The 72,089-nt window shown below is 39.1% G+C and overlaps 3 protein-coding genes across 4 annotated transcripts; all 3 read right to left on the bottom strand.

Moving 5' to 3' along the window:
• Positions 1–909: 909 nt before the first annotated feature.
• Positions 910–1,755, bottom strand: LOC145046013 (putative F-box protein At3g16210). Its single transcript, XM_078994292.1, has one exon. It carries the CDS (start codon positions 1,753–1,755, stop codon positions 910–912), a length of 846 nt encoding a protein of 281 aa, XP_078850418.1.
• Positions 1,756–10,579: 8,824 nt separating this feature from the next.
• LOC144997235 (F-box protein At3g07870-like) lies at positions 10,580–12,541 on the bottom strand. The gene is made up of 2 exons (XM_078957088.1): positions 12,418–12,541; positions 10,580–11,757 (listed from the first exon to the last, which is right to left on the bottom strand). Exon 2 carries the CDS (start codon positions 11,746–11,748, stop codon positions 10,675–10,677), a length of 1,074 nt encoding a protein of 357 aa, XP_078813214.1. The 5' UTR covers positions 11,749–11,757; positions 12,418–12,541; the 3' UTR covers positions 10,580–10,674.
• Positions 12,542–33,480: 20,939 nt separating this feature from the next.
• Positions 33,481–35,433, bottom strand: LOC144997725 (glucose and ribitol dehydrogenase-like). Of its 2 annotated transcripts, none has more exons than XM_078957599.1 (5): positions 35,085–35,433; positions 34,731–34,868; positions 34,213–34,589; positions 33,785–34,140; positions 33,481–33,635 (listed from the first exon to the last, which is right to left on the bottom strand). In XM_078957599.1, exons 1-5 carry the CDS (start codon positions 35,280–35,282, stop codon positions 33,613–33,615), a joined length of 1,092 nt encoding a protein of 363 aa, XP_078813725.1. In that variant the 5' UTR covers positions 35,283–35,433; the 3' UTR covers positions 33,481–33,612. The 2 variants fall into 2 exon arrangements, with proteins under 2 accessions (XP_078813725.1, XP_078813726.1); XM_078957600.1 differs by having other exon boundaries at positions 35,133–35,431.
• Positions 35,434–72,089: the final 36,656 nt, after the last annotated feature.

Raw genomic sequence — 72,089 nt, 5'->3', positions numbered from 1 at the left:
CGTTCTCCAAAAGTTGTAGTCTTGTATCATTCTTCTTTGAGAAAAGCATCACAAACGTGTCCCAAGCTTCTTTTGAGGTGTTCTCATCCCGAATATGCTCCAACATCTCTTCTTCAATTGTGGTCTTCAAGGCAAACATTGCTTTGCCTGCTTTGATTTTCCACTTGCGCAAAGCACCATTAACGTCTTCCTCTGGTGGCGTAGTTTCGCTTCCACCAACGACCTCCCACAGATCTTGTCCTTGTAAGTAGGACTTCATACATGTTTCCCACGTTTTGTAGTTGTTGTTGTTGAGTTTCTTGATTCCTCCGAAGACTTGGAGATCACCCATCGTGTTGGCAGTACCTCGGTAATACCAAACAAGCTAGTTTCGACACTAAACTTGCAGAGTCACAAACTACTCACGATACAACGAGAATCACTTGTTCTCATTATCAAGAAACCAGGCTCTGATACCAGATTGTTGAACACAACTCTTTTATATGGGAAACAACAAGACTTTTATTAAGACACTTAAGGAGAACTTACACTTTGTGAGACTACTACACACTTTGCTTTCTTTGAGGCTTTCTTGGATACTTAGATGTTGGATTGTTTGGAGCAAATGAGCTCCACACCTATTTATAGGTGTTTCCACCTCCTTATAGGAAGTTTCTAGGTCTACATACATTCATGGCTATTCTAGAACTATCTACCATATTCTATATCTATTACAAACTTTTATATGTTTCTAGAATGTTCTATAATGTCCTAGATAAGTATAGACATTCTTGTGTCTTCCATAGTGTTCTAGAATGTTCCATAGCCTTCCAGGGTCTTCCATCTCGTTCTAGAGTATTCTAGAATCTTCCGGCATCTTCAACACTCCTCCATCGTATTCCATAATGTTCTAGAATCTTCCAGATCATTCTAGAACATGCTAACTTCTTCTAGACAATAACATGATTCTATTGGGCTAGTGATGACCTTCAACACATAATCCCCAGAAATCACAGCTAGAGAACCTCGTACGCTTGTTAGTCGTGCTGTTTTGCTGTTGGGTTCTGGCAACGCAATCATGTCAAAAACATGAGTGCCCAAATCGAATTTCAGTATATAAAAATGCGCTACATCATGTAATTTATTATAATGACGTTCTACAACCCAATGTAAAGCCCCATTGACAAAACACGCATTTAATAACACCTCATCAAAAATAGGAGTAGGAGAAGCAATCTCAGACCATGCGTCTGTCTTAATACTGTAAACAAATGAACTTTCTTCTCTTCCTCCGTATGTGGGTAATTTAACAATCTTGTAATCATTGTCGATTGGGTCAAAACCAAACCCAATCTGTACCCCAGAAAAGCATCTCTGAGGACAATCAGGGAGGGTTATCTTGCGTCTAATTGAAAAGTTCCAAAGACTGATAAGATTTTCTTGATAATGAAACAGACAGAAAATGCCATTACATGCACCAACGATAATGGAATATTTGAGGTATGGAGCGTTTATTGGTGTTGTATGAATGTATCCACATCTGGGATCCAATGGAATTTGGTCTTCTGAATGTAAAGTATAGAAGTCTTCATTATCATACGTTTGGTGTTGGATGAGGAGTTTTTTAGGGGATTGAAAAGTGTGCATGTGGATGAAACGGGGGCTGGAAATGAAAGAACATAATGATTTCGAGAGTGATCGAAACCTGAGGAGGGATTTGGGTGGTAGTCTTATGAAGATTTCAAAAATCAACCCTTCGTTGAGATAATCTGACATTGTGTACACCTGTAAATTTTCCAAGGAGATGAAAATTCAAAAACCACTAGAAAAGCAGAGCTAAGCTAGCTTCATTAGTAGTGCTTTTATCAAGCACTTAACAAATACTTCTTTGATCCAACAAGTAATTAGGTGGACTAATTTAGGGTATACAAAATTATTAAAAAAAAAAAAAGGGTATACTTTACTTGAGACTTGAGAGTTAAGCAGTGAATGTAGATAGATCAAAGAGGTTAAAGTGTGTTGGTTAATATATGATGAGAAACGACTAGTGGGATTCGTGCGATGCATATATTTTATACTTGTAAATCAACTTTAAACTTTTAAGATAAATACGTTTAACTATAAATCCTGAATTTTATTCTAGTTAACCATTGATGCTATTGAGCGTGCCATATATCATGTATCTATTTTATGATACAATCAATCCATGAAAACCATTAAATTACGTAAAAATATTGGCAGAAATCACACCTTCAACAAGATTGAAAACCTAATTGGATTATCATCATGCCATAAAGGCATAAATTTCAACAAGCAAGAAATGTAAAAGTATAGAGTAAAAGGTATCAATGATTACACATATCACTCACTAAAAGGAAGTGGAATTAAAAGAACATAAAAGTCCTCTACAAGATGTATGTCATGTCCTTGTGGTTTAAGAAGGTTATTTAATTAAAGAATGTTCTCAAGAAATTTTAACCAAATTCCTGTAAGGTGGAATTGGCAAAAAGAACCTAGAATTCGTCCAATGAATCTCTATTTGCGTAACTTGATTCTACTTTAGTCAATACATTTATTTCGATATCCTCTACAAATATTCAAATGAAAAGTTTAAGTACTTCGGAAATTAGTACGCTTAACTGCAGTAAATCTTCCATAGTATGCTATTTTATACGGTACAGGTTGCAATATCTAGTATTACTCATGGTATAAATTACAGAAGTAAAAGTAAAAGTTAAAACCTAAACAAATTATATATGTCATGGCATAAAATAAGAGCAAACATAATATTGCTTTAAAGGGGAATCGACTATTAACAAACTCACTCGTGGAAGAAGAGCAACAATAAACTGGGATCAAGATGAGCATCTACCGCTGTAGAATTTTAGGAGAGCCGGAGGGGTTAATTTCTAGGGTTAGATGATTTAAGTAGGTTATATGCCGACGTTTATTAATTCGAAAACAAATTAAATTTAACCTTATAAACGAGTTCATTAGTAAATATAATAATTTTTTTCTTTTCTTTGCAAAATTATTTTCTATGCAACAACATATTCCGGAGTTGAGTCTGGAATCCAGAGTTGTCATTCCGGAATAACATTCTCGAGTGTCCATTTAGGTGTTTTCCGTTAGAAAGTAAATGTCCAATTTCAAAATTAAGAGACTTTAAATGTGTAAAGTATAATAAATTGAAATATCAAATGCTTATCCTCAAATGCCATTTTATTATCCCACCTAACTAGATATGAATTTTCACATATCAGTCAAAATAATTAGATTTACCACCTACTTTTATATTCATAATATACTTAAATTAGTTTAGATGTTAACATAATTCACACCAAAAGTCATTAACCATGTGTCTCTATAACTGTCTTCCCACCGGTTGAAATTCATTCCCAACACAACCGATCCATCAAGGTCCAACAATGAGCTAATGTCTTGTGCCATCTTTGGATATATATAAGAGGAAGATGCTAGAAGGCAAAGAAGCAGAATGCAAAAATCTAAATGCAAAATCTAACGAACTTAGACAATATATGAAAGGTAAGTTAGAAGACATTAAAGACAATAAAAAGGGGATAGTGGATACGAAGAAGCAAATTCAAGCCGCTAAGCGTTAGACAAAAAAACCTAAAAAGAGTGAGATTGTAGAGTATGAGTTTTAGGAAGTCTGTTAAAAAATGTATTAATTAATTCATTGGTTGATAAAGAGAAAACGAATTCCCTTACGTCTATCCGGAATTTCAATTCATAAGAAAAGAAAATAGATGGTTTAATTTATCTTTTTATGGTAATTTCTTTATGGTTTTATGTTTTTATGTTATTATGTTTTATCATTATTTTTATTATGATAATTTACGTATGCTTCTTTTTTAATGTTTTTTGTGTGTATGCTTTTATGGTCAATCTCACCAACACACACTAACAGTGGAAAAGTTTGTAGTCCCCTTTTACCACTAGAATGTTGTGGTTCAAGATTGAGTGTGAAACTATTGAGCGGGATTTCATTGGCGGCTTTGATACCTCTGGATAGTCATTAGGAGTTTGTCGATGTGTTCGCATAGCTACAAACAAAGCGTCATTTAGTGGTACACAAAAAGTGCCACTAAATACCCAAAAAAATTTGCCACTAAATCTCTCAAAGAGAACAAGCGGCACAAATAAAAAATATCACTAGAAGCGGTCCCATTAAAACCTTTTAGTGAAAGTTTTCAATTTTGACGTTGCAATTTTTAAGGTTTTAGTAACACTTTTTTATTTGCTATAGTCAAGATTGTAGAAATCGCTTGAGGTAGGCTAATCGGTGGACTGAGGTCAATGGATTAACCGGTTAGGCGGAGATTAATCGGAGACCATTAATTATTAAAAATTAATAAATATAACATTAATGCTAAGAGTATAAGTACACAAGTTAATATATAATAAATATGTAATACATAATTTATTTTTCTTTTCAATTTGTAAATTTCTTCTTTTAAGAATTTACACAAACACTTGGCATACTAGTTAGAAGCTTGATTCTCACAAATATCACAAACAACATAAGAACCACATAATCCATATCGATCACAATTATCCATTTGTGAACTCAAAATTGGGTGTTTCTACTTCCAAGGGTATCAAAGCAGTGTATACTTTCCTAACTCAATTGAATGAACATGGCATAGTTCTTGATAGAGAACTAAAAGCACATACCCTGCAAATAATTGAAAATTATGATTAAGGAGACATTAAACATCAATAATAGATAGAAATGTAATTAACCAAGACCAAGCAAACACTAAAAATCCGAGATCAAGAAGATGTTACGTATCTTGGTATTTCACCCAAACAACAATCTGATCTCCTCTGTTTGATCAGCAAACCCTGCCCACCCGGGCCCAAACCCTGAAAGGACCGTTATACATGGGGCCCAACTTCAGGAGAACCATATCCTCAACCTGGAACTCTATATCTGATATGCGCTTGTCGGCATAGCTCTTTTAACAACTCTGAGCTGTCTGAAGTCTACCCTGAACCTGCTGAATCAACTCGGTAGTCTTGAGTACCACCTCAGTAATACCCATGACTCGTTGTCCGACCTCACCCCAATATATCGGGATCCTACAGTTCCTCCCATATAGCATCTCAATAAGAGGTTGATCAAGGCTAGCATTATAACTGTTGTTATACGAAAACTCCACCAAAGGGAGATACATGTTTCAACTCCCACTCAAATGTAATAGACACGCCCGAAGCATATCCTCCACGGTTGGGATAGTCTGGTCACTTGGTCCATCAGTCTACGGGTGGAAAGTCGTGCTGAAATGTAGTCGAGTACCCAACTACTCGTGAAACCTCTTCCAAAACCTGGAAGTAAACCGGACATCCCTGTCTGAAACCACTGAAACCGGCACCCCATATCGTGTCACAACCTCCCTGATGTAGATGTTGGATAACTTCTCCGCAGAGATACTCTCCTAAATCACAATGAAATGCGCGCTCTTAGTCAATCGATCCATGATGATGCCTTTAATCCACTCTGCGCGTTGTCCGAGGCAACTTCGTGATGAAATCTATAGTAATCTTTTCCCATTTCCAAACAGGAATGTCTAAATGTTTTATCTTTCCGTGAGGTCACTGATGTTCGTCCTTGACTTTCCTGCAAGTCAAGAACCTCTCCACATACCATGCCACATCCTATTTCATGCATGACCACTTATAACTGGGAAGGAGATCTCTACACATCTTTATTGCTTAGGGATAAATAAAGAATCATGACTTGTGCACCTCTTCCATCAAAACCTGCAGTACACCACCCCAATAAGGAACCCACACCCTCCGATAAAGGCTTAATAATCCCCGACTATCACAATCGAATGAAGCCAACTTATCCATAATATGCTCACTCTTTAAGTGCTATTGCTTTATAGCCTCAATATAAGCATCTTGGAACTGCTCCAAGAGTGAAGTAATCATCGTCATCCTCAAACACATATCCCTGATCGGAGTCGCAACCACCTTGCGACTGAAAATTTAAACTTTAGTACACCAAAATGAGCTAAAGGACCAAGATAACTTGCATGGTTATAAGGGAATGCAAAAGATCACAACTTTCTTAGTCCATGAGGTCCAAGAAGAATTCCAAACTGAACAAATGATGTTGGAATCCACTCAACTCCAAGATCACCCACAAAATGGAGAAAAAGTGCCAAAAACCCCAAATGAAAAGGTCAAAGAAATATATAGCAAGATTGGAACTTTATACTTACAATAGTCCAAAAATTTAGTGCATTTGATGGATCCATACTTGAAACAACTTTCTGCTCACCCATAAAAACCTTCTTAATCTTCATGTTTCATCAAAATACCACCAAAATCATCCAAAAAAGGAGAGAGGAGAGACTAGAATCTTAAATCTTTAAGATGGAGACTAAGGTTTCTCCCATAGGGTTTCTAGATGTGATGGAGGCTGAAAAAATGGTCAAAAAGTCAGAACCTTATGCTATACGTTGAAAACCCTAAATATCATGGGCTTGGGCTTGACAGATTGTCATGCTGTGGAAACGCTTCGCCGTGTCGTGACAATACTTCGTAGTGTCGTGGCGACGATTTTCACTCAAATCCACCTCAACTTCAAACAACCATAACTTCTTCGTTTCAACTCAATTTTCGGCGATATTTAAAGATGCACAAACTCAGGATCCGATCCGATCTGATCCAGTCAACAATCCTATCCGGTCAAATCTGATCCGGTCAACAATCCGATCCGGGCAAATCCAATCCGAATCATGTCAAAATCCGATCCGAATCAGGTCAACAATCCGAATCCGATTTGAAACCGGTTTGATCCAGATTTTTTTAGTTTTTACCAGATTTTTCGACGGTTTAAGAACCGGTTTTGGTAGAATCCGGTTTATGATCCAGGGGTAAATCCGATTTCGATTCCGAAAAGTCAAACCGGTTTGAATCCGGTCACCGGTTTAATCCGATCCGGTTTGGTCAAAACCGGTTTTGACCGAAATCGGTTTTCGGATCGGATCGGTTTCATTTCGAGGATCAGGTTTTTGTGTGCACCTCTAGCGATATTTATATGCATGGAAAGGTATTGACAAGCCCCACAACCCTATATAATTACTTTTGACTTAAAATATACCGAACTAAGATCATTAATTTATGCAAGAAGTCCAAAGCATCGATTTCCCATTTTATCCTCTGCTCCAAAACACAAATCAAAGGCTTAAATGAAATAACCACTATTATTAACATCTGACAAGGTTTAAACCTTATTTCCTTGAGGCCCAAGGTGTTCTCAAGATCGAATTACCGTCCACAATCCTGATATAAGAAACATATCGAAACTGGAAGTTATAGTAAGCCTTACATTAGATAATCATTATGTATACCAACTGATTGACATGACCATTGAATATCATTATTCGATTATATCTTGCATGATATAAACTGCATATTCATAATAAGGAATACTAAATTTGTGACCTTTATAATTGGAATAACTAGGACCATTAGGAATTTAGGATTAGTGAATGGACCAATAGAACTAATAAGCTTAGGAATCAGTAAACAACAGAAGAATATATGTTGCATTTAATAGAAATCAACTATAATTAAACAATATAATTAAATCTAGGCAATACCACCTTTATGATCTGTTTCACATCAGTTTTGCATAGTTTGTTTTGTGCTAATTGAGTTATGTGTTTTATGATCAAATCCTCCTATTTTCTTTTATGTGTGTTTAGATTAAGTGAGAATTGAATAGTTTGATATTAATTCACTCATGTTCCTCTTGAATTCAGCACTAGCTTTTACCAATGCTATACTACTATGTGGTTGGGTAAACTTGCCAAGTAGGGGTGCAAACGAGCCGAGCCGAGCCCGAGCCTGGCCAGGCTCGGCTCGGGCTCGTTTAAGTTATATGAGGCTCGAGCTCGAGCTCGGCTCGATTTGAGCTTTCTTGTACTGAGCTCGGCTCGAGCTCGTAAAGAATTATCCAAGCTCGGCTCGGGCTCGAGATCGACTCGTTTTTTATCTGACATGCCTAAATAAGCTTAAGCTCGGCTCGAGCTCGTTAAGAAGCTCGTTTACTAATACCCTAAATCCGTAATTCCTCTAATATATTTTTATTTTAATATATATAAATAATAATAAATTATATTATGTAAAGGCTCGTTTAGGCTCGCGAGCCTAATCGAGCTTACTGACATAGGCTCGAGCTCGAGCTCGTTTAATAAACGAGCTTAATATTAAGCTCGAGCTCGGCTCGGGCTCGTTTAAAATCGATTTCGAGTCGAGCTTTTAACGATCCGATCCCGAGTAGCTCGCGAGTAGCTTGGCTCGTTTGCACCCCTATTGCCAAGTTAGCTAATAGTCCACAGTTCTAACGAAATATATATATAATTCGTTAATACTACTAATATGTTATAATTGATTAAAATGGCAAGGAAGAAGTTGAAAAACAAAAGAAAGCTGATTAATTGAAAATTTGATCGATTAAGGTTAGTGAGGACAACTAGAAAAAAAATAAAGAAAACAATTACAACAAAAATGGAAAATAAGAAAATTAACTAATAAAGAAAAGTGGTAATGAAAATAAAAAACTGATTAATAAAAACACTTTGAATATGGGGTAAGTAAATAACCGATTAATAAAAAAGGGACTGAAGGTGTTAGTTAACCAAAATTAAACCTTCACCATCTAAAAGAAATACGCGAAATTTATAGGTAATAACAACAATTACTAATTTACTATAAAAAGAAAAAGCTGCTTGCTGGCAACAGGGGTCGAACTTAGACTCGTTTCTAAAAAGTAAGATTATAGGCAACGCTATTTGCCAGTTGAACCACAAAACGATTTAGAAATAATTTGCATAACGGCATATATAATAACATATTTACTATATAATTCGTCTAAAAACTGGGCCCTATTTTTCTCGGGGCCCTGTGCGGGTGCACACCCTGCACACCTTCAGGGCCGGGCCTGTTTAAAGCCATATTAATCATTTCATAAAAGATATGAAGAATTTGACAGTAGTTTGGTGATGATATAAACCATCAAATCATCTCATAGATAGTCCAGACATTGTATAATTATGCATTTTTCCGTGGAGATGATAATATTCAATACTAATACGATGATGAAATCAAAAAATTGGAAAATTAGATTTGGGAAGTGAGACAACTTGTTGTTTAGATTTTTTCTAATGTATTTAAATCGGTTGATCACATGTTTCTAACTAGGGGTGATCAAGAAGGCTTCTTCTTCTGTAGATGAGACTTAACCAAAATGAGTGGTTCGGTTCAAGTGGTTGGAAGAAGGGTCACGATAAAGTGATGTATACATGAAGCTAGTTCCTTTTTTATTGAGCAATGAATCGAACTATTGCATTGTGAGTAATGATCATTTTATCCTTGTTTTTAAATAATGTAAATAACAAATGTCCAACTATATAATAAATGTTATAAATCAATGCTTAGTTCCATAAATATAATACAAATATAATCATTATTCACAAATGACCAAATAACATACCCCACTAATCCCAATTTTGTTGATTTTATTTTAAGAAACTCTGATTTTTTGTAATAGTAATGTTATTGGTATTCTTTTTGATTTAAATTAAAGTTCATTCAAACTTTTTTGATTATTAATCAAATATTTAATGTCTCGTGTATTGAAGATAAATAAATAAACATGTACGGATAGTAGTTTACTAATTACCAATGGATAGAAAATAACTTAGAGTTAACGATTTACTAAAAAAAAATATAAAAAGTTGCATTCACTATGATATCCCAAAAGTATTAACAAGCGTCGACTGTCACATGCATCATTTTATTTCAACATCAATTCTCTTATGCTCTCATGATTAGCTGCATGTTTGACGTTCATCAAAGTAACATACTTACATCAGGGAAACTGGCATTTGTTATTTCATTACCTTATTTGATTTTAGTATATTCAAAAGGATTCGTCTATTAACTCCCACCAGTTTTGAATCAGTTGCACACACTCATTTTAAATCATAACTCTATGATTTTAACATGCTTCGAATCACTCTCTTATTTTCTACTCTATAAAAATATACACAAATTTATTTACTCAACTTAGGTAAGATCAAGATATAATGAATTTGAATCAACATTGGCTTAGGATTTTAGAGTTTTAAATGCAATAGTAGGTTCAACGAAGCAATGCAAATCAATAGAGAGCCATCATCCCCCCTTTGCAGATACATGAGATTAAAAAAAAAAAAAAAAAATAGTATGAACCAAACCGCAATAACTACTATTTCTAACAACGCCAAATATTTAAGCCCATCTATCCATCCGAATAAAAGGTAGTGCCAAACCTGTTCCATCGAAGTTGAGAGAGTGAGGTACAAAGGGCATGAACTTAACAATAAGTTCATTCCCTAAAATTTTGCCACAAGAATAAATACATATATGGATGTAGGAATGTGCATTTCGAAAATGATTATTGCCAAAAATCAGTTGATTAAAGTTTCAGATAGGTAGATATTTTAATTATATTGATCATCTTACTCCGAATCCTCTAATTTTGAGCCTAAGTAATCAAAATAAAACACTCAAAACACGTTATTAAATAGCTTAAGACTCACACCAATCCAAACACCACTATAGTTCATGTAAATGGGAAATATAAATCCAATACTACACATGTAAAAGTTGTCAACTTAAATCAGGAATCCCCTTGTCTAGCAACTGAAGGCTTTCAACAAACAAAACTATGTCATCTATGTAAGAAGCAGGTTTAAAGTCAACTAGTCTTGATCCCGCCCCTGTCTTGGGATTATAAACATGAAGCTTCGCAGAGTAAGTACGTAGCAACAAATCAAAATTGTTGTTCAGTTGCAAAACTTCCATTACATTCCCAACTTTAGTTTTTTTCAATTTATAAACCACAGACCAAGAAGCATCTCGCCTAATCCAAATCCAACATTTATCACCTTTCGTAGAAATCACAGCTAGAGAGCCTTGGATGGTTGTTACTCTTATTGTTCCCCAACTTGGTTCTGGCAATGATATCATGCCAAAAGCATCAGTGCTTAAATCGAATGTTAGTATATAAAATCTCCTTACGTTATTTGATTCACGCTCTACAACCACCCAATGCAATGCTCCATTCACAAAACACGCCGATGGTAAAACTCTATAGGAAGATGAAGAAGTAGGGAAAGCAATCTTCCGCCAATTAGCACCTCTCTTCATGGCGTAAACAAATGAGCTTTGTGCATTTCTACGAGAATGACCTCCGTATCTGGGTATACTCACAATCTTGTAATCATCAGTGATTGGGTCAAAACCAAACCCGATTCGAAAGCCACTCAGAGGACAATCAGCCAAGTTTAGGTTGCGCCTAATTGAAGGATTCCATAAAGTAACATGGTTTTCTTTTAAATAATCACACAGACAGAGAATTCCATTACATGAACCAACAATATAGGAATATCTGTTGTAAGGAATGTTGGTGGGTGTTATACTAAGGTATCCACCACTTGTACACGATGCCAGTTGGTCTTCTGAATGTAGTGTATAAAAGTTTTTGATGTCCTCATTTTTGTAATGATTTCGGTGTTTGATGAGGAGTTTTTGTGGGGATTTAAAAGTGTGCATGCGGATGAAATCGGGGCTACAAATAATAGAATATAACGACTTGGAGAGTGATCTAAATCGGAGGAGAGATTTCGATGGTAATCTTGTGAAGATTTCGAGAATCAACTCTTCACATAGATAACTAGACATTGTGTGCTCCTGTGTTTTTCCAAGAATATGAAAAAGATAAAAGTAATTACTTTTTAGCATAAACCATTTAAAAATTATACCTAGAAAGTAGTTGATTTGTTTTTCCATTTCATGTATTTAATTTGAGTAGAGCCGTAAGTGCAATAGAAATAAATATTAACATAAAACACCAAAAAGATATCAAGCATTCAATCATCAGGTACATGTGAAGTGTGCAAATTGACATTGATCTAGCTTTATTATCAACTGTTGGAATCAAATAAAGATTAAAGAAGGCATAAAGGAAGTTTTCTCGGCAAATCTATATGAAGAATGAATACAGTGGACTTTTTGTACAATAACACAATATATCCCTCTTGTTGATCTGTCAACCACACGTTTACTTGCCAAACGACACACAAGTGTTAACTTCTAACGATTAATTTAATGCTAGCAATAATTTATATAAACATTAACATAACTAACATTTAAGAGACACTTCATGATAAAATTCAATTTTAGTTGGTGTATGCATGATAAACTTACCAATCTTTTTATATGCTTTGTACTATTTTGGAATTTAAAATACTAGTAGGCCTAACTGCAAGCCTTCATTCGTATTCTTTACAGTGTCAAGATATAAGATTAAGAAAATCACAGATTATATAAACCCTAGACTTGATCACTTACCGGAGAATATAAACCCTAGACTTGATCACGACGAAGATTGAAGAAGAAGAAGAAGGCTTTAGCACGAAAACGGAGGAAGATCGAGGGAATGGTTGTCAGCTGATCTAGATTTTAATAGGTTTAATTGTGGGCCCAGCTCGACATTTGCATATCTACGAGGCCCAAAGCACTGATTCCTACCTATTTATTTTGTATATATTTTAGTTATTTAATAACTAATAGATATGAACAATAGAAAGTGAAATTGTTTGTATCCATTGAAACTATATCTTCTAGAACTCGTGATACTTACACGAAACACTTGGACCAAGTAACATACTTACATCAGAACGTGGTTTTATCTCATATACACATAATCTACTTATAGACAACATTCTTAAGAAGTTCTAACAACAATACATAGTGCATTCTTATATTTCCTACTCATCAATCCTAAGAAAATGATTAATTTTTGTTTTTTGGAATCTCATTTCTTAAAATTTTCTTTTGCTTCCACAATCAACCATTTTAGCCGCTTACCTTAGGCAAATAGAGCCCTTTTTATCACCAAACATTATATATGCTAAGCAGAGCGCCTGAATTTGAGCGAGTGAAATGCTTGCATCAAATATAACAACCCATTTAACATTTTTTGCATGTATACTGTGTTTGTCTTGAGTTTGTTGCATACACTCATCTTAAATCGATCACAACTCTGAATGATTTTAACATGCTACAAATTCCTTTCTTATATTCTACTATATATAAAGATAGGCATAAATTTCATTACTATACTTAGGTAAAATCACGAGAAGATGAATTCAAATCAATAACGACTTCAGATTTTAGAGTGTTAAACGCAATTATTAGAAGATTCAAGGAAGCAATGAGAGTCAATACACAATAATTACCCTTTTGCAGAAATATGAGATCATAAAAAAATATACTATGAACAAAACCTTATTGGCAGCTACTATTTCTAACAAGTCAAACTACTTAGGTCCACCTTTCCATCCAAACAAAAGGTAGTGCTAAACCTGTTTCTGTTAATCTTTGAGATTATCTTTGAGATTCGATGCCTATTTCATTGATTCTAACCATAATATATACAGGATTACAAAAGGGTAATTTAGGAAAGTCTAATCTGCTAGAGAACTAAGGAACATATAATGTACAGTAAATACAAAATATACAACATAATTGTGCAAAATATATGACTAAAATATTTCGCTAATACTCCCCCGCAGTCGAATCTATAGATGGTCGAATAGAGAGACTGGATCGGAAATGGGTGAAGAGTTGACGTGGCAATCCCTTTGTGAAAATGTTTGTGTATTGGTAATCTGCTAGGATATGAAGGACACATACGGAACCCATACACACTTTTTCTCAAACGAAATGGATATCGATTTCAACATGTTTCGTGCGTTGATGTTGAACCGGGTTTTGTGTAAAGTAGACAGCTGAAATGTTATCAAGAAGAAGGTTGCGTAGCCATGTCGTTTCAACTACTGTATTTGCAACTCCTTTGTATTCAGCTTCGGCACTTGATCGGGAGATAGTAGGTTGCCATTTGGATGACCATGAGACAAGGTTGTCGCCAAGGAATACACTATAGCCAGATGTGGAGCGGCGTGAGTCGGGACAACCCCCCCCCCCCCCCTCCCACCCCAGTCAGCGTCAGAGTAAGCGGTAAGCTTGGTAGACTTTGAGGGATTGATGTATAGGCCATGATTGGTGGTGCCTTTCAGATATCTCAGAATGCGTTTTAAGAAATTGTAGTGTGGTTCTCTTGGTGCATGCATAAAGAGACATACTTGGTGAACAGCGTAGGCAATGTCCAAGCGAGTAAACGTCACATATTGTAGGGCTCCGGCAAGGCTACGGTATAGAGATACATCTTGCATTGGGTTACCAATGGTGGCACTAAGCTTGGAGTTGGTGTCGGCAGGTGTAGTGCATGGCTTGCAATTTTGCATGTTGGCCCTTGTAAGAATGTCATTAACATATTGTTCCTATGAAAGGAAAATTCCTCCATTTTTGTGTTGAACTTGATTGCCGAGAAAATGATGGAGAGGGCCAAGATCGGACATTGTGAATTCTTTGGATAAAAGATCAATGAAGTACCGAAGAGTAGTGGAGTCGGATGCAGTCAAGATGTCATCGACATAAAGAAGGAGATACGCCATTTGTGCACCATGTCGGAAAACGAATAAAGAAGTGTCACTGTTAGTGCTTTTGAAACCACATGTTTGAATGTATGTTGCAAACCAATGATACCATGCCCGTGGTGCTTGCTTGAGCCCATACAATGATTTTTGTAATCGACATACATGATTTGGGTTTTGCTTGTCCACAAAACTGGGAGCCTGGAACATATACACGGTTTCTTTGAGGTCCCCATGTAAGAAGACGTTCTTTACATCGAGTTGATGAATTGGCCATGATCGTTATATGGCAAGACTAAGAACGGTCCGTATTGTGGTAGGTTTCACGATGGGACTGAATGTTTCCTGACAGTCTATTCCGATTTGTTGAGATCTTCCATTGATGACTAAGCGTGCTTTGTATTTCGCAAGATCCCCATTAGCGTGAAATTTATGTCAGTAAATCCTCATGCAACGTATGACATTAGCATTGTTGGTTCGTGGTACTAATTCCCATGTGTTGTTATCTACTAAAGCCTGGTATTCATTAGTCATTGCAGAGTGCCAGTTTGGATAATATAAGGCATATTTGTAGGATTTTGGAAGTGGGGAGATGATTTTATGGTTTGTGGTGGTATGAAGGTTAAAGGGTTTGTTTGGTTTTGTGATACCAGATTGAGCTCGAGTTGTCATTAGGTGTTGAAAAGGTGGTGGTGGTTGGGTTGATTGTTGTTGTGGGTTTCAGCGAGAGTAGATTAACGGGTAACGATTGGAAGTGGAGGGTTCAGTCGGAGTAGGCTGGTGTGGAGAGTTGGCAGATGTGACATGGGTGATAGATGGTAATGAAGTTGGCGGTGTTGGTTCGACTGGGATAGTAGGTTGGCTGTTTGTGATGTTTGGTTGGTAAATAAGAGGGGAAGGGTCAGTGTCAAGGAAAGAGTAGTTTTGTGGTTGTGTAGGTTTGGTATTGGCATATGGAAAAGTATTTTCATCGAAGGTGACATGGCGGGAGAGGATAATTTTACCCGTAGATGTGTCGAGGTAGTGATAACCACGGTATTGGGCGGGGTAACCAAGAAAAACACAAGGAATAGATGTTGGGGAGAGTTTGTGTTGTCGTGTGGCATTAAGATTGGGGTAACATGCACAACCAAAAATCCGTAGGTGATCGTATGTGGGATGTTTGAGATAGAGGACGGAGGTTGGGGTGCGGTTGTGAAGTGTTTTGGTGGGTAGGATGTTGTGAAGGTAAGTGGCGGTGTGAAGGGCATCGACCCAAAAGGATGATGGTAGAGAGGCATGGGTTAAAAGAGATAACATGAGTTCGTTGATACGACGAATCATGCATTCAGCTGTCCCGTTTTGTTGGGAAGTGTGAGGGCAAGAAAAATGGATATGAAGACTGATAGTAGATGCAAAATGATGAAGTTGGTGGTTGTCAAATTCTCCCCCTTTGTCACATTGGAGAGTTTTAAATGTAGTGTTGAATTGAGTTTGTATGTGTTTGTAAAAATGTATTATCTTTTCATGGGTTTCAAATTTGTACTTGAGCGGAAACAACCATATAAAGTGTGTGAAATCATCAATTAATATAAGGTAATACTTAAAACCACTGTTGCTACGGAGTGGTGATGTCCACAAGTCGGCATGGACAAGGTCAAAGGGTTTTATGGTGGTGGATGTGGAGTCGATAAAGGGTAAGCGTTTGAGCTTAGCAATTTGACAAGATTGATAAACAAAGGAACGATCAATTTTATTGCAAGAGATATATTTATTGGAACTAAGAAAATTCATTATAGAATGTCCTGGATGACCTAGTATATAATGCCAAAAATGTTGGAATAGTGTCTAAGGCTATAACTATATTCGGTGGTGCATGGTCCTTTTGGGTTGCCTTCACCATAACAACTTGAAGGATGATTTGTTAAGAGAGAGTAAATATTATAAGGAATAATATTTAGCTATTTGATTAATATAAGTCATAGATTAATTGGTATTAATTTGGTGACTTAAAGAGATTAATTAAATAAGAGGGTATAAACTGTCAATTGTTTGATAGTTAGACTTTAGACTATAAATCCATTAGGATGGACTTTGGACGGTTTCTAAGAGCTTTAGGATAGCTCAAAATAGTCCATAAGGATATCTATGGAATGGATTTGGATAGCCTTAAGTGAAGATTATCCAATTAGGGTTTAGGGTGAAACCCTTAAGGAGTCTAAAGGTATAAATAGGCCCTTGGGGTGTGGAATTCGTGTACAAGCTTTAAGAACCTAAAGCAAGGAACCTCTGGCCGAATTCCATCCTCTCTTCTCTCCTAAATCATCTTGCTTGCTATTGGTGTTTGTAAGCCATTAGAGGAGTGACAATTGTGACTCTAGAAGCTCCAAGACAAGAAGATCAACAAGGTACTCAAAGGTATGATTCTAGATCTATATTAATGTTATTGTTTAACCTAATTAGCCATTAGAAGTCTTGGATTCAAAAGCATGTTTGATAGAAAGCCTAGATCCAAGCAATAGGGTTTTGCATGCGCACATAGGAAAGTTCTTATGGCTAAAACCCAACAAAAAAGATGAACTAGATGAAATAAAAAAGATAAAGTTGGATCTGTTTGTTGAGTCTTGAAGGGGTAGAGGTCACCATCACTATTGTGCCTCGTTAGGAGCTTCCCAGTGTTGAAATCCTTTATAGAAAAACCATAGGAATCAAATTCAACAGATAGATTATTTGTTCGACAAAATTGACGGACATAGATTAAATTTTTGATAACTTTGGGTGTGTGAAGAATGTTTTTGAGATGAAATGGTTTATGTGGGTTTGGTAAAAGAGAGTGACCTGATCCAATTACTGGCACTAGATTACCATTTCCAACAAATACCAATTTTATAGATGACACACTTGGAATTGAGATTTTACTTGCATCTCCGGTAAGATGAGTAGTTGCTCCTGAATTGAAACAACCCAAAAATACGACCCAAAAATTTCGTTTTTCGATATAATCAAAACCATAATCAGCGTGTCATATAATAAAACCATACGTGATGTATTCCAACATAATAGAAAACACTGTGCGGAAACTGTATCATACTACGTCAAATCAAAACAAACTAAATCAATCCCAGGCTAAAAGCTAAAGCTGTGGTGTGTGCGATGCCGTCACCCCGAGCTCTTCCCTTTGCTTGCGGAAGTACCTGAAACCAAAACTGAAACTGTAAGCACGAAGCTTAGTGAGCTCCCCCAAACTACCACATACCATACAATAACATATAAACACATATTGGGCCTTGCCCACTGCATCGGGACGAAGCCCGGCAACTGCATCGGACCGAAGTCCGGAACTGACTGGGACCTTGTCCCCTGCATCGGACCAAAGTCCGGAACTATCTGCATCAGACCGAAGTCCGGACCTAACTGCATCGGACCGAAGTCCGGAACTAACTGCATCGGACCAAAGTCCGGAACCGACTGGGACCTTGTCCCCTGCATCGGACTGAAGTCCGGAACTAACTGACTGAGCATAGCGTAGCATAACATAACAGCTAGCATGAACACATATACTGCATACTACATCGGGCCGTAGCCCGGAACACATAATACATAACACATAAAACATAGCACACAAATCCTGTCTGAGCCACAAAGGCATCAAACATACTAGCTATTGCATCGGATCAAAGTTCGGAAACTACTGCTAACTGAACGGGTCGGCATTGTGGCCTTAGACCCGTCCCTACTGGAAGGAAACTCACCTCGTAAACTGGCTGCTGAGTGTGTGGCTCTGGAAGCTAACGGCTGCTGCTCCTGTATCTCTCCGGCTACAAGTCCATAAACACACTCAATCAAATACTAAACACTGCACTTGGGTAAAATGACTCTTTTACCCTTGGTCAAAGTTACTCTCATCTGGACTGACTCGCCGAGTTGGGCCACCCAACTCGCTGAGTCCTACTCTCACTTTTCAATCCTACTCGCTGCTACTCGTCGAGTATGGCATCGACTCGACGAGTACCCTCTTGATCCAAGAACTCAGACAATCTTCATCCGACTCGCCGAGCCGTATGAACGTACTCGACGAGTTGTTCTTGATCTTAAGAAGTTTGCCTTGGACTCGCCGAGTTGTATGAACAACTCGCCGAGTCCCTCCATTACTGAGTCTACCTTCAACTCGCAGTGTCCACTCTCTAACTCACTGGTTCCACTCAACACTGCTAAAAATGAAGGAATCGGGGACTCGCGACTCAACTTGCCGAGTCGTTCTTCCCGACTCGCCGAGTTGCCGCCATGCAACTGTTTTTCACCCGATTTTGCTTGAATCCAACACATACAAATGATAGATCTGAGTCCAATAAGCTGGTTTACCACGTAAAGTTTCCAACTTTACGTGTACAACACATGAATAAGGGAAAATAAGGCTAAAAGATGCATAAAAGGGATAGATCTAGGGTTAATATGTGAAGTATCCCCATAAAGGCAATAGATCTGGACTATGGGACTTCTCAATGAATAGATCCAAGGTTATCTCGGCTTATTAGGGCGTTCATGAAAGCACAAGGCTTGGAACAAGCATCAACTAGTTCTTAGAAGAGTTCTAATGGAGGTTTAAAGCATAAAACAAGAGGGGAAATCCGAAAATACCTCAAATAACTCAGATTTGCCCTTGGATCTTGGCACTCCACCTCTTCTCCTTGCTCCTTTCTTCTTCTCCTTCTTCAAGCCTTCACAAAATCACACAAAATCACTTACAAACTCTCAAGGATGAACTAGGGTTTTCTCACAGCTTTAGAGGGTGAAGGAGGCGAGAATGGGGGCTATAAGGTGACTTAAATAGTGGGCAACCCGGGGATTTAGGGTTTCACCCAGACGGACGGACTCGCTGAGTCCGGGATATGGACTCGCCGAGTCACTAGCTAACACGTGCTCGAAGTCGCGACCCTACTCGGCGAGTCAGGCTATGAACTCGCCGAGTCCCTCTTGCAAAACTTTAAAAACAATTACTAATGAATTAACATACCGGGAACGGGTCGTTACAATTCTCCCCCACTTATCTCAGACTTCGTCCTCGAAGTCTGCTACGGCTGGATCTGTAAATATCTTCGGGTAGTGCGTTCTCATCTCCTCCTCAGCCTCCCACGTCCATTCAGACCCCTTCCGGTGCTGCCACTGTACCTTCACTAGCTGGATTACCTTGTTCTTCAAGGTCTTGGTCTTCCGATCCAGAATCGCGACCGGCCTCTCAATATAATTCAGGCTGCTATCAACCTAAATATCCTCTAGGGGAACGACTGCTGACTCATCCACCAAACACTTCCTCAACTGCGACACGTGGAAGGTGTTGTGGATCTGACTAAGCTCCTCAGGAAGATCTAACCGATAAGCAACCCGACCCACCCGGGCCAAAACCCTGAAAGGACCAATAAATCTGGGGCCCAGCTTGCCCCTCTTCCGGAACCTGATGACACCTTTCCAAGGTGAGACTTTCAGAAGAACCATATCTCCCACCTGGAACTCCAAGTCCGAACGCCTCCTGTCAGCGTAGCTCTTCTGTCGACTCTGCGCAGTCTGCAGCCTACTACGGACCTGCTGGATCAACTCAGTCGTCTTGAGCACCACTTCGGTGCTCCCGATGACTCGCTGACCGACCTCGCCCCAACAAATTGGGGTCCTACACTTCCTCCCATACAGCATCTCAAAAGGAGGTCGATCAATACTCGCATGATAACTGTTGTTATACGAGAATTCCGCTAACGGAAGATACGTATCCCAACCGCCCCCAAAATCTAGAACACATGCCCTAAGCATGTCCTCAAGAGTTTGAATCGTCCTTTCGCTCTGCCCGTCAGTCTGAGGGTGGGAAGCGGTGCTGAAATGGAGACGAGTACCCATCTCGTCGTGGAACCGCTTCCAGAATCTGGACGTGAAACGAACATCTCGGTCTGACACCACCAATACCGGCACTCCATGACATGCCACAATCTCTCGCACATAGATATCGGCTAACTTTTCCGCCGATATACTCTCCTGAATCGGAATAAAATGGGCACTCTTTGACAACCGATCCACTACAACCCAAATCGAATCCACTCCACGTGCGGTCCTGGGGAGTTTGGTGACAAAATCCATGGTGATATCCTCCCATTTCCACACGGGAATGTCTAACGGCTGCATCTTGCCGTGAGGTCTCTGGTGCTCCGCCTTGACCTTCCGGCAGGTCAAGCATCTCTCAAGATACCAAGCGACGTCCCACTTCATGCAGGGCCACCAATAATCAGGTCGAAGATCTCGATACATTTTTGTCGCCCCGGGGTGGATAGAAAACCGAGACTTATGAGCCTCGTCCATCAACACCTGCCGTACTCCACCCCAGTACGGTACCCACACCCTACCATGAAGCGTCAGTAAACCCCGACTATCATAATCAAACGAAGCTACTCGGCCCACTATTCTCTCACACTTCTGCCTCTCCTCCTTGAGACCCTCCATCCGAGCCTCCTTGATCCGTTCCAACAACGGAGTGATCACTGTCATCCTCATACACAGATCTCTGATAGGGGCCGCCGACACTTTGCGGCTTAGGGCGTCGGCCACCACGTTGGCCTTCCCTGGGTGATAAAGGATCTCACAGTCATAATCCTTCAGTACGTCCAACCACCTCCTCTGCCTCATGTTCAAACTCGGCTGATCCATAAGATATCGCAAGCTCTTGTGATCCATGTATATAGTACAACGGACCCCATAAAGGTAATGTCTCCAAATCTTGAGGGCAAACATAACTGCCCCCAGCTCCAAATCATAGGTAGGATAATTAGCCTCGTGAGGCTTCAACTGTCTCGAGGCATAAGCTACCACATGGCCTCGCTGCATCAATACTGCTCCCATACCTGTGATCGAAGCATCATAATAGACTACGAAGTCCTCTACTCCCTCTGGCAAGGTAAGGATCGGAGCCTCGCACAATCTCTGTCTGAGAGTCTCGAACGCCGCCTGCTGCTCAGGCCCCCAACAAAATACCACTGACTTCTTGGTTAGTCGGGTGAGCGGTACTGCTATCTTGGAGAAGTCCTGAATAAATCTCCGATAATACCCTGCCAACCCTAGGAAGCTCCGAATCTCAGATGGAGACTTCGGGACCTCCCACTGCATCACGGCCTCTATCTTGGCCGGATCTACCAAAATACCCTTCTGGTTGACGAGATGACCAAGAAACTGCACCTCGCGCAACCAGAACTCACACTTGGAGAACTTCGCGAAAAGTTTCTCCCTCCTCAAATTCTCCAACACCTCCCGCAGGTGCTCCTCGTGCTGCCCCTATGTCTTGGAATATACCAAGATATCGTCTATGAATACTATCACTGACCGATCCAGCATCGGCCTGCACACGCGGTTCATGAGGTCCATGAACGCGGATGGGGCATTGGTGAGCCCAAATGGCATCACCACGAACTCATAATGACCATACCGGGTCCTGAAAGCAGTCTTCTGTACATCCTCATCTCTAACCCTCATCTGATGATAACCGGAGCGTAGATCGATCTTGGAGAACCAAGACGCTCCCTGAAGCTGATCAAACAAGTCATCTATCCTCGGAAGTGGGTAACGGTTCTTCACCGTTACCTTGTTCAACTCCCGATAATCAATGCACATACGATGCGACCCATCCTTCTTCCTCACAAACAGGATCGGCGCTCCCCAAGGCGAACTGCTCGGCCGAATGAAACCCTTGTCTAACAGCTCTTGCAGTTGTGTAGAAAACTCCTGCATCTCAGGGGGAGCTAGTCGATACAGTGCTTTGGCTATCGGAGCCGCACCAGGAATTAGGTCGATCCTGAACTCAACCTGTCTCTCAGGAGGTATCCCCGGCAATTCCTCGGGAAAAACATCCGGGTAGTCCCGAACAATAGGAACATCATCAATCATCGTCTTGCCCTTCTCCCGGGCATCCAAGACGTAAACTACAAAACCGGCGCAACCCTGCTGAACATAGCGCCTCGCCCTTGCGGCGGAACAAAAGATCGGTCCACGCTGTGGCCTCTCGCCCTGAATCACTAACTCTCCCCCACTGGGAGTGCGAACCCTCACTAGCTGAAGCTCACAATCAATCACCGCCCCATTGGGGCTCAGCCAATCCATGCCCACAATAACTTTATTCCCTCGCAGGGGAATAGGTACCAGGTCCACTGAAAACTGCTCATCAAGTATCTGAAGAGTACACTCCCTATGTACTCTGCCGACCCTCACGGTCCTATCATCTGCTATCTCAACCTCTAATGGACAATCCAGCTCCCCTGGAGCTCTGCTAAATCTCTTGCTAAGCGCAAGCGATACGAATGATCGGGTAGCCCCCGAATCGAACAATACCAAAGAAGAAATGCCGTTCACCGAGAACGACCCTAAATAAAGCAAATCATCAAGTAATATTCAAACGATAATAATAATTAAAAGATGAAGGGAAGATACCTACCCGTCACCACATCAGGAGTCGCTCGTGCCTCCTCTGCTGTCATCTGAAACGCCCTGCTCTTCGCCACTGGCACATCAGATCGTCCCTGCCGGCTATCTGTAATCCTCAAGGTGGCAGGGGCAGGTGCAACCACCTTCCCTGCTGCAGCTAAACTGGGACACTGGGACTTTTTATGTCCCCTCTGATTGCACTGAAAGCAAATCAGATCTGATGCTGTAACCGTAGTAGCAGGGGCCGTACAATCCCTACTCAAATGCCCAGTCCGACCGTACTTGTAGCAGCCAGAACTCCCTGCCTTGCACGCCCCCTCGTGCAATCTCCCACACTTGCCACACCGACCGTGGCTCTGCTGACTCCTGGACCTGTGATCTGAAACCTTGGGCTTTTTGCCCACACTGCCTGAACCCGAAACCGCCTCTGGTTTCCTCTTCTTCTCCATCTCGAGATCAATCTCCCTCTCCCTAGCTCTAGCAATCATGTCGTCCAACGTTTTACAACTGGACCGGCTCACAAACATGCGGATATCACTCCGCAACATCTCATGATAACGGGCCTTCTTCATCTCCTCATCGGCTGCATACTGAGGAACAAGAAGAGCCCTCTCCCTGAACTTAGCGGTGATCTCCGCCACTATCTCTGTAGTCTGGGTAAGGTCCTGAAACTCCCTAGCTAACTGCTGCACCTCAATGACCGGTGCAAACTCCGCCCTGAACCTGGTAGAGAAATCAACCCAGGTCATGGCATCCAATGCCGCATCATCCCCGATGGCATGTCCGACCTCCTCCCACCAATCCCATGCCCTGTCCTTTAGAAGACAGGACGCCAATCTGACCTTGTCCCCCTCGGGACACCTGCTAGTGCGGAAAGCGTTGGCCACATCCGCCAACCATCTGGTACTCGCTATGGGGTCCCGCGCCCCATGATAGTCTGGAGCTCCGCATGCCCTGAACTCCCTGAACGTAAGTGTGCGCGACCCCATCATGGCCGCCATCTCCGCACGGAAAACACCCAATCTCTCATCCATCAGCTCTAAAATACCCTCCTTGATCGAACCGAAGATCACAGGAGTCTGCTCCAGTATGATGCGGGTAACCTCAGAAGAAAGGAACTCTCTAGTCTGCTCATCCATCTACCCGACCTCCGGGCCTGATCCCGATCCTGATCCCCCTCCGGCATATGAGCTGCCGACTGCTGGTCTCGGACGCAAAACTACCATTCTTAAACATATCATAACAACATCAGAACACTGAGATATCTCAAGGGATCATGACACTGCTACTAGCTTCCTGGTCTTGTCTTGGCCTTCCTTGATTCGAGTACGAATCCTCTGCTTTCAGTAGTACGGGCCCATACTACCTTCCACATCTATCCGTACTTTCCTCAAGAAATGCCTTGACTCCACCAAGTCACTTCTACTACTGCTATTCTCTGCTACTCTCATCCTAGGCTTGCCCTAGGGAAACCTCAGGCTCAACACGACTGGTCCTCAGCTGCTGAAGGTCTCCTCATAATGCCAATTAGCCACCACCTAAACACCATCACATGTGATGAGGATCAGATAATCCTTCAAGTAAAGGACCCGTCCCTATAACGGTTGGACTCAAACAAGAGCTGCGCAATAGGGCCAGTTCCAGTACTCTGGGATTATTCAAACCTGATCACATGTGGTGTGACGTGTTCACCTAATGGCTAACTCCCATTACTCAGAACCCTACCAAGCACGAAGCAAGCAGCATTCGGATAAGGGAAACAGACTCAGGCAAAACTATTCTCATAATAAGAAACTGCACTAGCAAGGATGCTAAGCTCATACTATCAGGCATAACCTAAACAGGCTATCCTACTGCTGTCTACTCAGTACTAGCATGCAATACTCATAAAGTTGTAACACATAAGCAGGCACATAAGGCATTCTCCTAGATCCTTAGTCCTATACTAGCATACTGTTCTACTGAAACTGAAACTGAACAAATAACTTGTATGGATAATTTGGGAGTACTTACTTGAGCTCGGCTGACCGCATGCACACACCTCTATCTTGTTAAAAACTATTCTTTCTTTCTAAGTGCTTTCAAAATTCTATTTGTAATACATTTTTATTATTTTTAAAATAAAATCTTTTATTTCCCTTAGTTTGAGTTCAGATACACCCGGAAGTGTATCCGAATCCCTCAAACCAGGGCTCTGATACCAACTTGAAACAACCCAAAAATACGACCCAAAAATTTCATTTTTCGATATAATCAAAACCATAATCAGCGTGTCATATAATAAAACCATACGTGATGTATTCCAACATAATAGAAAACACTGTGCGGAAACTGTATCATACTACATCAAATCAAAACAAACTAAATCAATCCCAGGCTAAAAGGTAAAGCTGTGGTGTGTGCGATGCCGTCACCCCGAGCTCTTCCCTTTGCTTGCGGAAGTACCTGAAACCAAAACTGAAACTGTAAGCACGAAGCTTAGTAAGCTCCCCCAAACTACCACATACCATACAATAACATATAAACACATATTGGGCCTTGCCCACTGCATTGGGACGAAGCCCGGCAACTGCATCGGACCGAAGTCCGGAACTGACTGGGACCTTGTCCCCTGCATCGGACCAAAGTCCGGAACTACCTGCATCGGACCGAAGTCCGGAACTAACTGCATCGGACCAAAGTCCGGAACCGACTGGGACCTTGTCCCCTGCATCGGACTGAAGTCCGGAACTAACTGACTGAGCATAGCGTAGCATAACATAACAACTAGCATGAACACATATACTGCATACTACATCGGGCCGTAGCCCGGAACACATAATACATAACACATAAAACATAGCACACAAATCCTGTCTGAGCCACGAAGGCATCAAACATACTAGCTACTGCATCGGATCAAAGTCTGGAAACTACTGCTAACTGAACGGGCCGGCATTGTGGCCTTAGACCCGTCCCTACTGGAAGGAAACTCACCTCGTAAACTGGCTGCTGAGTGTGTGGCTCTGGAAGCTAACGGCTGCTGCTCCTGTATCTCTCCGGCTACAAGTCCATAAACACACTCAATCAAATACTAAACACTGCACTTGGGTAAAATGACTCTTTTACCCTTGGTCAAAGTTACTCTCATCTGGACTGACTCGCCGAGTTGGGCCACCCAACTCGCCGAGTCTTACTCTCACTTTTAAATCCTACTCGCTGCTACTCGTCGAGTATGGCATCGACTCGACGAGTACCCTCTTGATCCAAGAACTCAGACAATATTCATCCGACTCGCCGAGCCGTATGAACGTACTCGATGAGTTGTTCTTGATCTTAAGAAGATTGCCTTGGACTCGCCGAGTTATATGAACAACTCGTCGAGTCCCTCCATTACTGAGTCTACCTTCAACTCGCAGAGTCCACTCTCTAACTCACTGGTTCCACTCAACACTGCTAAAAATGAAGGAATCGGGGACTCGCGACTCAACTCGCCGAGTCGTTCTTCCCGACTCGCCGAGTTGCCGCCATGCAACTATTTTTCACCCGATTTTGCTTGAATCCAACACATACAAATGATAGATCTGAGTCCAATAAGCTGGTTTACCACGTAAAGTTTCCAACTTTACGTGTACAACACATGAATAAGGGAAAATAAGGCTAAAAGATGCATAAAAGGGATAGATCTAGGGTTAATATGCGAAGTATCCCCATAAAGGCAATAGATCTGGACTATGGGACTTCTCAATGAATAGATCCAAGGTTATCTCGGCTTATTAGGGCGTTCATGAAAGCACAAGGCTTGGAACAAGCATCAACTAGTTCTTAGAAGAGTTCTAATGGAGGTTTAAAGCATAAAACAAGAGGGGAAATCCGAAAATACCTCAAATAACTCAGATTTGCCCTTGGATCTTGGCACTCCACCTCTTCTCCTTGCTCCTTTCTTCTTCTCCTTCTTCAAGCCTTCACAAAATCACACAAAATCACTTACAAACTCTCAAGGATGAACTAGGGTTTTCTCACAGCTTTAGAGGGTGAAGGAGGCGAGAATGGGGGCTATAAGGTGACTTAAATAGTGGGCAACCCGGGGATTTAGGGTTTCACCCAGACGGACGGACTCGCCGAGTCCGGGATATGGACTCGCCGAGTCACTAGCTAACACGTGCTCGAAGTCGCGACCCTACTCGGCGAGTCAGGCTATGAACTCGCCGAGTCCCTCTTGCAAAACTTTAAAAACAATTACTAATGAATTAACATATCGGGAACGGGTCGTTACATGAATCCATGTACCACTGGTCTTCATTTTGGTCCAAAGTCAGTGTTGAAAAAGCTGCCCCGAGTTCGAAGGGTTCCAGTGGGTTTACTTTAGCAAAATGGGCTTGTGATGGTCGGCCTTTCTGTTGTTGCTATGTGGGAGGTGCAAGCCAAGGTGAGGCTCAACCAGGCTGAGTAGGATACGACATGGTGGTGGTGAAGCCCACCAAGGAGCAGCCCAATAAGGAGGCGGATGAATGGACCATGGGGGGCGATTCTGACCAAGATGAATATTGCGTCGATTATTCTAGTTTGTAGCTGGTGGGTGACTATTAGATGCTTGGCTTGTTCTATTTTGAAAAACAGATGACGATGAGAAACGAAAATTCGAGTTACGTGGATGGGATGGACGACCTCTATTTCCAATGTCTCCGCGTCTTGATTTAGGGTTCGATTGTGGTTCATGATCAACGGTAGCGGCAACCTCAACAGGTGAGTGAGTTTCCCGGGCACGTTGTCTTTGATTTTCAAGTTGTAACATCGAGCATGCAGTATTCCAGTTGGGAGAAGTCTGATTTATGTATGCAGCCACTATGTCAAATTCCGAGGGTAAGCCACGAACCAGTTGCAATACGAGACGTTTTTCATTAACTGGGCACTCCACATCGTTAAGTTAACCAGAGAGGTCCTTTAGTCGCTGGCAGTAAGCTTCAAGGGATGTCATTACTCGAAGATTCAAGTTTTTGAACTCATGTTCTAGGGCTGCTACCCGAGAACCCTTATTATTGAGGAAGACGTTCTGAAGTTTGGACCAAGCATCATATGCAGTAAAGTCCGGATCAAGGACCTAACCAAGGAGATCATCGGATATGGTCCCGTAGATCCACTGGAGAACAATAGCATCAATTTCTGACCAAGTGTTATAAGTTGGATCTGTCTTTGTTGGGGGCGTTGTTTCGTCGATATGGGACAAAACTTTGTAGCCTTTAGCGTGAAGTTTGAACAATTGAACCCAAGAGCAATACGTGACCTTGGTGCCATCAAGAACTCTCACTTTGGTCTGTATGTTGGTAACAGTGTAAACTGGATGGATTGCCTTTGTAGAGTTTGTTTCAGTTGCACTATACATAATGAAAGAAAACAAGTATAGATCTTGAAGAAATTTGAAACAGAAGGAGCCTGCACAGCCGTGGCTATGAGAATGGATCAATTCTGGTATTGAGCCATTAACTCTGATACCATGTTAATCTTTGAGATTTGATGCATGTTTCATTGATTGTAACCAGAATATATACAGGATTACAAAAGGGTAATTTAGGAAAGTCTAATTTGCTAGAGAACTAAATAAGGAACATATAATGTACAGTAAATACAAAATATATACAACATAATTGTGCAAAATATATGACTAAAATATTTCGCCAATAGTTTCTTCCTAAATTTTTTTTGACAAGCATGAAGACATACAGACATCCAAGGTTCATTGAATCCAATCTGTAAATTTAAACTAGCAAAAACTTATGCAAATTAACTATGTCATATCAACTAAATAATCATGTTGTAGTTTACCATAAGCTTATGCAAACCATGCGAGATCTCACATTTGAAGCAAGAGTTTAAAATTAAAATGAAAATAGTGGAACAAATAAATAAACTTATATGTATCTCATCATCTAATTACTACATCCATTAATGAAGCTGAGTTATTTCGCCTGTCTTTATTCCTTCAAGAAAAGATGGTTGTTTTTCCTCATAAGAAGTGCTCATGCCTAACAATTGAATGCTTTGGGCACACATTTCCATTCCAACTATACCAAAAGTGCCATTAAAGTCCACCAACTTTGATTGTGCCCCTGTCTCATGAGTATAAACTTGGAAGTGTGTCTTTTCAATAGAAACTTTGGAGTGGAGCTTTGTACACCAAGTGTTGAACAACATATCACCATTGGCTTTCTATTTCAAAACTCTATTTATACCTCCCAAATCTTGTCCTATTTTAGTTTTGAAAGCAACAGACCATGAAGCGTCTCTTCTCACCCACGTCCAAGTTTCACCATCTTTAGTAGAAAGCACAGCGAGAGAATCTTGGATTGTTGTTAGTCTTGCAGTTTCCCAACAGGGTTCAGGTAACACAATCATGCCAAAAAGATTAGTCCTCAAATTGAATGTCATTATACAAGAAAGGTATATTTGTTCTGATTTATTAAATTCTTTTACTACCCAATGCAATGCTCCATTGACAAAACATGCATTTGACAACATCCCATGTAACACCGTAAATTTCAAAACAATTTTTCGCATTTTATAAAAACATAATTCATTTAATATTCGTAAAAACACCCATGTTTGAAATACAATTCATGTCATACACAAAAATCCCAAGATCTCATAACATAAAATCCTGTGTGTGTGTGCTGATCAAGCTGGCACCTTCCCACGGTCGTCACTAGTACCTGAAACAACTAACACCAAACATTGTAAGCACAAAGCTTAGCGAGTTCCCCAAAATACCACGTATAACACATATTAGCCACTCGAGGCTATAACTCTGTGGGTCCGTGCACCCAAACTCTGTGAACCCTCAGGTTCTAACTTTGTAAACATGCACAACATAAATCACAAAGAATAATGCAGCGCAACACATAACACACACACACACACACACATATATATATATATATATATATATATATATATATATATATATATATATATATATATATATAACATACAAGCACTGTATCACATAACTCTAGTTACCTACTCAAGGTAAAGTATAGTGATAAGACTCACCTCATGTATCTCGATAACTTGCAAATCCCTGGAATCACTCGTGCTCGATCCCCCGCACTATAATCTTCATATAATAGAATATATCTCTAATTAACACTTTTACAACTAAGGTTGACTAACCATATCAAGTCAACATTGATCAACTCTGGTCAACGGTCAAGTTTGATCGGACTCGGCGAGTGCACCAAAGCAACTCGGCGAGTCTAACGCGTTCACTGACTCCTTCGGATCTTTCTTGGCATGTCGAGCACTCCCCTAACTCGACGAGTTCCACCTGGAATGAATCGCAGGGCAACCACGACTCAACTCGCCGAGTCTCAAGAACAACTCGGTGAGTTCCGGCTTGACTCAACCCCATACTGACTCTTCCTGACTCACTTGGTTATCCCCCAACCCGGCGAGTCCACAAGCTGAACACTTTACGTGAAACCCCAACCCTACTCGCCGAGTCCCAAGAACAACTCGGTGAGTTCATGCCATGCACAAACTTTAATGACCTTCTAAGGTCATATCTGCTTTCCCAAACCATAGATCTGGCCTTCCCAAGCATGAATGTCACGTAAAGTTTGAAGCTTGATGCTTGTTTAACCCCCACAAGGCATCAAAAGGATATTTTGTCCCAAAAATAAGCACCTAGGTCCAATGACTCCATAATAACCCAAAAAGCTCCAATGGTTAAGGTCTCTGGACCTCTTTGATTCTAGATCCAAGGCACAAACTCGAAGAGGGACCATTTGCTTCACATAATCACTCTCCAAAGGGGGGTATAAAACCCTAACTCTAAAGATCAACCCTATAACTGAAGGAGATTCGAACCCTTACCTCAAAAGGAAGCCTCTGGACTCTGGATCTGCTGTAATCTCACCTCCTCCTTGCTCTTGCCACCTTCCTCTTGCTAAACAAAGAATACAAAGGCCCAAAAGTGACTTCCTCTCTCCCAAAATGAATTAGCTCTCTTAGGGTTCTCTCAAGGGACTGGTAACCGCAATGGGAGGCTATAAGTGCCCTTAAATAGGCTCCAAACCCGGGGAATTAGGGTTTTATTAAACAGCGTGGACTCGCTGAGTCCACTCCTTGGACTCGCCGAGTCCAGACGCGAACCTTGTCGAAAATCGCGATCCTACTCGGCGAGTTTGAGCTCCAACTTGCCGAGTCTCCTCACAAAATACCAAAAATGAAAGAATGAATAATACCTGGGAATCCGGGCTGTTACATCCCAGAAAATACAGGCGTGGGGCAGGAAAGAATCAGACACCATGTGCGTGTCTTCATAGCATAAACATAGGAGTAGGGGTGACATATACTCACAATCTTGTAATTATTAGTGATTGGGTCAAAACCAAATCCAGTGAGCAAGAGAATTCTATTACATGAACCGATAATCTTGGATCTCTGTTGTAAGGAAACTTGAGTTGTGTTGTACCAATGTATCCACGCCCGAGACACAATGGCAATTGGTCTCCTGAATGCAATGTACAGAAGTCGTTTTCGCCACAATCTTTATGAGTTGGTGTCTGATGAGGAGTTTTTGTGTCGATCGAGAAGTGTGCATGTGGATAAAATCAGGGCTACAAATAATGGAATATAATGATTTGGAAAGTGATCTAAGGAGTGTACATATGTCTTGTGTATATTTCAAAAATCAAGTCTTCGTATCGACAATTAGACATTTCGTACTCCTGCATTTTTCAAAGGAGATGAAATTTCAGTAGGAATAGTTAAAGTCTTCACTAGTAGCAGAAATGATATATCACAGCCATATGTATTGCTTTTTCAATATTCACCAAAGAATCTTTTTTGTCAAATCATGTAAATTTTCTTGAATGAAATCAAATAGAATTAATAATCAAATTCCAATTTTCTTTGACTTTATATCCCTTAAATTAATATTTTATATTGATTGCAATAAAACTTACCTCTCTCAGGTAAGCAAATAAATTTAGAGAAATTAAATATCCTCCTATTTTTCTTCTTAATTATCTTCTTATCTATTTAAAATTTGATAAGTGTCTTAAAATATCATTAATTTTTATCAAAATATGACATTTTTTACAATTTCATGTAGGTAGAAAGATAAGTAGAAAGAAAATATAGGAGGATATTAAATTTCTCATAAATTTATTCTAATTTTTTTCTTATTTAATTTTGTTAAGAATCAATCAACTTTTGTTTTTATTGGTCCAACTGGTTTTGTATAATTGCTCTGATATGATACCAAATATTGTAAACTGGTTTTATTTACACTCCTTAAATATGACGATAACGAGTACGGTGACAATTTGGACAGTCGTATTTTGTTTTTATCCAATACAGCACGCCAAAATATTTTTTAATATAACACGAACATGACCCTACACAACATCGTGCTTTGCTTTACTAACTCGGAAAAAACTCAATTAAAACATGAAAAAAAAATACTCGATTAAAACAAGATAAAAACAACCAACCCAACAAACATAAAAATATAAAATATAAAAAAAATAGTTTATTTAATTCGTAACTAGTCTTACAAAACACAACATAACAAACACATCTTAATATTGTGTCAATTTTTTTACAATTTTGAACGTTAACATGATTCGATTCGACATGGTGTTTTATATATATATAACAGTAAATAATGTGATAACTTAAAAACATTATATTTATGTTATTATTCTGTAATGAATGTTATATATATGTATTGTTAAAGTAATTTTAATATGAATACTCACGTTTGATTAGTCATGTATTTATTACAATTCTATTATTCTATTATAAACTTATGTATGTGCATTTTCATAGTGAATTCAAAATTTACTTTTAATCTGTGACAGTCATATATTCCTTGCCGAATAATAACATAAAGCTGTGGATATAAAATTCATTGCAAAATAATAATATAAAATTAGTGTTTTTTAATATCTTACTCTATTTACTGTTTTTATTTAAACTATCTTTTATATATATATATATATATATATATATATATATATATATATATATATATATATATATATATATATATATATATATATATATATATATATATATATATATATATATACACACACCCACTATCTTACTCATATTCTACACCATTGGTTTCAAACCAGGCTTGAACACCCAATTTTTGGCTTGAGGGGACCTATCCGTTAACTCCTCATATGACTCTCATCGCTAATATAGAGTCTCAATTCTTGTACCCAGTTAAACCAACTTCGCAGTCTGCTACTATTAGAGGGATATGGATTTCATATGTCGGGAGTGCTACTCTTTATTGTATTTTTGTTTTCAAATAATCCAGTAAAATATATACGCTTTTGCTGCAGTTATGTTTAGAAGACCGAATAACCGAGGCAGGACCACCAATATTGTAGTTTCCTTTTACTTTGCAATCATCCACCAAGTGTTAGGAGTGGTTCATTTCAACAGTTACTTAAAGCTCTTAAGAATTGCATGTTCGATGTTCCAAAGCATATATAAGAATTTACATCTGAACGGCATTTTATTTAAAGTACACAAGATTTTACATTTAACGTCATTTTATTTAAAATACACAAAATTTACTTTAATTAAGCGCAAAATATTTCATATACTCCGCTCCATATTCTTAAAAACCGGAAATTCCCCCACCTGCAAGATAGTGCAATATCATGATCGAATCACATAACTCAAAAGATACAAGTCAAAGAAAAAAAAAAGCTATGTAACTTTGTTATGATAACCAGTTGTGTGTGTGTGTGTGTGTCTAAAGTGCATTGTTTGTGTTTGTAGAATTATACCATCAGGATGAAGAATTTGGCCAGTAAAGTAGGAAGCGTCCTCGGATGCCAGGAACACATACGATGGAGCAATCTCAACAGGTTGAGCTGCCCTATTCATTGGCACCTGTGAGCCATACTCTGCCAGATCCTCGTCATTGAGTGAAGCAGCTTCAAGTGGAGTCCACACGGGTCCAGGGGCCACACCATTAACACGAATCCCCTTGTCGACCAGGTATGTTGCGAGGCCCTTCGTAAAGGCAACAATGGCTCCCTTTGTTGATGCGTAATCTAGTAGCTTTGTGCTGCCTGTGTATGCTACGGCTGAAGTTGTGTTTATGATGCTGCTTCCTTCTTTCATGTGCTTCACAGCATACCTTCATGTACAACGTCCCATCAGAATAAGAAGTGAAGAATGTAATATATATAGATGATATATACATATATACCTTGTCAAGAAGAAATGAGAGAAGATGTTGGTTCTAAATAGCCTTTCAAGTCTCTCATCAGTAATATCATCTAAAGAATATGTTTCGTACTGTACGGCTGCATTGTTCACGAGGACATCGATCCGACCATATGTTTCAACCACCTTATCCACAACGTCCTTACAATTCTTTTCAAACCTCACATCAGTAGGTATTGCAATTGGATCACCTGCCTCGCTCGTTTTTGAATCATTTATGATCTCTAACGTGTTCTTTGCATCTATGTCCTCGACACCTTCCACATAAGTAAACGCAACAGTTGCCCCTTCTTTAGCAAACGAGCAGCAAACAGCTCTCCCAATACCCGAATCACCACCTGTTACCAAAGCCACCTTTCCCTGCACCATAAACACAGAAAACTTGATGGCTTTTGAGAGAGAAAAGAGACAAGATTTCCTCTAAGTTTTTCCTCTGTTTTGGCAAAAGGTGCTACATGACAATGATACTAAAAACTTAATGAACGAAGCTGTAGCCTTTACTTGGAGTTTGTTAGAGGCCTTGTAATCAGGATTGTTGAATATTGGTAGAGGATCCATGAGGTACTCTTTTCCTGGTTGGCTATCCTGGTTCTGTGGTGGGAATCCTGGATTACTTTCTTCTTTACCCATGGCCTTTGCCTAAAATAATCACCAAATCCAGTTAGGGAAATGCATGTTGTGATCATTGTTTGACATCAATCTCTATACTCAAATGTACGACCAAAAAAATAATAAGAAGAAACTCATCCACTCGATGGGTATGGGATGCGACTCGACCATCATACCAAAATCTCAATAATTGCCTTGTATGTTCAACTCAGATTAAACATTTTAACTAAAAATGAATACAAAGACCTTAAAGGTGTGAATAGAAGATGAACCACGTCTTAAAACATTTGTTACCATGACGGCAACACCGTTATTGCTAATTCTTGTAGAAGGACGTGAAGTCAACAACTGCCTTGACCATACGCATGACTGGTGTGTGATCGGAATCCTACCGGAGGGTGAGGGGCGTGATCCCACTAAACCCGCCCTCACTGAGCACAACATTGCTTAGGATGGAGGAAAGAATGGAACACCTCGTTGAGAAAAGTTCTATATATATAGTGGGAAAACTTAATCATCTCAAAGTTGAATACTTCATCAGTATGGAATTTAAGTTCGACTAAACAAATGAATGTTTGGCATTTGTTTCAATCTAAAAGAAAGTATAACACGACAAGAAATGAATTATAGGAAAGTGAAAGTAAGACTTTCTTTTTATATAAATCATATGGCTTCTGTCGATAGACTTCATTGCTACAACCAAACACTGTCTTTTCAGTAACTAACATTTATCTCTTCTTTCTTTATTTCGGATATATGCTGTATTTAGTTTTATTATATAACTTTTAATATATTTTATTCTATATAAATTTGAATAAGCGGTTAATTGTAACATATTTACTTTTATCAATATTTCCATATAAATTTTATTCTATATATTTGGATCTTGGAAACGTACTTTTATTTATATATTTAGGAATGTGATTTGTAACTATACAAAAATTTAGGTTAAAAATTCAATTTTTCATTATAGTCAAACACAGATGTTACTTAATCCAATCATTCAAAAACATTGTTAATTACAACATTTATCAAAGTTACAACCCAAAATCACATAATAAGGAAAACACGGGTGCGTGCGTTGCGATCAAATCAGACACCTCCTTTCCAAACCAATGATACTGGAAACCATAAATAAAATTTTAATTACGAAGCTTAGTGAATTCCCCATAACATACTTCACATAATCCACATAACCAAATAAATCATATCAATCACATAAGTCATGCATATAAAGAAACCACAAACAAAACTGTAAACCATATCAAGCACGAAGCTTAGTGATGCCGTTGACTCCCTCCAGGGTCTTACTCCATGATGTCGTGGGCTCCCCTTAGGGTCTTATACCTATGTTTCATGGGCTCTCCCCATGGTCTTACTTGGAATGTCATGGGTTCCCCCACATGGTCTGATACTCAAGTGTCATCGACTCTCCCCATAGCCTTTACCTGGAATACCATAGGCTCCCCCACATGATCTGATATCCAAGTGTCACGGGCTTCCCCTATGGTCTTTACTTGGAATGCCAAGGGCTCCCCCACATGGTCTAATATCCAAGTGTCACAAGCTCCTTTCGAGGTCTTCCATACAAGTATCACAAAGACAACTAGCATATCATATATCACATAAACAACTAGCATACAACACATGACATACATACTAGGTATATCAATAATGATTCCACAATAATCATCACCACTAACTAAATGGGCCAGCCTTGGTGCCTTCGACCCATTGGTATGGTGAGGAGACTCGCCTCACACTGCTGAAGTGTCGGTGATTAAACTCTAGCTACTGACTGACAAATCACCGAATTGTCAATCATCAAGACAAGACCCAATTAACCATTTGGCTATTAATGCATAACCATAAATCCAAACTAGGGGTAAAAGGAGCATTTTACCCCTAACCTAGCTTGATCCAAGCCCAAGGCCCAAACTTACACTCTGAAGGTCCAAAAGCCAAATGATCAACCCAGGCCCAATTTTCCAAATTAGGCCCAAAATCATCACATGGGCCTTACCCTAAAGCCCATCCGAATATCCTAGTACATATACTTGTTCTCAGATGGCCAAATAAGAACCCAAACACCTAAGCCCAATAGAAGGCCCAACTTGAAGCCCAAACATAATTAGGGTTTTTCATATAAAATAACGATTAGGGTTGTTCCTACTTAACCTATTAAGGACTTAAAACATTAAGTTCATCACCCCATTAGGCCAATCATACAATGTGATCAAAAATAAGGCATAACTTCAATCAAATGATCCAAAATGCGGGTCCCTGTAACATCCCGGAATATCAAGAGTAGAGTTGAAGGGCTAAAATTGTAAATTTGAAGGGCAACTCGGCGAGTAGGGTCGCGACTTTGGTCGCGTGTTAAGTGGCCTACTCGGCGAGTCCAAAGATGGACTCGACGAGTAGGTGCTGAGTGGAGAAAATCCTAAATCCGGAGGATAAGACCTATTTAAAGGACATTATACCCTCTCCCCAGCCTCTTTGATCTCCCTTGAAGTCCAGAAACCCTAGAAAGCGTGATTGTGGAAGACTGGAGTGCATTTGGAGCTTGGGGAAGTGCTTGTTGAAGAAGTCTTGAAGGAGAAGAGACTTGGATCAAAGGGCTTTGCTTAGATTCAGATTTCTTGCCGTTGAGGGCTTCATTTTGAGGTGATATCTGGTTCTTGGGTTGTGTTCTTCTAGATTCATCATTTTGGGGTTGTGGGGGAAGCTTAGATTGGTGGTATCTTGAGTTTGAAGGATAGATCTGAGGTTGCTACCTCGGATCTGGAGTGGAGAAGGTCTTAAGTGCATTGAATTCCCTGTTCTTGTGTAATTAATGGAGCTATCTTGTCCTAAACCCAAACCTTAGAGTGAAAATGCTCAGATCTTCTTGGATTCACGTAAAGATTGCCACTTTACGTGATGAATGACCTTAGGAGGAGTAGATCAATGGTTTAGATCATCTACATGGCTTGGAAAGCTTCTGTATGGATTCAGACCCGGTGGTACTCGACGAGTCACATGGGTGGACTCGATGAGTTGCTTGAAGAAAGACTGGAACTCGGCGAGTTGGATGAATATGGCCTGAAACTCGGCGAGTTGGAAGAACAACTCGGCGAGTAGGTTGAAGATAGTCGTAGACTCGGCGAGTCTATTCTAGGACTCGACGAGTCTAGTCGTAGGGTCCAAGTTTCTTTTGGAAGTGCTGTGACTCGGTGAGTTATGTGCGAGTGGGCTTAGAGTTGTTGGACTCGGCGAGTAGAGTCAGTCAGGGGTAGACTTTGACTTTGACTTTGACCAAGGGTTGACCAGTTGATTTCCTGGGGTAATTTGGTAATTATTGGTATTTATTGGATTCAGTCTTTTAGGTATTGATAGTGTTGGAGTTCGGGTCGGAGGCTACAACAGCGTGAGAGACCTGGTTAAGGTGATTTATCCTCACTATATCAACAGGGTTTAAGGCACCAAGGCGGGCCCTTTATCGGATTGAGATCTGAGTATCTGATGTTATGTTATTAATTTGATACGTTTGCATCCGGGTAATTAGGATGGTATTCGTTAGAGACCTGGTTAAGGTCGGTATCCTGGTATATAGGATGATGCTATGCTAGTGACCGGTTAGGTCGGTATCCTGTTAGAGGATGTTGTGTTACGTGATCTACTAGATCGGTTTGACTGAATATGAATTGTTATGTGATTGTATGTTTATGTGCACATGGTTGTTTGGACTGGAGTTGGGTTGAGGCGGGTCCTGCTTCGTGTTGTAGGCCAAGATACCCAGGGCGGACCGGTTGTTCCGAAGGCCCAGCAAGCGGTCCGGATAGGCTGTAGGCCCCACGAGGGCGGACCGGACGTACCGAGGCTCGGAGAGTGGACCAGGCCGACTGAAGGCCCGATGCGGGCGGACCAGTCACATTGTAGACTTAGAGAGTGGACTAGGTGGGTTGAAGGCCCGGTGAGGGAGGACCAACCACACTACAGACTCGAGGGGCATGATTGGACTCGGAGGGTGGACCAGGTGGACTGAAGGCCCGACGCGGCGGACCAGTCTCACAGTGGACCCGATATGCATGGCTGTTCTATGATTTGATATGATATGGCATGTTATGTGTATGGTATATATGGTTGGTATTTTGGGGGTATCTCACTAAGCTTTCGGGCTAATAGTTGTGGTTTAATGTTTTTTTCAGGTTCTTCAGGAGACCGTGGCAAGGCAAAGGCGTGATCGTACCGCTCCTCGAGTTTATGTTTTATGAAATGGACCTGGGAATACTCTGATAGTAAATGTATTAAAAACCTTTTTGTAATAACTTAATGAATTGGGTTGTTTTTGAAAAATTTAAATTTTGGTCGTTACAAGTTGGTATCAGAGCCTTGGTTTTAGTGAATTGGAGGAACACTTGTGTGACTCCAATCTCAAATCGAGGAGGGTTTTCAAAAGAGAATTTAAAATGGTTTTCAAAATAAATAAGGGAGGATGCGGAGGTACAATCAGCCAGAGCCAGTAAGTAACCCCAAAATACCATACATGATATTTATTTTATTGAGCTTTGATAGAACAACATGCTAGAGTTAGGCTAGGGATCTTCAGGATTTCATGATGTGTTGCCTGATTTATGATGCCTGCTAGCCTAGGGTTTCCTTGTGAGAGATTTCTAGTGTTCCTCTAGTAGTGAGGATAGAGCGTTGTTATGTATGTTTTTGCTAGGGTGTTGTGGTAGTACTTCATACAAATATGGGTAGGTGTGGAAGGTAGTATGGGCCCGTACTACTGAAAGCACAGGACCCATACGCGTATCAGGGAAACCATGACCTCTAGGGTTGGGTTGAGAGTTGGTTCCCGAGATAGTGGGAAGTGTCTGAGATTTTGGTGGTTTATTTTCAGTATGGAGATTTCAGGGCACGCTGGGAGTGGATCCGGGTCAGAATTGGGAGCAGGAGAGGGAGTTTCGAGCGGGTCTGTACCGCCCGAGGTTGTGGGTCAGATAAACACAGGCGATTTGCATGCGAGGGATTGTCGGCAGCTAGTGTCGGTTCGGGGTTTGAGGATTTGTTATCATTGTCATCAGGTTGGGCACTTGAGGGTCAACTGCCCACAGCTTGTTCCAGGACCGGTGCAGGCTCCAGCACCGGCCACTTTGAGGATCACAGGAGGAGGTCAGGGTGGAGCGGAGCCCCCAAGGGCTTAGGGACGTGCTTTTCAGCTCTCAGCAGAGGAGGTCAGGGCAGTGTCGGATGCAGCTGCGTGTATGTTCTTCTTAATGTCTTATTATTTTATGATTATTGTGGAGTATTGTTTATCTGCTAGTCCTGTTGCGTGGATTTTGGTATTGTATTCTTTGGTTTTGAGGGTTATGGCTTGGTTATGGATTTAGTGTTTGGCAATTCGTTGGTTATCCTTCATGAGGGTTGTTCGTGGGAATCGGGTGTTGGTCTGGTTATCGGGTAGTAGTTCCAGTCTGTGGAGTGGTTAGCGGAGGATCGAGTTCTTTCGTGTCGGGATCATCTGTATTGTTATGCGATTGGTGAAGGTTGTTCGTGTTAGTAGGGAATGGTTCGCATGAAAGAGTATGTGTCATGAAAGGTTCTTGAGGGAGGTCGGTGATGGCGACCGGTGGTTGTTAGTCAGTACCTTAAGTGGGGGAGAATTGGAGAATTCTCCAGAAGATCGATGAGCATAGTAGGATGTTTGGCTGCTTGGGTTTTAGCAGTGGTTCTGTCAGTCGAGAGTATAGACCGGTATGAGTAAGTGGCAGGCGTGCGGGGTGAGATGCAGACCAAGGGTATTTGATTGTGTAGGGCCTGGGATCAGGCCGGGATCGAGTATGTATAATGGAGATAGAGTTCGGAACCCCTAGGGGGCTAGAACAGTATGCATGGGAGGATTTCCCGGAGATGTAACTCGGAATGTTGATTGCTAGTTGAGCGGTCCGGATAGGCTGAAGGCCAATAGGCGTACCAGTCAGGCCGAAGACTTGGTGAACGGTCCAACTAGACTGAAGGCCCTGGAGGGCGGTCCAGGTCTGCTGAAGGTTATGAGAGTGGTCCAGTTTGGCTGAAGGCCTGGTAAGGCGGTCCAGTCATGCTGAAGACTCTGTATGTATCGTTAGATCGGTGCGAGGTAATGGATTGAGTATGTCGCGATATGTTAGCATTGCAAGGTTTGGCCGCGGATATTGATCACAATCAGAGGAGGTAGTGCATGGATTTGAGAGTCTTCATAAGTGGATTCAGAGTATGTATGGTGCGTGGGATGGTGGTTATGCCATAAGGAAACAATGTAATTTTAGGTAAGCACCGTGGCATTTGTGGTAGTGTCAAGACTGCCAAGTGGATCTCCTTGGTAGGGAAAAAGGGAAAGGAATGTAGCTCTGGGAGGGAATGTAAGTCACGGAAGTGAATTAGTAGTGCGAAGTTATGATTGGGGTGTTCCAATTATGGTTATGGCGCAGTGTGTGCGGTGAGGGTATGGAATCACATTCGGTTTGGATGTCGGCCGAGGTTACGGAAGGAAATTCCAAGGGTGTAAAGTCAAGAGGCTCGTAGGGGATGCAGGTATGGAGTTTTGGATTCCCAGCTTGATTTCGGTGAAGGAATTGTGTAGCAGTGGTACATCCTGAGGGATATTTTGAGGGTCGTCAGTGTGATGGGTTCTCCTAACCCGAGGGTGCTAGAGCTAGTTCAGCATGTGCATGCGATTGCAAGAGGAGAACTCATGGGAGTTCCTCTGAAGAATGCGTTTTTCTCTCAGCTTGGAATGGATAGGGTTAGACCCGGATTAGGAATCCGGTGGTGTATAGTTATTTATAGCTCATATGGGTCGAGTGATGGTTGGGATTTGGAGCAGTGTTGCGTCATGGGTAGTACTCAGTTGTTATGTGTGGTTCTCAGAGGGTAAAGCCGGTGGCCGGCTTGTGTCAGTGGTCAGGACACCACGAGCAAAGAGAAAGTGAGTTTATGGTTTCCATGGTTGTGCCTTGAGGAGCCTGGTTGGGTTAATGCCAGGAGTTGTAATGCGAGAGAATTTCTAGAGTTGAGTTGCCGCAGGCTTCGAGGGTGAAGCCTAATTTAAGTGGGGGAGAATTGTAACATCCCGGAATATCAAGAGTAGAGTTGAAGGGCTAAAAGTGTAAATTTGAAGGGCAACTCGGCAAGTCCATGGATGGATTCGGCGAGTAGGGTCGCGACTTTGGTCGCATGTTAAGTGGCCTACTCGGTGAGTCCGAAGATGAACTCGGCGAGTAGGTGCTGAGTGGAGAAAACCCTAAATTCGGAGGATGAGCCCTATTTAAAGGACATTATACCCTCTCCCTAGCCTCTTTGATCTCCCTTGAAGTCCAGAAACCCTAGAAAGCGTGATTGTGGAAGATTGGAGTACATTTGGAGCTTGGGGAAGTGCTTGTTGAAGAAATCTTGAAGGAGAAGAGACTTGGATCAAAGGGATTTGCGTAGATTTGGATTTCTTGCTGTTGGGGGCTTCATTTTGAGGTAATATCTCGTTCTTGGGCTGTGTTCTTCTAGATTCATCATTTTGGGGTTGTGGGGGAAGCTTAGATTGGTGGTATCTTGAGTTTGAAGGATAGATATGAGGTTGCTACCTCAGATCTGGAGTGGAGAAGGTCTTAAGTGCATTAAAGTCCCTGTTCTTGTGTAATTAATGGAGCTATCTTGTCCCAAACCGAAACCTTAGAGTGAAAATGCTTAGATCTTCTTGGATTCACGTAAAGATTGCCACTTTACGTGATGAACGGCCTTAGGAGGAGTAGATCAATGGTTTGGATCATCTGCATGGCTTGGAAAGCTTTTGTATGGATTCAGACTCGGTGGTACTCGGCGAGTCACACGGGTGGACTCGACGAGTTGCTTGAAGAAAGACTGGAACTCAGCGAGTTGGAAGAAGAACTTGGCGAGTTGGATGAAGATGGCCTGAAACTCAGTGAGTTGGAAGAACAACTCGGCGAGTAGGTTGAAGATAGTCGTAGACTCGGCGAGTCTGTTCTTAGACTCGGCTAGTCTGGTCGTAAGGTCCAAGTTTCTTTTGGAAGTGTTGTGACTCGGTGAGTCAAGGGATGACTCGATGAGTTATGTGCGAGTGGGCTCAGAGTTGTTAGACTCGGCGAGTCTCGGGGTGACTCGGCGAGTTGGGTCGCGAATTGAAGGAGGTTCTGTGTATGAGGACTCGGTGAGTCATTGGGTTGACTCGGCGAGTAGAGTCAGTCAGGGGTAGAATTTGACTTTGACTTTAACCAAGGGTTGACCAGTTGATTTCCACGGGTAATTTGGTAATTATTGGTATTTATTGGATTCGGTCTTTGGGGTATTGACAGTGTTGGAGTTCGGGTCGGAGGCTGCAGCAGCGTGATCTTATCCTTTCAGTCAGTAGTTGTGAGGTGAGTTATCCTCACTATATCAACAGGGTCTAAGGCACCAAGGCCGGCCCTTTATCGGATTGAGATCCAGGTATTTGATGTTATGTTATTGCTTTGATATGTTTGCATCCGGGTAATTAGGATGGTATTCGTTAGAGACCTGGTTAAGATCGGTATCCTGGTATATAGGATGATGCTATGCTAGTGACCGGTTAGGTTGGTATCCTGTTAGAGGATGTTGTGTTACGTGATCTGCTAGATCGGTTTGACTGAATATGAATTGTTATGTGATTGTATGTTTATGTGCACATGGTTGTTTGGACTGGAGTTGGGTTGAGGTGGGTCCTGCTTCGTGCTGTAGGCCAAGATACCCAGGGCGGACCGGTTGTTCCGAAGGCCCATTGAGCGATCCAGATACGCTATAGGCCCCACGAAGGCGGACCAGACGTGTTGAGGCTCGGAGAGTGGACCAGGCAGACTGAAGGCCCGATGCGGGCAGACCGGTCACACTGTAGACTTAGAGAGTAGACCAGGTGGGTTGAAGGCCCAGTACGGGCGGACCAACCACACTGCAGACTCGAGGGACATGATTGGACTCAGAGGGTGGACCAGGTGGACAGAAGGCCCGACGCGGCAGACCAGTCTCACAGTGGACCCGATATGCATGGCTATTCTGTGATTCGATATGATATGGCATGTAATGTATATGGTATATATGGTTGGTATTTTGGGGGTATCTCACTAAGCTTTCAGGCTTACAAGTGTGGTTTAATGTTTTTTTCAGGTTCTTCAGGAGACCGTGGCAAGGCAAAGGCGTGATCGTACCGCTCCTCGAGTTTATGTTTTATGAAATGGACCTAGGAGTACTCTGATAGTAAATGTACTGAAAACCTTTTTGTAATAACTTAATGAATTGGGTTGTTTTTTAAAAATATAAAATTTTATTCAAATTTTGGTCGTTACAGTCCCGATAAGTCCAAACTAAAATCTCCAAGATTAGGGTTTTCTAAACCCTAATTTGGGTTTCTAACCCAAGAACATGCCAATTAGTCCAATGCTTATGTTTTAGGTCAAATTAGGGTTTTACTAGGCCAGACACCACCAACTGCCACCTCAGGCAATGGTGGTCGGTAGTGGTTCTCGACAGCAACCACCACCTCATGGTGGTGGTAGTGGTGGTTGTTATGATTCTAGACAAAAGCACTTCATTAACATCCTACATAGCAGTCCAATCACACACAAGTGCATACAGCCACCTAAGGTGGCGGGCTGGTGGCGACATAAACCACCTCACGGTGGCGGTGACAGGTTTTTCCTTAATTAATCTAGCCAAAACAATACATTATACAACATGTTATCAAAAAGGAAGCACATAAAATATTACACACAGACATACAACTACCCTTTTGGCGGCAGGCGGTGGTCGAAGTTGATAGCCACCACCTCATGGTGGTGGTGATGGATCTCATTTGATTCCCGATCATGTATCACACACACCAGCACACACACGTCCTTGTATGAGATCTGAACACAACAACTAACCTGGTGGTGTACAACGAATGGCAACAACAGCAGCGCTAAGAGCTGACATTAGCGGCGACAGGCGGAGCTGGGATGTAGCACCATCGAAATGACGACGAGGGTTGTGATCGCAATTGACAGCAGCGGTGACGAAATAACTCCTTGCTGGTACTGGCAACGTGATCGACGATGAAATAGAAGAAGGTGGGCCGTGCTTCCGAGAACGACAACAATGCAGTCACGACGTCGACCTTCATCAACCTTGGGATTCATCGGCAAGGTGGCGGTGGCTGCAGGAGGGAAGGAACAAGGTGGCGGCTGAAGACTTCTTAGGGTTAGGGTTACAGGACATAAGGGTGACAATTTATAATGTCCATCATTTGCAACTGCCCACATGTTTACACTTCTAGTCCCTCATCGTCTTATTATTTTTAAATAAAGTCCATAAATTACCATTTAGCCCTCAGCAGTCCAAAATCCTTTCAATTTAAGTGCAATATTTAACAAACACCCCCTGACTTCTGAAAATCTTTACAAACCAGTCCGAAAATTACACTTAACCCCTAATATTCCAAAACTATAACGTTTAACTCCCGGAACCAACACCCTGCTAAATTATTATGGATTTTAGGGCTACTATAAAATAATATAAAATATAAATTTACATCTTGGGGTTTAGGGTTTATTATTTAATCACTTAATTTCAACTAAATGTTACAACTCTTCCCTACTTAAATTTAATTTCATCCTCGAAATCATTCCTTACCACACCTGACATGCCTTACAATTTGAGTAACACGGCCACAACCACAAGCATACCCAACCTTTCCAAGGCAACGGAAACCATCCCTCGCAGGGTTTTAAAACCCGAAGATGAACGAATTCCTTGCAACATGATCACATCTACTCAATCTGAAATCTAAAGTATCGAGATGGTCTGTCTCCCTAACAAACGACCCACACTAGATCATTGTTGAATTCATCGCACTTATCTCCCAACTGGCTACTCAACTTCTGATAACTTGAGGTTCACACCAGAAAACAGAGTCATAGACCAAATTTCCCTGCAGTACACTTATACTTGATAGGAAGCTCAGATAATCCTTCGAGTGGGAGACTTATCACTACTACGATTAAGACTCAGAAAAGAGTTGCACAATAGGGTCAAATCAAGTATTCCGGGATTATTTAATCTAGCTGTAAGAGGCTTGGTACCTCCTAGCCCATAAGCAATCCCCATAAGTATCCCAAATCACTACCACTACTCGGAACATCACACCACCTCCTAGCTATTTTCCTTAGCAACTGAGGCCTCCCTGGTTCCAACTTGTCTACCCACATCTGGAATATTGGATTCCTGCCCGGTTTCTAAGCCAATGAGCAATCTTGCAGTCGCCCCACGCAACCTCCGAAGGCAACTTCGACTAGTAATAACTGTCGTAGCTATATCGCCAATCATGGCTCCATCAATCCTTCTGTTCCATCCGCTCATGGTAGCCTGATAACATGCCGCCACTGAATCCGATGTGAAGAGTGAATGGTACTGGAATAACTGTAGTCTTACATTAAACCCGATCTCCAATGACCTACCGTTACCTGATTCCAATCATGATGTAGTCTACCCACAATCTTGCGAACTGACCCACCGTGGCCTAATTATCTGAAAGGATACGTAAATGCTACGGGTCATCCCGCAGCCTCACAACACTTCCCACACTATTGGGCCATCATTGAATGATATGGCTACCCCGCAGTCTTACAACACTTCCCACACTATCTGACTACTAGTGAAAGCTACAGATCCCCCATAGTCTTACAATACTTCCACCCTAACTAACTACTAGTGAATGTTACGACTCCTCCGTAGTCTTACAACACTTTCACCACAACTGACTACTAGTGAATATTACGGCTCCCCCATAGTATTACAACACTTTCACCCCCCAACTGACTACTAATGAATGCTACGGCTCCCCCGTAGTCTTATAACACTTTTACCTCATCACAATCGTAACCCTATGCCTTCTCACTAATCTATCAACTCAAATACACTCAGAGTCGAACACACACTCTACCGAACACTTGAACTAAACTCAATTCATGACTGGAACCCCAACCCAATTCCCCAAATTCTGCTATCAAGCACCCAGAAGACACGATTCACATGCTGGGGAGTTTTACCGAACTCCCAACTCGCATAGCAAGCAAACCAAACAGCCACTTTGAATCGACTAAATTCCTAGTTTCATAACCATTCCTGATCTTGAATACCTGAATGATTCTCCCCCACTTTGAATCGACTAAATTCCCAACGCACACGAAAATTGAAGGATTCCCAATCCATCTTACCTTACAATGATCGACTCGATGATAACTAACGCTTACCAACTCCTAGAATCCAGAAGAATACACTTGAGACCTTAACCAGTCCGATAATCCAAATCACCTCCCATGATACCATACCAATTCCTTGAGTTCTTATGCTGACGACTAAGAACCATAACTCTTGTCATGTGCTGACGAACATCTACTCTAATTTCTATCCTCAAGGAATCATTAAACTCTAACCGACTTCATTCCATATGAAGGTACGATTCCCTTGACACATCTAATGATCAAACAACTCATGCAACTGACACCACTATCTTCATGCTACCATTTATTTCCTAGCAATGGTAGTTCCTTGAACTCTAAAGTTCTTCCATATGCAGATGTCGATCATACCCAAACAGATGGTAGAACTACTGAACCCTTACTTCACTGGAGAACTATCCCACTAATTCCTAACCAAAGACCCTCCAGGCAATACTGCTGAACAGATTCTGATAAAGACCCAAAACAATAATGGTACACGCGGGACCCACTCCGTAAGATACGTCCATCTGAATATTCCTCAAAGACTCCTCGACATGTAGAATGGCGTATGACAATCCTTGATAACTCAGACAATATCAAAAAACCAACCCGAGATCTAAATTATTCAAACTCAATCAAAATTCCAAAGTGATACAAATTCCTGATATCCACTTGAAGTGGCAGAAGATGACATACCCAAAAACATCTGAGGAATCCTGACCACCTCTTCCTGAGTTACCTCGTCCATCCTGAGGACATGGTGCAACACTCCCTTCCGATCTCAATGATAGGAACTAATAGTAGGATCCTTCTTCCTAAAGGATTCTAGGGATCCACAGGATTTGGTCTCTAGATGAGCCCCTAACTGTCCCGCGATAATTCTGGCCTGAGAGCCCCCGAGATGACTAACGAGAGCTCCCAAAATCCCTTCTTTGGATGAACGAAAGACCACCGATGTCCATTCCAAAACTTTGTGAGTAATCTCCGATGAGATGAAATATCGCGATCGCGCATCTATTGGCCTAGGTCCTGCTACTGAGCAGAGCCAGAATCTGGATCACATTTCTAAGGGCTCTAAATCAATATCCCGCACTCGGGCTCTAGAAATCATATCATTCAGGTTCTCGCATCCTGACATACTCACCAGCTAAATCGTCCATGGCTAAATTGTAGTAGTTGAAGCAACCTCTTCTAAAACCAGGCTACAAACTACTCCAAAGACATAGTCTCCAATCTTGAAAGAGCAATAAATCGCACAATCCATCCTTGCCACCCAATATAAGAGATCCATGGCGAACCAAACCCTAGCTCCTATGGGGTGGGAACTAGTGCGAAAAATAATTTCCATCTCCTTAGTGCAACGCGAACTCAAATCCCCAGGCATTCCTTCCACTAATTGGCTCACCACCAGAGCCGAGACCAATTCCTGGTCCTTCCCCATGCGTGCTCATCCTCATCCTACAAAACAGCTATTCCCATGATCCATGCATAACCAAGAATTCTCCTTCCCATAAGCTTCTTAGATTCTCCAAGACTCTCACCGATTCGAGTATGGATCCTGTGCTTTCAGTAGTACGGGCCTAATACTACATTCCACACCTATCCATACTTTCCTCAGCAATCCTCCTGAAATCCTATAAGTCACCTACTCCACTGATGCACCAAATATCCGCTAAACAGCAGCACAATACCCACCGAAGCAACTCCTAGGATCCCAACCTCACCGAAATGCCCCATTAACTCACTAGAGCATATCCTAGGCTTTCCTAGGTTCCCACCCTCACCTTGCCATCAGCTGCTAAAGAACTCCCAACGATACCAGCCATCCACTTCCTGAATATCGTCATATTCACTTAGTAGCTGACTCCCATCATTCAAGAGTTCCACAAAGCACAAAGAAAGCAACATTCGTGTAGTAACTCTCCAACCCATGAAACTATCATAGAATATTCAGCCCACATGCCACAACTCATGCTATCCACATCTATCCTTACTATCGGCTGCCTTATGCATGCAAATTATACACAGAAAAGGATCTAGTAGACTATCGAATAATAGACTCTACCTTAGGACCACAACCAGACAAAGAACATGAAATAAGTCCAAATCAGTTATTCTAAGGCTATAAGATCCTAATTGTATACAATTTTTAAAGCATACACTTAGTAGTTACTAATACCAATATTCGTTCCCATTACAACATAACAACCAATACTCCCAAATCTACAAAGCATCACATATCAGGCCAATCTATCCCCAAATAATCATCACAAGCATGCAAGTTTACCATCTTATAAAACATATAAAAGCATCCCACCTAGCCTTAACTAGCATGCGATTCTCAGATTCATAAATCAAGTCATAACATAACATATATGGGTATTCTAGGAAAACTTACTTAAGCTCGGCTGATTGCATGCACCACACCCTTTCGTGTCTTAAAAACTCTTTCCTTGAAAACATTTTTCTTTTGAAAATTTACAGATCCTGAGTTTGAGTTCAGATACACTCGAAAGTATGTCTGAATCCCTCAAACCAAGGCTCTGATACCAACTTGTAACGACCCAAAAATCCAAGGTAAAATTTTCATTTTTCATTATCATCAAACATAGATGTTACTTAATCAAACCATTCAAAAACACTGCTTAATTAGAACATTTATCATAGTTACATCCTAAAATCACATAATACAGAAAACACGGGTGTGTGCGCTGCGATCAAGCCATGCCCTTCCTTTCCAAACAAATGTTACCTAAAACCATAAACAAAACATATAAGGATGTCGTGGACTCCCTCCAGGGTCTTACTCCAGGATACCGTGGGCTCCCCCAGGGTCTTATACCTATGTGTCATGGGCTCTCCCATGGTCTTACTTGGAATTCCATGGGCTCCCCCACATGGTCTGATATCCAAGTTCCATGAGCTCCCCCTCCCCTCCCCCACCCCCAGTGGTCTTTACCTGGAATACCATGGGCTCCCCCATTGTCTGATATCCAAGTGCCATGGGATCCACCCATGGTCTTTACCTGGAATGCCATGGGCTCCTCCACGTGTTCTGATATCCAAGTGCCACGAGCTCCCCCAGGGTCTTCCATGCAAGTATCACAAAGACAACTAGCATATCACATATCACATAAACAACTAGCATACCACACATCACATATATACTAGGCATATCAATAATGATTCCTTAATAATAATCACCACTAACTAAATAGGTCGGCCTTGATGCCTTCGACCCATTAGTATGGTGAGCAGACTCACCTCACACTACTGAAGTCCTGTGGATAAAACTCTAGTTATTCGCTGACAAATCCTCGAATTGTCAATCATCAAGACAAGACCCAATTAACCATTTGAGTTTCAATGCATAACCATAAATCCAAACTTGGGGTAAAAGGACCATTTTACCGCTAACCTAGCTTGGTTCAAGCCCAAGGCCGAAACTCACACTTTGAAGGTCCGAAAGCCAAATGATCAACCCAGGCCCAACTATGGCCTAATTTTCCAAATTGGGCCCAAAATACTCACATGGGCCTTACCCTAAAGCCTATCTGAATATCCTAGAACATATACTTGTTCTCTGATGCCCTAATAAGAACCCAAACACCTAAGCCCAACAGAAGGCCCAACTTAAAGCCCAAACATAATTAGGGTTTTTCATATAAAATGATGATTAGGGTTAATTGTTCTACTTAACCCATTAAGGACTTAAACCATTAATTTCATCACCCCTTTAGGTAGGAGGGGGTGAGGACATGGTGGGTCGATATAACTTTATAAATTAATAATTGATATCGTCTATTTTATGCATATATTTATGATGTTTTCTTATTATTTTATACTATATTTTTATGTTATTTAGAACTAAAAGATACTTAATATGCTTTAAAATATTCAATTACAATTAAAATAGGAGCTGGAATGCAAAAGGAAGAGAATGGAGTTGAAAAGACGCATAAAGGATATTGCTGGCAGATTGACCCCTCTTCAATGTTTCGAGTATATCTGATGACTCATAAGTCCTATTGACGAGACTCAAAATGTTCTGGAAAGTAGACGAAATTTCCTATAACGTATGTGTCACAACTGGCATTTTTGCTAGGAAATTCTATTCTCATGAAATCATCATCTATTGTAAAGCTTGTTCTCTAAATGAATATCATACCCTATGTTCAATCAACGTCATCCATTTGAAGCCGAACTCTTGAATGAAGGTCAAAAACCTAACCAATACATCTCATATGTTCATCTATGAGTTGAAAACCCTAGACATCCCGGTTCAAGTTCACTATGGACTAGGATTCTCTTATTTGACCTAATGGACCAATAAACCTTCAACTTGAACTATTTTGGGCCTAAAGACCCTAATTGGGTTCTAAATGGACCCACACTCATAAAACTCAACCTTTTTGGCCATATGGGCCAAAACTGGTTCGTTTCACCCTTAGTGGACCTAAAATGGGCTAGTTATCACTAACGGGCCTTGTTGGGCCATAAATGAATTAATTAGCCTTAATGGACCACAAACCCACTCCTTTGTACCATCTTGGTCCATGAACCACCTTAAGAGCCCAATGGGCCGAAAAATATTAATTGGGCCCCACAATTTCGAACTAAGTCAAGATAGGGCCCAAACTTATCTCAATTCCTTTCTTTTAGCCCAATCTCGGCCGAACAACAATAATACAAAAAAAAAAAGATTAATGGGAGAATGCATGGGTTAAACACTTGACTACACATAATTGTATCACATACATCCATGAAGACTATTACCCACCGTGCAAACTTATCAAATCTCTCTCTTCTCTCCTCCTCTCTATTTACGGCCAAACACACCTCCCACCATCTTCCATTTTTCCTTTCAAACACTTTCAAGACTCTCTCAAGAACTCCTCTCTATTCCTTTAAATTTTCGAGTTTTGGTGTTGGTTGCAAGAGGATCTTCATCTAAATCGTCATTTTTGGTAAGTTTATACTTGGATCTATAGTTTAACTTCTTGATTCCCTTAAGAATCTCTTCTTAAACCATAACACTTCATGAATAACACATCCTTGGTTCATAGAGTTCGAAAACCCTTCAAGGAGTTTGCTAAAGTAAAGATCTTCACTTCATTCTACTTCAAAACCGAAACTTCAAGAAAAGGTGAGTTCATACCCCCTATTTTTATTTTTACTTAGTTTTTGGGGGAGAATACAAGTCTTATGTTTAGATCTATGTGTGTATGCATGATTATGTGTGTTTTCTTGAACCATTTGGTTATTTTGTGTTGTTTACTTCATAAAACTAAAAATATGCTAAGAACATGAAGTTTGTCTCTTGGATCTTCATAAAACCCTTGAGAAAAATATGTGTTATCACCTATAATACATGTAAACTAGTAGATCTGGGGTTTATACACTTTAGATAGCTAAAATGAGTGTTGTGTTCTAAGATCTATAAATTAAATCCATAAAACAGCCCTTGATAGAAAAGTGTTGGGTCCAATCTCGGATTGTTTTGACCCTCTTAATGGAAGTATTTTTCAAAACTGTTTTACAAGGATAAAATTCAGATTTATACCTTTAAAATGACTACTCTTACGTTTTCATACGATTTTTCTACAAATTTTGGCGAATTTTACAAAGCTGCCTATCAGATTTGAAATAATTTTAGACCAGCCTGTGAAGGTGAAAATTTTCACACTTGTTAGAAGCCCTTAAAAATTATGAGAAAAACTGTGAACAAAGTAGACAAAATTTCAAAAATTCTAGAATTTACTGATCAAAATTTCAACTGACGATGATTTTTCTACAAATTTTCCAAAAATTAGGTCGGAAAAGCCTAAAACCAGAAAAATGTGTATTTCCACAAATATCAAGCCAAAAATGTGATTTTTACCACAAACTAGTCATCAACACAAGTTTTGAACAAAATGGAGACTAAAGTGTTATTATTACCAAAATTGGGCCTTAATTGTAAATTTTTGGCTTATTGGGCCAAGAACGTCATTTTTATAAAAAAGTGGGCTTTTTTATATCAACTTTGTAAATAATCAGGCTAAAGTAAACAAAACAATAGCAAACAGGTTAAAAATGATATTCATATCCTTATTGGCCTTGGAAATAATATAGATGTTTAGTGGGCCTTAGTGTCCTTTTACATTGTATATTGGGCTCAGGATAGACATTCATATTCCTTTGAGTCTGGAAATAATAGACATGTATAGTGGGCCTTAGTGGTCCAATTACATGTTTATTGGGCCTGGGAATGAGTTTTATATGTGTTCTTCTTTCTTTTGCTATTTTAGTGAATACTTGAACCAAAACTAACGATAACTAACAAACATATTATTTTGATCATTTTCTAGATTATTGGGCCTTAGTGGCCCATTTTTATATGGGATCGGTCTTGTATACTATTTACATGTTTATTGGGAATCATTGACCCGTTAACATGTGCGACGGACCTTGGATACCATTTGTGTGCTATTTGGGCCTGTAAATACCTTACATGTGAAATGAGTCTTAGTTGTCCTCTCATATATATATATATATATATATATATATATATATATATATATATATATATATATATATATATATATATATATATATATATATATATATATATATATATATATATCGGGCCCATGTTATATAATTTCATTCCTACTTGGGCCTCTAAATGATTTACATGTTTAGCGATGCCTTAGTGGTTCACTTACATGGTTCATTGGGCCTGGAATGAGATTATACCTTTTCTTTGCGTAAATTCGATTAAGGATCTAGTGAGTTTTGTTGGTTGGCACCTCTTAAGTGTACGATCGTAGCTTGTAGTTATAACCAGAGTCTCCTGAAGGGAGAGCGGGGATTTGTGTATAGATCTATACAGGGATGACACTCCACACCTAAGTTGTTCGCTATAGTTAGACTAACTCAATATAGGGTGACAAAAACCTTATAATCAATAATCAAAACCAGCATCCAACAACTCCAAGACAGGTGAAATTGTCATTATTTAGTATGGTTATGATCGCTCACTTAGAGGAATTAACGTTCTGAAGTTTACGGACGACCATTCTCTTTTCTCTTGGATTACTCGGAAACATTCTCGTACTGGTACTTAACCTCGGGGGTTGGTATGGCAGCTTTCTCTTTTACAGACAACATCAGGTTGTTTGGGAACATTCTCTTTACATGCTTATTACATTCCCTCTACATTCTCTTTACCCCTTTTAGTCAAATAAACAAAAACATGCATGCATTAATACAAGATCTGACACAAACATACTAAACAATTTGCAGAAAATATCTGATTTTCTGGTGGTTTCAAAGTTATACAAATCATTTTCACAAACATGCTTATTAACTCACCAACATTATATATGTTGACGTTTTTCAAAATAACTTGTATTCTCAGGAAACCGTTGAAGTAGGATGAACGAAACAAACTAATGGATATTGTGTTATATTTTGTTTCATCATACTCTTACTATTTTGGCATGTAATATTAAAATACAATACTCGATGTAAACAATGAATGTTGTTATATTACATGTGTGATGATGATGGTGTTATATTTCAATTATATTCACTGTAATGATATTTCAAGATGAAGTCACGCACAAGCCCTCGGACGTTTCCGCCGTCTGGTTCGGGAGTGTGACATTATGTGATATGGCCTTTTTGCTAATTTGGATTTTATCATATCTAAAATTGGCCTTGAAGATGAAGCATAAAAGTTGGATGGAAATTCCATCCAAGTTACTTATTCCCCAAGCACCACTTACCTTATTTTTATTTGCTTAATCCCTAAGCCACCATTAGTTTCCTTAATCCAATCCAACCATAATATTCCATATTAATTCCATCTCCATTCAACTATATATACCCCATATCATTCCACCATTTTCATCATCTATGACATTCCACTTCGACTTGTGCGGAAATAAATCTTCACCGGTGTCGTTTTGAGGGTCTAGAAGGTAGTTAGAGGGTCGTTAAGCTAATATGGAGAAAATATCTAAGGGGTTGGAGAGAGGATTCATATCGGTAATCATATGGTTTTGTAATCATGACCATTTTAACATTCCATTGTGATTCAATTATGTGTTTACTTTCTGATTAAGGTGTCAAAACCTTTTACTTTGTGTTTATGATTGAATGAATCTTTGAATTTATGGTTTAATTTCTATTTGGATTATTTATTATTATTTACTTTATTTTGTCAAGTTTGATTGAAGATCCATATATGTTAGAGATTGTTGTTTTGTTTCCTATTGCTGAATTAATAAACTTTAGATGACTTTCTAGCTGTGTTAATTTGAATAATAGTTCTCCAACGACCATTGGTGATTATGACTAGATTTTTGACCAAAACCTTGGGTTAGAAGATGATGTAATGAAATTTAATGTGTGTGCATGGGTAGAATGACCGTTCTATGCATGATTCAACTCCTATCACAATTAGGGTTAAATAAGTTTAAATCTTGCTTATTACAAACTGAATACTAATTTCCATGTTTGTTTGTTCACCTAATCAATGAATTAATAGTTATGTTGAAATCAAAGGATTAGTAGTGTGGCCATGATGCTAGTCATATTAGGAATCGGTGAATAATGAATAAATGTCCATTGTATTAGTAGTTTGCCATTAATATGAGATGTAATTTATCTAAACCAATTTACCTAAAGAAAATTGTCTTCCAGTTAGTTTGTTTAAGTTTTTGTTTTCCAAGTTGATGCTCTTGATGTTTTTGGATCTTTGCATAATTTTTTCTTTTCGGATGCTTTCAGAAATTTCAACAATTGGGGTCTAATGATGATTTATCACAAGAGAAAAGTCGTATGAGAATTTGAAGTTGACAATTGAGAGTCACGACTTTCAGTAAGTGTAGGGTGCGCGTTGATTTTGTGAGAGACTATTATTTTCAAAGAGTGGCATTTCTAACTATACATTAATCTTATGACATGGATGAGATGTTCCCATGCAATGGAGTTTTATTTTGACGCAAAGCAGAAGCGTCATCCTGGCTGCATGATATGGTTAACACTTTCCTATGTCGTCAGAGAGTTTTTCATCGCGAGAGGAGGCTGTCATTCTAGATACCACGATGTTGCCAACACTTACCACGTCGGGGCCATGCTATTATTTGCGATATGAAATTTTCCTCACTTGACAACATGACGTGGTCAAAACTTTCCCACGTCATGGTTATGATACATTGCATTAGTTTGCAATATTTTACACTACATTTTAGAAGTCGGTGTTCTTGATTTTATTTTACGGGATATTCAGAAGCAACAGTTCCAGTTTCCAGTCTTCCAACAAATTAATGGAACAACTTTTACCAGCCCCATTCGATCTCGCCACTACTACCCCATGGGAGTCTATTCATTTTCTCCCTTTTTACTGTTTTTATGTGCTTAATTAGTTTTATACATACAATGAGGGCATTATATGAAATAAGTGTGTGGTAGGGGATCGAAAAAGGAATTTAAATTGAAAAATAAAAAATTGCTAGATTAGAAAATTTTGAAAATTTATGAACTTGAAATAATAGTTTAATTTAGGAAAATCTAGTGATAATTTAAAATTTTGTTAATATTGTATGGGATGATTCGATGAGAACCCAAATGTTTACCTAAGCCTACACATGTTATAGTGTATTTGTGGCTTCCCATTTCCTAGCGAAAAGTCATGGGATATGTAAGGTAATCTGGTAGTTTATGTGGCATAATACTTTATACAACCTAAACCTGAAATCTATCTAGAAGAGCTTATACAGTGATTACACTTAGACTAATACCTAAACTAATAAAGGTTGAAGTTAGGCTGATGGCTTAAGCATGTAGGATATGAGCGAAAAAGTGATAACATATATATATATATATATATATATATATATATAAAGAAGAGAGAAATTACCAAGATATTGAAAGAATTTTGGAGCAATCAAGTATGAAATCCAAAGATCAAAATTCTAAAGAAATCAAAAGGTTGAAGATACAAAAAATCAAACAAAAAGATGATGAATTCAAAGAAATTAAAAAGCAAATATCAAAGAAGTAATGAATTCCATGAGCTCCATTGTGGTAACAAAGTGTAATTCTTTCTAGATTTTATGTATACTTGGTAGTTTAACCAAATATACCTTGAGATTAAGAAATATTTCTGAGGATTAATTTAGATGGTTGCAAAAATGAGTGTCGTATAAGCTAAGATGTGAAGGTTCATAAAGATTGTGAGTATTTAGGAGTGGGAAGTTCTTAGGAATCGTAAACACAAATACATGCATTGCGGTCTTGGGACAATGAATGGGTTCGAAATGGATTATTCTATGCGGTATTGGTGAGATAATAAAGTCAGTTTTGCTTGAGGGCAAGCAAAAGGCTAGTATGGGATAGTTTGATAACATCTATTTTATGCATATATTTATGATGTTTTCTTATTATTTTATACTAATTTTTTATGTTATTTAGAACAAAAATATACTTAATATGCTTTGAAATATTCAAGTAAATTTAAAATGGGAGTTGGAATGCAAAAGGAAGAAAATGGAGCTGAAAGGACGCAAAAAGTATATTGTTGGCAGATTGACCCCTCTTCAGTGTTTCATGTATATCTGATGACTCATAAGTCTGATTGATAGATTCAAATTTTTTTGGAAGCTAAACGAAATTTCCTATGACTTATGTGAAAGGGACTATTTGCTAATTCACCTTTTATCATACCCAAATTCGGCCTTGAAGATGAAGCATAAAAGTTGGACGGATATTCCCTCCAAGTTATGTATTCCCCAAGCACAACTTACCTTACTTTTATTTTCTTAATCCCTAAGCCACCATTAGCTTTATTATTCCAATCCAACCCTAATAGTCTATATTAACTCCATCTCCATTCAACTATAAATACCCCATATCATTTCACCATTTAAATCATCTATGATATTCCACTTCGACTTGTGCGACAAGAAATCTTCATAGCTGCCGTTTTGAGGGTATAAAAGGCGGCTGGAGGGCCGTTAAGCTAATATGGAGAAAATATCTAAGGGGTTGGAGAGTGGATTCATGTCGGTAATCATGTGGTTTGTTATCGTGACCATGTTTAGCATTCCATTGTGATTCCATTATGTGTTTACTTTCTGATTTAGGTGTAAAAACATTTTACTTTGTGTTTATGATTAAATGAATCTTTGATTTATGGTTTAACTGTTATTTGAATTATTTATTCTTATTTAATCTATTTTTTCATGTTTGATTGAAGATCCATATATGTTAAAGATTGTTCTTTTGTCTCCTATTGCCGAATTAATAAAGTTTAGATGACTTTCTAGTTGTGTTAATTTGAATCATAGTTGTCCAACGTTGGTGATTATGACTAGAGTTTTGACCAAAACCTAGGGTTAGAAGATAAAGTAATGAAATTTAATGTGTGTGCATGGGTAGAATGACTATTCTCTGCATGAGGTAACTCCTATTACAATTAGGGTTAAATAAGATCAATCTTGTTTAATACGAACTGGATACCGATTTGTATGATTGTTGGTTCACCTAATCAATGAACTAATAGTTATGTTGAAATCAAAGGACTAGTAGCGTAACCATAATGCTAGTCATATTAGGAATCGGTGAATAATGAATAAATATTCATTGTATTAGTAGTTAGCCATTAATTTGAGATTTAATTTATCTAATCTAAAATACATAAAGAATTTGTCTTCCAGTTAGTTTAACGATATTTGATGTTGAGTGGTATCTAAAGTATTTAATAAAACATTTCTTTATTGTTTTCGTGTGTTTAGTGTAACCTATAATCAAAAACTCCAAATTAATTATCCACCGTTTCCATTGTGTTCAACACCTGTTCTTACCACATCTGTGCTATTACACGATTAGCTTCACTACCTAGTGTGTGTTAGTTCGGTTGCGATAAATGCAGTTTTATAAATTTAAAACTTAGGCGTTTAAATTATATATATATATATATATATATATATATATATATATATATATATATATATATATATATATATATATATATATATATATCAATAATCAACAAATAAATAAAAACAAATTAAAAAAATAGAATGAGAGGTACGTTAGTCATTTCAGATGTTTTTAACGAAAGTTTACTATCAGAGTAGATGGAATGACCAAAACTGCAATAATTGGAAACCACAATGACTTGACGTATCAACTTTTTGAGGTTTGGAGTAAAACTGTGAATTTAACTAAAAGGTAAGGATTATTTCAGTAATTTATCCTTGATTTTATTTGTAAAGTATGTTGAAAAAGTGAATTTAGAGAAAACCTATTATAAAGGTAACATTACTTTTTCTTTCTCTCACGTCAACGATTTTTCTTTTCTTTTTCTTTTGATTTTCTAACATTTTGAGCTCTAATTTGGCATCTTAAGTCCCTGTAACCAGTGGCTTTTTTTGGTTATTTCGGTGTCTTATATTATGGGATTGAGTACGATGAATGTTCATGTTATTTGATCATTTTTTTGAAGTTTTAATGGAATGGGTAAGTGTTACTTGATTGAGGCCAAATCGAATGTTATGTGAATGAACACAATAATGTATCTTTTGTTTTCCCCTGTTATACAGGTATTAAATCTAAGATGGGGAGGGGAGAGATCCGAGTTCATCAATTGCATCTGGAGATTTTTCTTTTTCTTTTTTTTTTTTTCTTGTTGCCGATCTCACTGGGAAAGAAAAATGCGTGGAGCATCACTTATGGTTGACTGAATCAATGAATTCGTCCAAGGTGGTTTTGTCTTCATCATCAATCATCATGTGTTATTTCACTCACACAAAAAGCAACTTTTTTTTTGGGCTAGTAAACAAAGGACATTTCTTTTTGACCAATGAGGAAAGAAGAAAGCTTATCTTGAGTTTTTTGGAGTTTTTTTTTTTTTTTTTTTTTTTTTATTTTTTATTTTTTATTTTTATTTATTTCTTTTATTTTTTATTATTTATTTATTTTTTTCATTTTAATGTTCATTTTTCAACATTTCATATTTTTTCCATGTTATTCCACTCGTTTACGTTCATTTATATGGCTTTTAAATTCATTTTTAAACATTTCATATTATTTCCATGTTAGTCAACTCGTTTATGTTCATTTATATGGTTTTTAAATTCTTGTTCAGTTGTGAACATTTGATATGCAGTACTACTGAACATGAATTGTAATTTTTGGCTTAGTTATTTTTATGGAATTCTTACACTTCATCTATGAATAGTAATTGACAATATTCACTTATGAACAAGAATATTATATGAACATGAAAATGATTACAACTCGTAGAAATCAACATGAAAATGATTACAACATGAAAATGATTACAACTCGTAGAAATCACAGATAAAAAAGAGAAATAATATTATAGTAAGTAATAGTTATAAAACATCAAATATATTTAAAAAGAAATTTAATTAATAAGATTTAAATTTTGTTTAGAACTGTATTTTGATTATTTAAAATCAATATATATTAATTTAAATATCCGATATACATTGTGTATGCGTAGATATTTATTAAATATATGATTTTATAAAAAAATATGAATAAAGTGTAAATAAAGACAATCAATAATGCAAATGTCAATCAAATGATTTACCAAATTCCACACATAATCGTATCTCATTAATTATTATTTAGATGTATAAAATATAAATAATCTATTAATTTAAATAATCATAGAAATCTAAAATAAATTTACTGGTAATCTAGTGGCAAAAGTTAGATTATATATATATATATATATATATATATATATATATATATATATATATATATATATATATATATATATATATATATATATATATATATATATATAGATAGATATATATAGGTTAAGGTTTATTTGAAACCATTCTAATTTTGTGAGACCGTGAGATCAAATCTAAAAATAATTTTAAAATGCAAAATAAATTGAAAAATCCAAAAAAAAACAAATTTAAATATTATTTTCGGAACTTGAATTAACTAAAAAAAAAAATTCTGTTTTTTTTGAAAAATAAGTGAAATATTCTAATAGAATATTACACTGATATATTCTAAAAAATAATTTTAAAATACAGAATAAATGGAAAAATCTAAAAATTCTTTTTTAAGTATTATTTTCGGAACTTGAATTAACTAAAAAAAATAAAAAATAAAATAAAAATAAATTCCATTTTTTTTAAAAAATACGTGAAATATTCTAATAGAATATTACACTGACATATTCTAAAAAACAGTTTTAAAATGCAAAATAAATGGAAAAATCCAAAAATTCTTTTTTTAAATATTATTTTCGAAATTTGAATTAACTAAAAAAATAATAAAAAAAATAAAAAAAATACGTCTCACGGTCTCACAAAATTAGATCGTCTCACATGAACCTAACCCTATATATATAAATGGATTATAGGTTGGTGATTTAAGTGATGTTTTAAGGTTTCTCCATTTGAACCATTAGAGATAAATTGTATCCCAAATGAAGCATTTTAAAGATGGTTTTATGTTGCAAAACTATACTTTATATATAAAGTATAGTTTTACAACATAAAACCATCTTTTTTAAAATGCTTCATTTGGGATACAATTTATCTCTAATGGTTCAAATGGAGAAACCTTAAAACATCACATAAAATCACCAACCTATAATCCATCTATACGATTAGCGATTAGCAAAATTTCAACATAAATAGTCATCTTTATTAAATGTGTAAAGACTTTGTATGTTTTTTCTTTTTTATATATTTAATATGACTCTTTGATTCAGCCGTTTTTCTTAAAAATCAGCAAACTATAATCCTTTTTGAACAAATGCCCATATACCAATTATAAAAGCAAATTGCCGTTACAAAATAAAATAAAATGTTAATAAAAAAACTACATTCGCATATGTACATGCCTATTTACATCACTCCAAAGTCCTAACAATATCTCCAAATTGTCTCTAGATTAAAAAAAAAAAAAAAAAAAAAAAAAAAAGACAAAAGTTGACTATCTTTTAATACGAGTAAAATAGTCACACCGCATTTAAATGTGATGGCAAATTGGGAGTATAATTAATAAAAATGCATCTATTATCTTTGATATTTCCTATGAGTTTATAGGTTTGTTTGCATCCATGTTGAAAGTATATGTATCATTTACATGCTCCCTGATACCACTATTTCTATGCCCAAATAAAAAAAAATTACATTTCAGTGCACATAAAATAGTTACTTTAACTTCTTATTATAATATTTGATTTTGAAAAATCTCAACAATTATAGTAAAACAGTCCAAAAATCCAAGGTAAAAATTTCATTTTTATTATAATCAAAACACTATTATAACTTTCTTCAAAACATTGAAAAGCATTTCAAATAATACAATTATCAGAGTTCAATCTCAAAGATCACATATCACGGAAAACACGGGTGTATGTGCTGTGATCGTCTGGAACTCTTTCATTTGAAAACTGGAATATCTGAAACAAAAACTGAAAACCGTAAGCACAAAGGTTAATGAGTTCCCCAAATACCATATACCATACATAACAAATGATCCACACATGTCGTACAAAATTGCGAGCCATGCATATCATTCACATATCATAATCAATAAAGGTGTTATGTATCGCACATAGTCTTGTCATTATGCCACGAGCCACCTCGTGGTCTTCCTTGCCAGGTCGGGGGCCACAACCCTGGGTCTTACAGATAAGTATCAGGAGTCACCTCTGGTTCTTCCATACAAGCATCACAAAGACAACTAGCATACAATCTACACTACTAAACTAAGTAACTGCCAGTCTCAGACCCTGGTCTTGCATAAAGTGTGCCAGGAGCCGCCTCCTGGTCTTTCATACATAATGCCAAGGGCTAACCCCCGAGTCTTCCTAAAATACATAAACCAAACAGGCTGGTATTTGTGCAACGACATGATTTTTCAAATAAAATTATCATTTTTAACATTGATAAAAACACATGTCTCAACATTAATTCTCAAAAACCCAATACAAGTTTTCAAAACAACTGTTCAAATCCAGTATCCACAAACATAACTCAAAATCCCGAGTGTGTGTACAATCACGCTGGTACCTTCCCACGATCCTCCGGGGTACCTAAACACATAACACATAACACGGTAAGCACGACTGTTTAGTGAGTTCCCTAAAATACCACATACAACAATTCGCCACTCGAGGCTATACTCCGTACGACCCTCAAGTCAATGTGTCTCATCGGGATCCTCCAGGCCCGTAGCTCGTTGGACCCTCTGGTCCGGTCTAGCTCGTTGGACCCTCCAGTCCGGTCTGGTTGAGGACCCTTTTGCATCGTAAATCGTTGGACCCTCCGGTCTGGTAAAAATAACACATAACATACATAATGACAAAACACATAATCTCAAGCAAACACGTATGACCTTCCGCTCCACACATAGATACCACCCTAGGTAATGTATAGTGAGAAGACTCACCTCGGTAAATGTTGGAATAGTGTCTAAGGCTGCAACTATATTTGGCAAGTATTTGACCCGATTGAGCATGGTCCTTTTGGGTTGCCTTCACCATAGCAACTTGATATGATGATTTACAATGAGAGTTGAAATATTATAAGGAATAATAATATTGTTATTTGATTAATATAAGTCAGAAATTAATTAGGAATTAATTTTGGTGACTTAAAAGAGATTAATTAAATAGAAGGGATAGAAGGGCATAAACTATCAAGTGTATGATAGTTGTACTTTAGGCTATAATCCCTTATGGATAAGGGGTGGACGATTTTAGGGGCTTAGGATAGACCAAAAATCCATCCAAGGCTTATCATGAAAGGGATTAGGATTGCTTAGGGCCTAAGTTATCCAATTAGGGTTTAAAGGTGAAACCCTAGGAGCCTTACAAGTATAGATAGACCCTAGGGGTCATGGAAACCGGCACCTCTTGTCTCTAAAGAAACCCTGGCCAATTTCTAAGTCCCTCGTTACTCTCTAAAATCATCCTCTTGCTAGTTGGTGTTTGTAAGCCATTAGAGGAGTGATAATTGTGACTCTAAAGCTCCAAGGACAAGAAGATCAAGCAAGTGATTCAAGGTAAACTTATATCTTTGATTTCTCAATGTTATTATGATAGAATAACCATTAGAAGTCTTGGATTCATGCATGTTCAATTAGAGAAACCTAGATCCAAGCATTAGGGTTTGTATGTGTACATAGGAATGTTCATATGGCCAAAATCCATCAGTGATATCAGAGCCTAGATTGGTTTCTGTTGAATTGATGCATTGGTTGCTTGTTTGATGCTTGCAAAATTCGAATTTTGTGTTCCTGCCTGATGAACTCGGCGAGTTCCATAGTGGACTCGACGAGTAGGCCTCAACTCGGCGAGTCCATTGTGGTACTCGGCGAGTTCGAGCGTCAGAAAGAGCTAATTTCAGGATTTCTTGCCGTTTATCCTTTGGATACTTACCTTAATCATATTAGGTCAATATAAATCTGATTTTAAGATATATTTGAGTATATCCTTGACCTAATTGAAGATATTTATCAATTAATTAAATATTAGTTTCCTTATGTGATAATTGATTAATTATTTTAATTAAATTGGTAAATTGTTTTGCAAGAAATAATTAAATAAATCAAATATGGATAATTATGTGATTAAATGTTAATTTAGATTATTTGTTATTTGATCCTCTATGTTTTGAAAAGTTTAAAACCTGCCCTCCAAGATCACCTTCGTTCACATTGATGAGCCTTTGCCTAAAGGTGACTTACGATGGAACGAACTTTAGCGAATGGATAGGATACATTCGCACGATTGCTCGCTACGAGGATAAGGAGTATGTCCTCGATGAGAAGCTCGAGAAGATCAATCCTGAAATCGCTACTCTGGCTGAAATCACCGCTTTTGAAACTCATGAGCGTGATGCAACGAAGGTTCATTGCATCATGATAGCCACTATGAACTCCGAATTCCAAAAGTCCTACGAGGACATGTATCCGTACGAAATGCACCAAGACTTGTTGGAGAGATACCACCAAAACGCGAGGCAAGAACGTTACGAGATCTTCACTAACATGATCTCCATTAAAATGGGTCATGGTGAATCTCTAACCGTGCACCTGCAAAAGATGCAAAGGTATGTCGATCGACTTCGCAAGTTGAATGTTGACTTTGGGGAAGACTTGGCAATCGACATGGTGCTTCACTCATTACCTCCATGTTACAACCAATTTAGGATGACCTACCACATGAACAAAGAAGAGGTCACCCTAAGTAAGCTCCAAGGTCTCCTTAGGGTTGCTGAGAGCAATCTCAAGGACAAGTCCGTTGCACCCACTCCCGATCCACCCGCTGTGTGACATCCCCAAAATCACGGCCAGAAAAGACCAATTTCATTTATGCTTTATAAAATAATTTCAGAGTAAATCATTTTGATTTAAAAGTGTTGCAGAATTTGTTCCCAAAACAAAACATGATAAAATAATATTTATCAAAGCATTTCATCAAGAGATGCATTTTCATTATATAATCAAAACTCGGGATGTCATGTTCCAATACAGACCATAAAGCATAAACGATAAAATTACAAGTCATTCAACAAATATATACATATACAGGCTTGTAAACAACACAACTCGATGATTCATCCATCTTACGCCCTTACGCCACTTCCTGTAATACAAATAAAACTGAGTGGGTCAGGCTTGGGAGCCTGGTGAGCATATAGGGTTTTCAACCCACAATAAATAAAATATATTTAATTTCACCAACCAATCACTATCCTGATTACCCATTCCTGTAATCCTCACTTTACGTCCCTAAAACAACATCTATCTCAAGGGACCTAATCTAGGATTTTTATCGGGACAGACATTACTGCTAAGGGGTTTCCTCAACAATAGATATCCTAAAGGCAACCATGAGTGGGATAGAGTACACCGGTGAACACATCGTTTACAACACCTACAGGTTATGAACCTGCTAGCGTTCCACAAGACTGTCTAGAAGGAGTCTGTGGTCGTTATCCATACTCCGCTGAATAACTAGGTCAACAACAACAACATCGAGGCCTCTCATCTGTTTATTACACACCAATTATCTACCCATGTTCTACCCAACATATTAGTAGATAAAAATATATATTTTTATACATAATTTAAAACTTGTATAGCAATTTCATTCAATATATATTCCACATAACAGATGAGGCACACCCACATAACACGTATTTCATAGAAAATAAATCAGATCCATGAGATAGAAGGAAGTGAATATACATTCACACACATAACAACAAAATATACACATAACACGTATTTCGTATAAAATACTTAATAATTATGCGTTATAAGAAAGTAACTACACACTCACTTGATCAGAAGATGATCGGACAGCACTACGACTTGTAGAAGTAGTAATCCTCAGTAGATCTGGAAGATCTCTACAAAAATCGAACTTCTCGTGGATAGAGCTTCAGCTCGGAAATCGCACTCCTCGGGATCTCCGGGCTTCGGGACTTGCTTCGGGCTCGGGAATATTACCGGGGCTTCGGGGTACTTTTGGCATGCAAATCGAGGTAAAATGGGAGAGTGAAGAGAGAAAAAGGGCAAAAGAATTCGGCAGCCTCGCATCCTATTTGTAGGAGGCTGGAGCCTCGGAGTACGCGGGGCGTATTGCCTTACGCGGGGCGTAAGCCTCCGAATTCGTCACTGCATGCGTCATCCGAAGAACTCGAGTGCGAGGCGTGTCATGCTTCGCTGTACGCGGGGCGTATGCTAGTACGCTGGGTGTACTTCGGATCAGATCGGTGACTCCCCTTCGGATAAGGCCGGTTTTAATAATTAAAATTAATTATTAATTATTTAATAAACTTTGAAAATTCATATCTTCTTCATACGAACTCCGTTTTCGACGTTCTTTATATCTACTCGTAGGTGAGACTTTGCTCTACAACTTTCGTTTAGACTCTGTCGGCTACTTTTAACTTTATTTTTATTATTTATTTTTAATAGGCTGGGACATAAAATTTCGTTATAAATTCATAACTTCTTCATCCAACGTCCGTTCTCGCCTAACTTTTCATTGCTTTGATACTAACAATGAGATCTTCGATTCTCGTTTAGATTGCTTCGGCTAAAAACTGCTCGATCTCAAATCGAGTATTTCGGGCTGCATACCGCTAAGTCGAAACTTCAATAAATCATAATTTCCTCATACGAAGTCAGATTTTGGCGTTCTTTATATCTTTGGAAACCTCGTTTCAACTACTACAACATTATCCAAAGATATCAAGTTTATTTTACACTTCAATTTTGACGCTTATTTTTATTCTTAATTAATCAAACCACATAATTAAGCAATTAAGCACAAAACACTTAATACTCAAATAATACACTTCTATTATTTCAAAACGGTTTACAAAGGTTAACCTAGACTATTATAGCAACGTTAATGATAGGCCCAGAAACACAGGCGTTACACGCTGCTCCTGTTTTGGCCATTGGGCAAGGAAGAGGAAAGAAGAGGAAGGCTCCTTCTAAGAGCCACCGCAAGAGAAAGTCCCGAAATGGTTCCTCCTCTAGTGGGACCAAAGTTGATTCCGCTAAGCATAACTCTAACCCAAAGGAGGCAGAGTGCCACCATTGCCACAAAATAGGGCATTGGAAGAGAAGCTGACCAGAGTACCTGCAAGCTATCAAGGAAGGAAAGATCAAGCCGTCTTTCGCAGGTATATATATAATTAAATCTAATGATTCATCTCATGCTATTTCTTGGGTCCTCGATACCGGGTGTGGTTACCACATTTGTTCTGAATTGCAGGGACTAAGAAGAAATAGTGATGTGGAGCATGGAAGAATAAATCTAATCATGGGGAACAGAAGATCGTCGCATGTGACCAAGATTGGAGTGTATTCTCTAGTGCTTAGGAATGGTTTATGTTTAGATTTAAACAATTGTTGCTATTCGCTAGAAATGGAAAGAACCATCATTTCATTTTATGGTTTGTTTAGACAAGGATTTAGATTTTCTTTTAATAATGAGAATGGTTCTATTTGTGCTTATCTAAATGGTGTCTTATATTTTGAAGCAATACCATGTAATGGAATTTATGAAACTGTTATGATTGTAGATAACCTAGGAAATGATGTTTTATGCATGGATTCTTCCAATAGTATGGATAGAGCATCCTTGTGGCATTGTCATCTTGGACATGTCAATAAGAAGCGCATAGCCCAACTCCAAAAGGATGGAGTCTTGGAGTCATTCGACCTTAGGGAAGTTGACACATGCAAATCTTGTTTACTTAGAAAGATGACCAAGTCACCCTTCACTAGCTCATGTGAAAGGGGTGAGGGTTTATTGGACCTAATACATACCAATGTATGTGGACCGTTTAGATCAACCACAAAGGATGGGAACCGCTTCTATGTGACTTTTACCGATGACTATAGTAGATATGGGTATATCTACTTAATCAAGCAAAAGTCAGAAACATTTGAAAAGTTCAAAGAGTTCAAGAATGAAGTGGAGAATCAATTGGGCAGGAAAATCAAGATGCTTCGATCTGATCGAGGAGGAGAGTACCTAAGTCTTGAATTCCACGACTATCTCAAGGAGTGTGGAATAGTTTCACAATTGACGCCACCTAGGATACCACAATTGAATGGTGTGGAAGAAAGGCGTAATCGAACCTTGTTAGACATGGTCCGCTCTATGATGAGTCGTGCTTCACTATCTATCTCATTCTGGGGTATGCCTTAGAGACTGCCACCCACATCCTTAACCGAGTCCCTACTAAGAAGGTTGCCAAAACACCTCACGAGATGTGGACAGGGAAAGCTCCCTCATTAGCACATATCAAGGTTTGGGTTTGCGAGGCTTTCGTAAGACGAGATACTCACAACAAACTCGAACCTCGTAGTGAGCGATATATTTTCATCGGCTACCCGCATAAATCCTTTGTATATCTCTTCTATAGACCGAAGGACAATTTTATCTTTGTTGCGAGGAGAGGAGTTTTCCGAGAGCGAGAACTCATAAGCCAAGGAGACAGTGGGAGGCAAATCGAGCTTGAAGAGATTCAAGAGTCGATAGATGAAGGAACCTCTATCGCTGGCCCTCAACCCGAGGAGGAAACTCCGGTTGAACCGATTGATGAGTCCTTACCTCTTAGTCGTTCCAAAAGAGTTAGAGTTCAACCCCAATTATAAGGTTTTCATATTACTACCGCAGGGGACACGTATATTAGTGATAGTACACTAATAAATCTAGATGAACCTAATAGCTATAAGGAAACCATGACAGGCCCAGAGTCTGCGAAATGGAAAGAGGCAATGGATAGTGAGATCCAGTCCATGTATGAAAACCAAGTTTGGAATTTGGTTGATTATGTACCCGGACGTAAGACCGTTAGGTGCAAATGGATCTTCATGAAGAAGACCGACGTGGATGGAAACGTACACACATATAAGGTGCAATTGGTTGCGAAGGGTTTTACTCAAACTCCCGGAGTTGACTATGATGAGACCTTCTCACCAGTTGCGAAGATAAAATCTATTAGAGTGATGCTAGCAATTGCCGCATTTCATGATTATGAGATTTGGCAAATGGATGTCAAAACCGCTTTCCTTAATGGAAAGTTGGCTAAGGATGTTTACATGGCTCAGCCAGAGGGTTTTGTTGATCCGAAGCATCCAAATAGAGTGTGTAAGCTTGAGAAGTCCATTTATGGACTTAAGCAAGCGTCTCGCAGATGGAATCTTTGCTTCGATGAGAAAGTCAAAGAGTTTGGATTTGTACGAAGTGAAGATGAATCATGTGTATATGTCAAAGCCAGTGGGAGTATAGTTAGCTTTCTCGTTTTGTATGTCGATGACATACTGCTCATAGGAAACAACATCCCAACATTGCAGGAGATTAATTCCTGGCTCGAGAAGTGCTTCGCTATGAAGGACCTCGGAGAGGCTTCCTATATTTTGGGAATAAGGATAGTGAGAGAATGAAGTAAGAGACTAATAGGACTTAGTCAGAACACTTACTTAGATAAAGTACTAAAACGTTTTAGTATGGAAAACTCGAAGAAAGGAGAATTACCGATACAATATAATGCCAAGTTGAGTAAGACTCAAAGTCCGAGTACCGAAGTCGAAATAGCATAAATGAGCCGAGTACCATACGCTTCTGCAGTTGGCTCAATCATGTATGCTATGACTTGTACTCACCCTGATGTAGCCTTTGCTTTGAGCATGGTTAGTAGATATCAAGGGAACCCTGGCAGAGCCCATTGGATTGCGGTGAAGCATATCCTTATGTACCTTCAGAGGACCAAGGAATGGTTTTTAGTCCTCGGAGGGAGTGATGACTTGAAAGTGCGAGGATATAGTGACGCTAGCTTTCAGACCGACAGGGACAACTATCGTTCGCAGTCGGGTTGGGTCTTTACCCTGAATGGAGGAGAGGTAACTTGGAAAAGTTCCAAACAAGAAACCGTAGATGATTCAACATGAGAATCAGAGTACATCGCAGAGAGCGAAGCGTCGAAAGAGGCAATATGGTTAAAGAACTTCATTAGTGATCTTGGAGTTGTACCTACCATAAAGGAGCCCATGGAGATTTTCTGTGATAATGAAGGAGCGGTTGCCTTGACCAAGGAACCAAGGGATCATGGTAGATCTCGACATATCGACACAAAATATCATTTTATAAGACATCGTGTAGAAGAAGGACAACTCGTGGTGAAGAGGATATCATCAGAAGATAACCCAGCAGATCCGCTTACGAAGGGACTGAGCAGGGTTAAGCACTTACAACATGCTAGGAGCATTGGGCTGAAGGATGATATTAGTATAGAAGATAGTGTTAGAAACGTGTGATAAATAAATGTAATTAACATTTGATGATTAAATAAGAGAGTATTATTTATGAGTAATGTTACTGTCTTGTGTTAATTTTTTAACTATCGTTTCACTTTGCATGTTCTAACTTCCAGAATAATTGAGGTTATGAAGAATAATCGAATTATTCAAACTGTCCACAATCGTTCATATGTTGAAAGTAGGTATGATTGAAGATTGTCATGAATTGGTGTGTAGATTGTCTAAATGGTATTAGACATAGCAAAAGTTTTTTGCAACGTTTATGAGTGCTTATGAACTAGTTTTGAGCATTGGAACAAACCCGCGCTTGCTGGAATCACTTTATGGAATATGACAAAAGGGTGATCGCAAGACGATAATATCATATGGTCTTAAAACCTAGATATATGGTTTGTTTTTTGTTAATTGGTTGTACATTGATAATGCGAAACCACATTAGTAACTTGATGTTATAACACGCATTGTTGTGTATAGTTGATTAATGAATAAGTAAATGCATATTAGTCGAAGTTTATCTGTTACTTTTATCCTAAGAAGGTAAAAGCGATATCTCGGCCACTCGATGATTTGATTTGACTTATGTGCCGGGCCCGATCAGAAATGAATTGATGTGTTCGATTAAGTTCTATGTCAAATTAATCTGAGATCGAGAAACCAAATGCTAAAATATTGGTTCCATTTGATTGTCAGCATGATATCTATACAGAGGACTGTACGATCCCTTATCTAAATGAAAAAAGAATGATTAGATCAAAGTTTGACAGTGTCTTTGAGAGCTGTGATTGCTAATCGGTATATATAGTTACTAGACGTATCCAAGTGGGAGACTATTGGAATAGTGTTTAAGGCTGCAACTATATTTGGCAAGTATTTGACCCGATTGAGCATGGTCCTTTTGGGTTGCCTTCACCATTGCAACTTGATAGGATGATTTACAATGAGAGTTGAAATATTATAAGGAATAATAATATTGTTATTTGATTAATATAAGTCATAAATTAGTTAGGAATTAATTTGGTGACTTAAAGAGATTAATTAAATAGAAGGGCATAAACTGTCAAGTGTATGATAGTTGTACTTTAGGCTATAATCCCTTATGGATAAGGGGTGGATGATTTTAGGGGCTTAGGATAGACCAAAAATCTGTCCA

The sequence above is a fragment of the Lactuca saligna genome, chromosome 5 (genome assembly GCF_052625555.1).
Source record: "Lactuca saligna cultivar CGN05327 chromosome 5, ASM5262555v1, whole genome shotgun sequence".
Taxonomy (NCBI): domain Eukaryota; kingdom Viridiplantae; phylum Streptophyta; class Magnoliopsida; order Asterales; family Asteraceae; genus Lactuca; species Lactuca saligna.
Note: the sequence above shows the minus strand (reverse complement) of the source record. Positions and strands in the feature narration are given on the sequence as shown.

Excerpts from the sequence above, each read along its gene's own strand:
- LOC145046013 (XM_078994292.1), bottom strand. The coding sequence starts at position 1,755 with ATGTCAGATTATCTCAACGAAGGGTTGATTTTTGAAATCTTCATAAGA.
- LOC144997725 (XM_078957599.1), bottom strand. The coding sequence starts at position 35,282 with ATGTTGTGCTCAGTGAGGGCGGGTTTAGTGGGATCACGCCCCTCACCC. Across the intron at positions 34,869-35,084 it reads CTTCTATTCACACCTTTAAG|GCAAAGGCCATGGGTAAAGA; the intron begins GTCTTTGTATTC and ends TGATTATTTTAG. Across the intron at positions 34,590-34,730 it reads AGGCCTCTAACAAACTCCAA|GGAAAGGTGGCTTTGGTAAC; the intron begins GTAAAGGCTACA and ends TTTATGGTGCAG.
- LOC144997235 (XM_078957088.1), bottom strand. The coding sequence starts at position 11,748 with ATGTCTAGTTATCTATGTGAAGAGTTGATTCTCGAAATCTTCACAAGA.